The sequence below is a fragment of the Notothenia rossii genome, assembly GCF_949606895.1.
Source record: "Notothenia rossii genome assembly, chromosome: 7".
Lineage (NCBI taxonomy): Eukaryota > Metazoa > Chordata > Actinopteri > Perciformes > Nototheniidae > Notothenia > Notothenia rossii.
In genome coordinates this window covers 9,930,106-9,997,918 of record NC_136905.1, presented here as the reverse complement: position 1 = coordinate 9,997,918, position 67,813 = coordinate 9,930,106, and the positions used below count along the sequence as shown (strand labels likewise).

The 67,813-nt window shown below is 40.4% G+C and overlaps 8 protein-coding genes and 3 long non-coding RNA genes across 17 annotated transcripts; all 11 read right to left on the bottom strand.

The window, feature by feature from the left end:
• Nucleotides 1-7,468: 7,468 nt before the first annotated feature.
• apoa2 (apolipoprotein A-II) lies at nucleotides 7,469-9,066 on the bottom strand. Its single transcript, XM_079640261.1, has 4 exons — nucleotides 8,953-9,066; nucleotides 8,780-8,824; nucleotides 8,085-8,316; nucleotides 7,469-7,879 (listed from the first exon to the last, which is right to left on the bottom strand). Exons 2-4 carry the CDS (start codon nucleotides 8,820-8,822, stop codon nucleotides 7,723-7,725), a joined length of 432 nt encoding a protein of 143 aa, XP_079496387.1. The 5' UTR covers nucleotides 8,823-8,824; nucleotides 8,953-9,066; the 3' UTR covers nucleotides 7,469-7,722.
• An 871-nt stretch (nucleotides 9,067-9,937) lies between these two features.
• apoc4 (apolipoprotein C-IV) lies at nucleotides 9,938-10,871 on the bottom strand. The gene is made up of 4 exons (XM_079640262.1): nucleotides 10,782-10,871; nucleotides 10,455-10,500; nucleotides 10,282-10,366; nucleotides 9,938-10,169 (listed from the first exon to the last, which is right to left on the bottom strand). Exons 1-4 carry the CDS (start codon nucleotides 10,815-10,817, stop codon nucleotides 9,956-9,958), a joined length of 381 nt encoding a protein of 126 aa, XP_079496388.1. The 5' UTR covers nucleotides 10,818-10,871; the 3' UTR covers nucleotides 9,938-9,955.
• A 3,309-nt stretch (nucleotides 10,872-14,180) lies between these two features.
• Nucleotides 14,181-15,600, bottom strand: LOC307045547 (apolipoprotein C-I-like). Of its 2 annotated transcripts, none has more exons than XM_079691269.1 (4): nucleotides 15,470-15,600; nucleotides 15,007-15,101; nucleotides 14,804-14,915; nucleotides 14,181-14,410 (listed from the first exon to the last, which is right to left on the bottom strand). In XM_079691269.1, the coding sequence occupies exons 1-4, from the start codon at nucleotides 15,583-15,585 to the stop codon at nucleotides 14,350-14,352; spliced, it is 384 nt and encodes a 127-aa protein (XP_079547395.1). In that variant the 5' UTR covers nucleotides 15,586-15,600; the 3' UTR covers nucleotides 14,181-14,349. The 2 variants fall into 2 exon arrangements, with proteins under 2 accessions (XP_079547395.1, XP_079547396.1); XM_079691270.1 differs by having other exon boundaries at nucleotides 15,007-15,076; nucleotides 15,470-15,558.
• A 3,413-nt stretch (nucleotides 15,601-19,013) lies between these two features.
• Nucleotides 19,014-25,066, bottom strand: LOC307045543 (apolipoprotein C-I-like). 4 transcript variants are annotated; one of them, XM_079691261.1, is made up of 4 exons: nucleotides 24,933-25,066; nucleotides 24,470-24,564; nucleotides 24,237-24,378; nucleotides 19,014-19,243 (listed from the first exon to the last, which is right to left on the bottom strand). In XM_079691261.1, the coding sequence occupies exons 1-4, from the start codon at nucleotides 25,049-25,051 to the stop codon at nucleotides 19,183-19,185; spliced, it is 417 nt and encodes a 138-aa protein (XP_079547387.1). In that variant the 5' UTR covers nucleotides 25,052-25,066; the 3' UTR covers nucleotides 19,014-19,182. The 4 variants fall into 4 exon arrangements, with proteins under 4 accessions (XP_079547387.1, XP_079547389.1, XP_079547386.1 ...); XM_079691263.1 differs by lacking the exons at nucleotides 24,237-24,378; nucleotides 24,470-24,564; nucleotides 24,933-25,066 and adding exons at nucleotides 19,564-19,675; nucleotides 19,767-19,836; nucleotides 20,229-20,319; XM_079691260.1 differs by lacking the exon at nucleotides 19,014-19,243 and adding an exon at nucleotides 23,758-24,031.
• LOC307047538 lies at nucleotides 21,426-22,997 on the bottom strand. The gene is made up of 3 exons (XR_013810474.1): nucleotides 22,848-22,997; nucleotides 21,952-22,075; nucleotides 21,426-21,826 (listed from the first exon to the last, which is right to left on the bottom strand). It is a non-coding gene; the product is annotated as an uncharacterized lncRNA (long non-coding RNA).
• A 3,427-nt stretch (nucleotides 25,067-28,493) lies between the features above and the next one.
• LOC307045545 (apolipoprotein C-I-like) lies at nucleotides 28,494-29,907 on the bottom strand. Of its 2 annotated transcripts, none has more exons than XM_079691265.1 (4): nucleotides 29,762-29,907; nucleotides 29,300-29,394; nucleotides 29,097-29,208; nucleotides 28,494-28,723 (listed from the first exon to the last, which is right to left on the bottom strand). In XM_079691265.1, the coding sequence occupies exons 1-4, from the start codon at nucleotides 29,875-29,877 to the stop codon at nucleotides 28,663-28,665; spliced, it is 384 nt and encodes a 127-aa protein (XP_079547391.1). In that variant the 5' UTR covers nucleotides 29,878-29,907; the 3' UTR covers nucleotides 28,494-28,662. The 2 variants fall into 2 exon arrangements, with proteins under 2 accessions (XP_079547391.1, XP_079547392.1); XM_079691266.1 differs by having other exon boundaries at nucleotides 29,300-29,369; nucleotides 29,762-29,851.
• A 4-nt stretch (nucleotides 29,908-29,911) lies between these two features.
• Nucleotides 29,912-32,803, bottom strand: LOC307045548. The gene is made up of 3 exons (XR_013809950.1): nucleotides 32,381-32,803; nucleotides 31,485-31,608; nucleotides 29,912-31,359 (listed from the first exon to the last, which is right to left on the bottom strand). It is a non-coding gene; the product is annotated as an uncharacterized lncRNA (long non-coding RNA).
• Nucleotides 32,804-33,319: 516 nt separating this feature from the next.
• LOC307045546 (apolipoprotein C-I-like) lies at nucleotides 33,320-34,775 on the bottom strand. 2 transcript variants are annotated; one of them, XM_079691267.1, is made up of 4 exons: nucleotides 34,645-34,775; nucleotides 34,182-34,276; nucleotides 33,979-34,090; nucleotides 33,320-33,549 (listed from the first exon to the last, which is right to left on the bottom strand). In XM_079691267.1, the coding sequence occupies exons 1-4, from the start codon at nucleotides 34,758-34,760 to the stop codon at nucleotides 33,489-33,491; spliced, it is 384 nt and encodes a 127-aa protein (XP_079547393.1). In that variant the 5' UTR covers nucleotides 34,761-34,775; the 3' UTR covers nucleotides 33,320-33,488. The 2 variants fall into 2 exon arrangements, with proteins under 2 accessions (XP_079547393.1, XP_079547394.1); XM_079691268.1 differs by having other exon boundaries at nucleotides 34,182-34,251; nucleotides 34,645-34,732.
• An 859-nt stretch (nucleotides 34,776-35,634) lies between these two features.
• LOC307047494 lies at nucleotides 35,635-37,699 on the bottom strand. Its single transcript, XR_013810449.1, has 3 exons — nucleotides 37,276-37,699; nucleotides 36,380-36,503; nucleotides 35,635-36,254 (listed from the first exon to the last, which is right to left on the bottom strand). It is a non-coding gene; the product is annotated as an uncharacterized lncRNA (long non-coding RNA).
• A 10,586-nt stretch (nucleotides 37,700-48,285) lies between these two features.
• apoeb (apolipoprotein Eb) lies at nucleotides 48,286-50,315 on the bottom strand. Its single transcript, XM_079693386.1, has 5 exons — nucleotides 50,226-50,315; nucleotides 49,968-50,033; nucleotides 49,731-49,884; nucleotides 49,311-49,598; nucleotides 48,286-49,221 (listed from the first exon to the last, which is right to left on the bottom strand). Exons 2-5 carry the CDS (start codon nucleotides 50,008-50,010, stop codon nucleotides 48,879-48,881), a joined length of 828 nt encoding a protein of 275 aa, XP_079549512.1. The 5' UTR covers nucleotides 50,011-50,033; nucleotides 50,226-50,315; the 3' UTR covers nucleotides 48,286-48,878.
• A 4,850-nt stretch (nucleotides 50,316-55,165) lies between these two features.
• LOC307013522 (uncharacterized protein) lies at nucleotides 55,166-65,098 on the bottom strand. The gene is made up of 9 exons (XM_079640922.1): nucleotides 65,054-65,098; nucleotides 64,895-64,945; nucleotides 64,326-64,476; nucleotides 63,671-64,183; nucleotides 63,307-63,529; nucleotides 56,982-57,102; nucleotides 56,823-56,873; nucleotides 56,264-56,414; nucleotides 55,166-56,121 (listed from the first exon to the last, which is right to left on the bottom strand). Exons 2-9 carry the CDS (start codon nucleotides 64,932-64,934, stop codon nucleotides 55,578-55,580), a joined length of 1,794 nt encoding a protein of 597 aa, XP_079497048.1. The 5' UTR covers nucleotides 64,935-64,945; nucleotides 65,054-65,098; the 3' UTR covers nucleotides 55,166-55,577.
• Nucleotides 65,099-67,813: the final 2,715 nt, after the last annotated feature.

Here is a 67,813-nt window from a genome sequence, read left to right as displayed (position 1 = left end):
TGAAGGGGAGGTGGGCAGGGAGGGGGGGGGGGGGGGGGGGATCATCAGGTTCCAGGTCACTGTGTGTGATGCAATCTTTGAATTCACTCAGATCAAATATTTCACATTGATTGCGTTAGTAGTTCATCAAAGCAGCTTACTCCTGCACTGTCAACAACCTCAGTGAGGAGCTCTTGTGAGTTGCATAATGCGTTCATGCCACATTACAATAGTCCTAAGTCCTATTAAGACGACCCTGAGTCTAGAGTGTTGAACACGTCGTCCTGCGACTTCAGGTTATGAAATCTTTAGGCCAGATAGATTATCTTTATGTGTCTGCAGTTAAAAGACACCATGCTTGTTTTAATGGAAGTTTATTCGGGGTTACCGGTAATTATAATGTTCACTCTTCTCTGTTTCCTATCAGTTGGGGTTTCTTAATGTAGAAACAACTGTTTGACCTCATGATTTGTTAGAAAAGGCGCCTAAAATGTCATGTTTTATATTACTATTATTTTGAATTGTGCTTGTGGTGTGGTCGTACAGCTCTAATTTCGTTTTTATTAATTATAATACCTTGTTTTTCCACATTCATTAGTTTAATAATTTTTTTTATAGATGTTCCTATTTGTAGCCTTGAGGTTGGTCGATATTGTTGGCTGTTGTTAAAGGTGGAGTCATAGATTTTGTAAACGATTGTTGATATTTCAACTGAACACTCAGTTCAAATACAAATAAAAAGATTTACCGTCTCTGATGCTTCTCTCTTTGTACGTCCTTGGCCTTTCCCCCTGTTCTGTGTAGGAGTATTACGCCACCTGTAGCTGATTGGCTGAAATAGAGAGTTGTCTAGCTCCGTCTGGCTTCATTTGTTTCCTATTTCCAGAGCTAGGTCTCCAGTATTTGTAATGTTTCTTAGCACACTCAAACGAAGAGACAGTGGAACGTGAGGAAATATTATCTGAATTTGTCAAAGTGTATTGCATTTGATTTGATCACTTCACTTACAGTATGCCGGTTGCCGCAAAACATTTGTTCACAATGCAGTTCCAAAATGTTTGTTTTTGAAGTTGTGCTTGTAAAAAGCAGACACTGATTTATATACAGACAATGTTGGAAAGAAACAAAGTACATTTACTCAAGTACTTCACTTAAAGGTGAGGTAGGCCGATGTAATTTATTTCAGAAACACTTTTTGTTGTATTCCATGGAATGCTCTTAACATCTCGATAGCAATGGATATATTCAAACTAAAAGCTTTGACAATAAATACATACAAAAAATCATCTGTGGAAGCCGTAGTACTGTAAAAAGCACGGCCAATCATCTGAGCCGGTTTCGGTACCAGATGTGTTCGGGTACCATATGTGTTCGGGGTCCGTCTCTTACCAGTGACGTCACCACGTCACGATGTCACGCATTGTGATTGGCTGTACGGTAATTTACCAATGCTGTTTAGAGGTTTTTGGATCATTACATTACATTGCATTTAGCTGACGCTTAAGTGCATTCGACCAACAAGATAAAAACTTGAAGAAATACAATAAAACTTGAAGAAAAACAAAGACGAATGAGGAGAAGAACACGAGAAATCGAAGGTAAGAAGTATATAACGTAATATGGTAGGTAATATGTAATATGTTCAGTGCCGTTGGTACGTTAGTTCAAACAGTAACAACGGACTATTTTTCTTAGCGTATGCATGTCAATTTAAATCAATACATACAACTATTTCACATGTACAATATTTTCTTAGCCCTAATACTTAATACTACTTATTTCGTTTTGATTGTTATATTTGATTATATTATATATTATCAATAAATTATACATTATATATCAATATGATATACTTTTCTATATAATAGATTATCAAAAAAAGTATTTATTAAGTAAGGGATAATGTGCAGCAATCACAATCGAGTCCACAATCGAATCCATAAAGACAAAGTAAATCTGTTTACAGTTGTTTCATATGGATGTTGAGAGGTATCCATATATCTCTTCATTTTGCTCTCAAAGTGCACCAGATTGATGCATTTAACTTCAATATTTAAAAAAAAATCACTCCAAAGGGAGTGCTTGTTCTTCCTTCTGTCTGTCTGTATCTGTGTATTCTCATGTTCCGATTAACCCAGACAAATGTTTCTTCTTTTGTGTCTTGATGTGATCTTGAGTCGAGGCTGATCCTCTTGCTGTGGTCCCGCATCCTGGATCCTCTATCCTGAGTTCTGGATTAAGTCGTGGACTTCGGGTCGTGGCTGAACCTGTCTCTGCGGTCCCGCCTGGGTCTCGTCGTGCTGCCTCCCTGAAGGCTCCCACAGGATTGTTGACATCTTCGTGGATTCATCCTATTATTATAGACACATGCATTTCCTAACATTCGGTCTACCTATGTAAATGTATTATCTCTTCGATTTACACACGGCATCTATTGCACGTCTGTCCGTCCTGGGAGAGGGATCACTCCTCTGTTGCTCTCCCTGAGGTTTCTCCCATTTTTCCCTTTAAACTGTGGGGTTTCTCTGGAAGTTTTCCTTGTACGATGTGAGGGTCTAAGGACAGAGGGTGTCGTTTTCTTCTCATACTGATATTCTGAACAAACTGCTGTTGTATTAGCTGTAAAATGTCTTTACTGTAGGGTATTTGTATTATTTGCACAGCACTTTGGCTCGACCAAAAATCGTTTATAAATGTGCTATATAAATAAAACTTGATTTGATTGATTTGATTTGAAAGGGTGTGCGCCAAGGTTCCATATTAGGACCAATAATTTCACCATATACTGTATGTAAATAATCTCTAATAATTGTTCAAATGCTGCTTTCCATTTTTATGCAGATGATACTGTTATTTATTGTTCATCCTCTTCTATAGAGCAAAGTCTTGATTTCCTCCAGTCTGCCTTTGATGTTATTCCATCCCATTTATCTCAACTCAAGTTAGTATTAAATGCAGACAACTCCAAACTCATGATATTCTCAAATGGTAAAAAGTTAACTTCTTTTCTCCCCAACATTTGTACTGTTCATACACATATCTAGGTTTTATTATTGATCAGAACTTATCTTTCAAGTCACACACTGAAAATGTTGTTTTAAAATTAGGTTTCTCCTTTCAGACAAGGAAACATTTGATCTCTGCAACGTTTTTACCAGTATTGGATTCTGGTGATCTGCTTTACATGAATGCCTCTGACCAGTGCCTAAAGAGTTTTGATACTGTGTACCATTGTGCATTATGTTTTATTACATATATATATTGTGAGTTTGGAATAAATATGCACTTTATGAAAATTATTAGTTGGTTACTGTTAGTAAAAAACAGTAAGGTTAATACTGGATGTTTGTTACACTTGGATATGTTTTCTGTAACACTTGTAACATAATTATTCTCCAGTTTATGCATTTGAGTGACTTGCAGTTAATGCTCGACATTCAATTCAAAACCTTTATTTATCCTGGTAAAATACCATTGAGATCAATGATCTATTTTTCAAGGGAGACCTGCAGCAGTAGGTTCCACATGAAGACATAAAAACATAAACAACAGAACAACAAAAGGGCATCATACAGCAAAAATTACAGGGATTACAATTTACATATCTATCCACATGTACAGGTAGCCTACTAACAGCATCTGACTGTGGAGCATCCAACCGAGCTTTAAAAACATGTAGTGGTACCAGCTTGGTAATTTTACATTCTTTTTGCAGACTGTTCCAAGTTAGTGGAGCTGCACATCTAAAAGCTGTCTTCCCTAAGACAGTCCTAGCACTTGGCACATTTAATAAAACCACAGCATGCGATCTCAGGCAATAAGTACTTTCAATTTGCCGAGAGATCAGGGAGCAGATATAAGATGGTGCTTTATCCAACATGGCTTTGTAAATGAAAATGTACCAGTGACTGAGCCTCCGTACAGTAAGTGATGGCAAAACCTCCTTGGTTTACAGTGTTCAGTGATGCGTAAGTGCTTTACAGTTTGTCACAAATCTCAGTGCACTGTGATAGTAAAACCTTATTGTGGTGTAATTATATATCCAAAGCAGTCAGAAGTCAGAAAATCATTTGTGATGTTTAACCACTCAGAAGACAGCCCATCAAAATGAACACATTGGGACCTTTCAGAGAGGTAGTTAATCTTCTACATATAATAACGGACAAGGTAAAGAATGAAGTGTAGGCTATGTTTAAATGTTCGGAATTTGACCGTGTATGATGGTCCTCTTGAGTTGCCGTACAGCCAATGGCGTACAGCCATTGCTCCGTTTTCATGTTTTTTTAATATGTTTTTCACAAACATTTTCACACGCTAGGAGCATAGGAATAATTCAATTCGGTTCGTCATGATCTGTAGATGTGATTTGCCCCCGAGCATCCCTGGGTAAATTACCGTACAGCCAATCACAATGCGTACAATGCGTGACGTCATTGGTAAGAGACGGCCCCCGAACACTTATGGTACCCCGAACACATCGGTTATGGCTAGAAAGGATCCGTCTTGTGTAAAACTCTCGCGAGAGTTGGCTGAATGTCACATGGCTGAATGTTTACGTCTGGCAGGCAGCCTTTCAGTTACGATCGTTAACATCAGTGGGCCACAGCAAATGATGATGAGAAGCTAAACTATCTATTAATTTTGTCAATTACAGGGAGTGTGATTGTTGAAATAGGGTGTTAGCGATCTTGCTGGTGTTCAAAGAAGAATGACAACACTGTAGATCACCAACACTATGGTTTATTTTTTATTCACAGGCAAGTCAACGTTGTCGCAGTAAAAGTCCCAAGATAGCTCCTGGTGCAATAAAATGTTCCCTTGCAGTGTTTTACTATTATGTCTGATGTTTCTCTATTAATATTGCTGCTGCATTAATGTGTATGTAGCATCATGTTACTGCTGTAGATGTGTTTCCGAGCCGCTCCGATTACAACGAGAGTTACAACGAGAACGTGACGTCATATTTACACTAGACGGATCCTTTCTAGCCATAACCGAACACATCTGGTACCGACACCGGCCCGGATAAAGTAACTGGATGGCCTACCTGCTTGTCAGCCATCTGTGCACAAACTTATCACGTGCCCTCATTGGTCATGTGCGCTTTCGTGTGTGTGTTGGAGGAGGGGCTCTGTAAGGAAGTGGCAGATTTTTTCCGGCTGTGTATTTTCAAATTCTAGCACACTCGAGTTCGTTTCTCCAAAATGACATACCCCACCTTTAAGTACATTTTTGAGGTAGCCTACTTGTATTTTACTTGAGTATTTTTATCTTATTCTACTTCACACTTATAATCCACAAAAAATGTGGAAGAAAATATTGTGCTTTTTACTCACTCACACAATTGATTTGATAAGATTAGCTTCTTGTGACTTTGAAAGTTCATTTTAAGAATCTCTAAAGTCTCTAAAGGTATCCCCAACAGATACAAATGATGTCCATATTACACAATGGATCATTAATTAGAATCCAGCAATATAATAGATATTATTATTAAAAAAGGCCAATCTGCATAATGAGTACTTTTCAGTTTTAGTACTTTAAGTTCATTTTGATTGTTATACTTTTGTACTTAAGTAACATTTGAATTCCAGACTTATACTTGTCACAGAGTATTTCAACACTGTGATATTTTTACTCGTACTTGAATAAAATATCTGAGTACTTCTTCCACCTCTGGACCACAAGTTTACACAAGTCTTATATAATGTGTCTATGAATTAAGAACATTGTTTTATCCTCTAATCCAAGTGTTCCCAAACTTTGCCATGCCAAGGACCCCCATATAGCATTATCCTATGGCGGGGACCCCCCTGTTGCATTTTTTTTAATGATGTGTACAAGTGCCTCCCGATGGAACATGCAGGGCGTTGCCACTACATTTGGGGCCTTCTGCCTGATCGAAGCTGTCACTCCGCTTTCTTTGCCTGTCATAGCCCCACTTCCCCATCTGAACACACACCCACACAACGAGACCAGTCAAGTCCGTTTGAGATGATGTACTCATCTAAAACTTGGAAAATGTCTCTTCCTGTGGTCCTACCTTCCAGTGCTTTGCAAAATAATATTTCCTCAACAAAGTTGTCTTCTGAAATAAATCTGATGCACATCCATGCTCTCATCCAGCTGCAGAGCGAAATATTCACTAGCTCTCACTTGCTCCAAAAGCTGAGCAGATACTCAGTTTTACTCTCAGTAGCGGCAGCTTGATTCTGATTGGCTTGAAGGGCAGTCATGTTATTCAAAAACAACAAATTTTAAAAGATTGGCATCAAAAGATACATAGATTGATAGATATACAGTTATTAGTAACATCCAATAAAAAGATTAAACTAAAAAAAAAAAAAAAGATCCCGATTCCCTCCAACTTAGCGTGACCCCCCTGGTGCCCATTGGCGGCCCCCCGGGGGGTCGGGGCCCCCACTTTGAAAAACACTACTCTAATCAACAAACTTCCAAACCAGCATTGTTCTCTTTTTTGCATCTCTTATACAAAGACAGTGAAATCTCAGCTTTGATCTCACATTTTGGGTTTTAAGACCTAATTTTCTCTGTGAAGTCTACGTGTTGATCCAGGCCTGAGTAAACATGTCATGTTTGCCGTCGACCTGGGGACTCGGGGCGCTTTGAGGACAGCTGACGGTGGGATTCAAACTGTTCGAGAGATTGTGGTTTTGATTGAATCCAGCTCATTCAATGCTGTGATGAATGTACTCCGCTACGGTTTATATTAAGCTGCAAAATGACACTGCCGGCAATGACAGTGTGTGGTGTCATGTCTTGAAACCTGTACTAAAACAGTAAGGATATATCTATATCCAATACAAAAATTGTCTGAGACATGAGATGGAAAATAAGAATGAGTTCATTCTACTGCTCTCACTAAACAGGCCATTCTTCAAAATGGCTCATTGAGTTCACTGTAATCGCACTGATCAATTGTCTTCAACTATTTATTTCTATATTAATAATAATCTGTGTGGTTTTGTTGTTTGATCATAAACATGTTGCTGATTTTCAAAATTCTGGAAACACAGTTTGCCTAAATTTGCCCAAAACTGAGCCCGAGCTACCTGTTAGAAATACAGTTCACTTGATCTCATCATTCATTGTATATGACAGTACCAATAGTGTCGAACTGGCAGCTGATGATATAAACAAAACAGCTCCATAATGTTTGATTGAATGATCTTCATGTATGTAGCAATATATTTAATTGTTTCATTTTAAATAAAATGCATAGTACATCCCCGTGATTAGTGGAGTCTAAAACAATTCTTCTACTCTTAAAATAATATATTATAGCTCACTCCACAAACTAGTATTAGGGTTCGGTATTGAAAACCATTTTAACTTTCATGCTCTGTATCTGAATTATGCTAAAATGCTTCGTCCCTATGAACAAAATACATTATATTCAAAGTGAAGCTGTATGATATCAACTGTGAAAGTAAACGTTGCATGTCATGATGAAGAAGCACACTTTGCATAGTTTCCAGTTCATTTTAATGAACACACTCACACATATACATACACAGTCACACAGACATGTTGGTCAGTGTATCAAACACAAAATACGTTACATGCACAGTTAGCATAGGGGATATTCGCCCTGTTTGAAATTCAAAAAGATAGTATTTTTTGCATTGTGCATTGCTCTTCTCGGCCTAAACGTGTGTTTGTTTCTATGATCTATCATCTCTAACAGGCTGCTGACACGAGGCTAGCTGCAGTTGCTCTTCTTTATACTGCGGGCATGTATTTGTCCAGGTAGACCTTGATGCCGTCGATGGTGTCGCTCAGCTGGGTTCCAACTTGGGGGCGCACGTAATGTTCGTACAGACCCAGCAGTGAGGAACGGGCCTGGTCCATCAGGGGAGATACCTCCTGTACCATGCCACTGCAAGTCAGGGAAGACAGATTATTTAAAGAAAACTCATAAGAAGAGGCATTCAGTATCTTAGTAGAGCAATCTCATTTTGGAATTCACTGCACATTTGTAGTGGATATGGATTTTAAACTAAAAGCAGTTCAGAAAAGCTGTCCTTTCTTTGGTTAATAATACAGGGTCTTCATAGGAAGCAAATTCCTTGTTGAAAACTTACGTGGCAACTTTGACGACGGCTTGAAACTCGGGCTTGGTCTGCACGAGCTCGATGTAGTCCTTGGCAGCCTGGCCACGCTCACTGGTTCCGACATTCTCCACAATGGGAGCAGCGACAGCCTGCACCTTTGAGAAAGCGGTCAGCAGCCTCTGGTAGAAGACAGTTTTCATGGCATCATACTTGTCAACAAGTTCCTGGGATGGTTTGGCAACCTCACACAGGCTCATGGAGACTGGAAGGAAATCAGAATGGTTGGACTGTTATGATAGGACCAGTGTTGCAAAAACCAGATGAATTTAAGTCAAAAGAACATCAAGAGATACTAAGTATATTTAGGAATCCTGCTTTGGAGGAACTATCGAAGAACCAACGAAGAGCTGCTTTGCATATCTTGACTTTTCCCTTTTGGCAATTCAATGACAGATTTCTTTGACTATTCAGTGTGTTATTTAAAAATCAATCTTTGTCTTGCAGATAAATCAGCGCAGCAGCAAGCCATGCAAAAGTGTCTTTTTAAGTACTGCAACAAAACACAATTACATGCACAATGCAAGAAAAGCAGAAGCATTTTCATCGCTTCAAATCTTTCTCTGTGTTTCAGTTGATATGCTCTACTTTTTACATGGTCAAAAAGTGGTTAAACATCGAATCCATACACTACAATTCTTCAGATCACATTGGTATTTGTGCCTTACCCTGCAGAGCCAGGATCAGTGCCAAAGTGTATTTTGCATTCATGTCTGAAACAAAAGAGAAACATAAAACAATTTAAAGGAACTCTGTTTTGTCAATCAATATAAAACTGAATGCAAAAGTCAGATACCTAAATGTAGTAGAGAATAAAAGCTGCAGTAAAAAGAGACGTTACCTGCGGTTGGGTTGGATGTACAAGTCCAAGAAGTGACAGTGTTCTCTGAAAGCGAGTTGTCTGTAACTGGGAGCTCACATCTGGACAGGATGATATAGGGGGGGACTGCAAACAAACGTCATCTGATGAGCATACACACACCTACACACACATGCGTGCACATGAGCTACACAAAGTCCATTGTACATGATATTCCCCTTAAAAATCATACGTTGAAATGTGAGTCAGTGGTTATGCAATGTTTCTCCAGTGTAAGCTCATGTGTTCATGTGGCATGCACTTGGAGCCCTGCTGATAATACTGCATTAGTGGAGTGTTTGCAAAACCTCATGGTGCATGTGAGTCAAAATCGACGAAACACTTTTAAGGCAGCTTATGTATTGTTGCCAGTGCAAAGAAATATATTTTTTTAGCAAATTAACTCCAGCTAACCAACATTTTTCACTTTAAAATGCCTGCTCAGATATAGATCAGAGTGAAATGGTCAGCAGGTCAATCAACCAGGACAGGTCTAGACACACTGTGCTGTACCCAGAGCAATGCATGCTGGGATTACTGCCTTCACCTTTCACCTTAATTCCCTGAAGTCGACTCCATGCAAAGTGATTTTAGGGACCGTTTTTATGATTGATAGCTTTTTTTATTCTGTATTTGTTTATTACCTCTCTTTCTTTGCAGATTTTTCCAGAACATTAAATCCTGTGACTTAAATAAGTGCAATAAAACCATAACAAACACACATCTGCAGTTCATTCACTTAAAGAAAGGCTTACATTCTTTGTTGTTGGTGCATTAGCTTTGAATGGGCTATACCTTTTACGTGCTACATTTATGTTTCGGGTAATGGCCAAGGTGCATTTTTGCATGACAAACTGTGTCCATACAGCACAATACACTCTTAAACAACATGTCTATATTGGACAGAACCAGCAGTGAAATCTTATGATATGTTCAGGATCGAGTGGTAAGAAATACAGATTCGTAATGTGGCGGGAATATTCATTTATTGCCAGCTATTCTTTATTTTTGTCCCGGAATCCGTTGGATTAGCTGCTTGCAGTGTCTTGTGGTTGAAAACGGTTGTACGGATCTTCTCCCACACGCTAGAGAACCATTGAAAGCAGCTGCTCGTCACTGGTTGGATGTGGTCTTCGTAGTAAGCGTAAAGAAAGCCCAGCACTGGACCCATAAAACCCTGGAATGTAGCTTTGACTCCCCTATGAGATGCACGAGTACACAGAGACCATGACAAATGTTAACAATTCAGATATTATCTTTAAAATGAGTCCAAATTGTTTGCATTAATGACGGTGAGAGTGAGGATGATACCTGAATGTCTCCGCCAGCCACTGCATGAATCCTGGAGAGTTGGGTTGTTGTGGAGCCTTTGTCTTTGCCAAAAGAGGTCCACATGCTGCAGAGGAGGATGTTTGTCAGTGAGGGAGGACAAGCTCAGAAATAAAAGGACTGAATGACTAGAATAATTACTTTTAAAGTCATACCTTGCATTAGTAAGATGAGGCCGAACACAAGCTCTTTGGTATGCATCTGTCGTGAGAAACACAACCATCAGAAGGCGTAATATTATTTCAATAACGCCGAAATGGTCAAGTTCAAATCTCAATCTTTATTTATTTATATAGCACATTTAGACCACCTCAACTACATGTCACAACTGCAAACGTGTTGTTATGAGCACATTATGTTCAGTTTTGCTCCTTTTTAAGCAACAAAACATCAATTTATCAAATTAAATTCCCGATTTGAACGCTAATTGTTCGAATAGTCATCGCAGCAAAGTACAAATGAGTGGCAAAGTGTATCTTTACCTTTCCTTTGGTTCTGGTCAACAGAAGTTGAATCATACAAGTGCTATCAAGCCATTTTATTTGTATTAGGTCACCGCAACCGCGTGTACGTTGGCCAGAGCGAATAATCATTCAACACGTTGTTTTTGTCTTTTTATTGACAGAATCTGAGAGATAGCAAAGCAACACTGAAGTGTCGCAAAGGGACCTATCTTTGTGTCTCTAAGACTGTAATCAAATAATAAAAAGCATTTTTAGATACATGTGAAGAGAAATGGATTTAAAAAATGTAGAGAGAGAGAAAGAATTTATTTATGTCATTTTTTGCAAACATACATGATTTCATTGAAACCTAGATCACATACTTGCCATTGGTTCAGAGTGTCTCTTTTCTCCGCTAAATGTTATCTGTGTTAAATGTTAATGTCAGATCCTGAACTCTTGATGTCTTTTCAAGATCAACATTAGCAGAGTTCACTAACTGTCTGAGCGCCCTTTGGATTAGATGTCTCAACACACTTATGTATACAGGCCAGTCAAAGTCTCTGTCTCTGATAAAAGTTTGTTTAGCCAAGCCAAGCGTTTCTGTTGGGCAGAGTCCATCTTCAAAGTCAATGTAATCTTCTCATTACTCCGCTCTGTGCTCGCCGCGTGTTATGAATGAAAACAAATCAACACTAGTGTCGACGTTAGAGTTCATAACTAGAATTACAAAACTGATCCCGCAGCTGTGTAAACAAATCTGAATTTTGACCTGTTATTAGGTTGTGTGTTATGTTTTTGAACATCTGTGCTTTGCTGCAAACATGTCAAATCTTTCCAAGTATATTTGTCTCATTTCTAGTCAGAATATGTCGTTACCCTTGATATAAGAGTTAATAACTTAAGTCTTGTTTTTAGACAAGGCATCTTTTTAAGTCAAAGTCTCTTAAAAACATCTTATTTTATAGGAAATCTCCAACTACATCAGAAAACTGAAAATGTCGAAGCATTTCTGGCTTTTTTTGTTAAAAAGTCCCAAATTCTGGTCAAATATAGTTCAAAAATAAGTTTTCCCAGCTAAAAAGAACATCTAATTTATTTAATTATCCCATGTTTACTTCAAGACATCTTACCGAGCGATTTTCTACTTTTTTTTATGTTTTATGTCTTGTCCTTGTATGTTTCTTTGTAAAGCGACCTTGAGGTTATGAAAGGCGCTATATCAATTCAAGTTATTATTATTTATTATTATTAATGTAATGTAATGTTCTATTGGCAGATTTGTTAATTTATTAAAAGCGAAAACACCTTGTTTTTATTATATATTTACTTGTTTTTGGAGAAGCATTTTTTCCAGTGTATATTTGTGAGTTTAAAAAGAGCATCCTTCCATTATGCAACAAATCATTTTATAATGACAAACAAAAGTATATACACTTACATTTAAACAATTTAAATAACAATGAACATATATAGCTTCTTTCAAACCGAGTTACTGAACTGCTTTCACATGACTTATTAATACAAACACAGTATATGCACAGTCTGCCCCTCCATGTGAGGTCGGCCCAGACCCTAGGGGTCTTCACTGAAGACTGAGCATGACACCTGACATTTCTCTGTGCTTTGTCTTTATATGTCTGTTGTAAACTCTTGTCTTTTCTATTGTTGTTTCTTATGTTATTGTAGTGTGCTTTTATTACATGTACAGCACTTTGGCTCGACCAAAAATCGTTTTTAAATATGCTTTATGAATAAAACTTGATTTGATTTGAAACACGGAGAATACAATTAGCTTACAAACAGCCACTAAAGAACACAGAGAGTAAAACCAACAGAAGTATAAAATATAAATAAAATCATATACAAGCAATTCTAAAACAGTTGGTTTTAAAAAGACTGTATTTGAGAGGAAAGCGGATTGGGTTTCGCTTAGAATAAAATGTCAATTATTCGAAAAAATGATACCGGCACATCTCGGTTTTTATTCCAGCTTTGAGTGGTTGCAGACAAAACACTTCTTTAATCTCAGTGTCAGTTTGCTTTAATCAGTTTCCACAGTGTTACACCAAACGATCCACCATTTGAAGAGCAAACTTTCCTTAACATGTCTATTCTCTGAACAAGAAGTCGCAGTTTCCCTGACATTAAAACAAATTGACCCCAAATGGATTTCAAGTAGATTTCCTCCCACTCATCTGATGCAATATGATCATAACCTGTGACCTCTGTTCTGCAGCTGCTGACCTCTGTCACTCTGTTCTCTTCACAGGAACTGGATTCATTGAACTGGGACAACTGGTGGATCATTAACCCGGCATAAACAGTGACTTTAGCCCGGGAGTTGTGAAATGCGTGAAAAGCAGCCATGTTGGCACTTGCCCTTTGGTACTAGATATTGACACAACTCAACTCTTACCTACCAGAAGCTTCTGTTGGTTAAGTAATCGGCTTCAGGGATGATATTGACTTTAGGATGAAGTAATCAAATTAATTATTCATCTAAGTTATTTATTATTTTAATTGGTCAAACGTTAAATCCCGTTGTGATCAGAAAGTGGAACGTTTTTATGAATTCAAGAGTTTTTTTATCATATATGTCTCTAGATGTGACAAAATAAATTGCTACGGCTAATTTGCAAAGACTTCTACTTTATCAATATCCATTTACAGCTTTGGGTTGTCAACAAGAAAGTAATATCTTACATGTCAGCACTTTTCTCATAAAATGAAGAAACAAATCTCATTCATATTAGACTTTAATATCATTATAGGTAAAATAATTATTTAGTGCCATACAACACGTATGAATCTAGGTTTCATATAACACTGTGTTTAAAACGGTTTACATCTGAATCCAGCCAAGGCCTCTTTTTATTTGTGATTATTCCAACTGTTTTTAAATTGCCATTAGATTCGATGGTTTCCCCAATTTGATAATCATTAACATGTTTGTTTGATAGCCTTTATATCATGTACATATGGACTGTTTATTCAGTGATGTAAGAGTTTAGTTTAAAAACAGCTTGTATTCAAACAGCAGGCTCTGTCTGTAAAAAGTAATATTTCAAACAAATACAGAAATAAATCTGACAAGTGTTTTGTGTTGTACGTCTGCCATAAGGTTTACAATGTCTAAAGATTACAAATGTGTATCTATATAATTAGAAAACTGAGATTATAATTGAGTCAGGTCATTTGAGTATAACCCTAGCCCCTCAATGAGTTGTTTCCCCTTATTATAAATGTATAAATAACTATATAACGATCTCATAAATCTGAAAACAATTAGAAATGACTTGCAGTGTTTTGTATAACATAAGGTGGCCACTCTGTGTGACACCACAACAACTGCTCATGTATTACACAGTTCAGCACATCTATTTCTATAGAAAATCACTAACGCTTAAACAGAATATGTGAACATTAAAGCACAGCTTTATTTTTTTCCCCAGTGTCTTTATTGAAACTTTTCACAGTGGTTCTTCAAAAACATTATATTGAAATTAGAAGAAAAAAAAAACATCTCTTTACAGAGAGGCAACATAGATATTGTGTCTGGTCAGCAGAGCAATGTGTGCAGAGGTCAGAGGTGAAGTCAGCCATTTTACTGGCTGATGTCACTAAACTTCTGCTTCACCTTTTCAATCTGCTGCTCCAACCAGGTCCTGGGGAGGATAACAAAAATAAAATGAGCATTACGTATGTGTGTGTGTGTGTGTGTGTGTGTGTGTGTGTGTGTGTGTGTGTGTGTGTGTGTGTGTGTGTGTGTGTGTGTGTGTGTGTGTGTGTGTGTGTGTGTGTGAGAGATTTCGTGTGTGAGAGAGAGAGCATGTGCGTGCGGCCTTACTGTGAGCTGGCAACAAATTCGCTGTTTCTGATGTCGTCAACGGTTGTCTGGGCCTCGTCTGCCAGGTTCTTGCCCATCTCACCCATCTGGTTTGTGAACGCTGCAAATTTCTCCTCCACGGTCACCTCCGCCTCCGCCTCCTTGTGTGTGTGTGAAGTGTGTGAAGTGTGTGTGTGAGAGAGAGAGAGCGCGTGCGTGCGTGCGTGCTTACTGTGAGTTGGTTATGATGTCGCTGTTCCTGAGGTCTTCAAGGGTTGCCCGGGCCTGGTCTGCCAGGCTCTTGCCCACCTCTGGGATCCCAGAGTCGGCCTCCTCCTGAGCCTCTGCAGGTTTGGAACAGAAACAGAAAAAGTTACACAGCATGAACGAAAACGTAGCTTGGAGTTTATTTTCTTAAATTAACCCGAGACATACGTGTGAATGCGGCCAAAGCCAGCACCAGCATGGCAACTACGAGGTACAGTCTCATCTTGTCTGGGAATTTCTGAATGGGGGAAGAAAAAGAAAGGCTACGGGTTATAAGATTTTTTTTTTTTTTAAGTGTAATGAGTCAAGGATACAACATGAGCAGCGCATTCCCATCAGCACCACGGCGGCTGGACAGCTCCATTTACGTGTCGTTACGATGTAATGATTAACTACTACAAATACAATTATCCAGACTTAAGGTACAAAATTACACTTTCAACCATATTTACTCCGTGTGACAATCAGTCGTCAATATTAACAAACAAATCCCCTTAGGTATCAGCAAGGGTTTGCATAGAAACTTGAGGATAGTTTTTTAAAAGTCTTATCGTCTGTGTCCTATAGTTTAGAAGCATGCAGCTATGTTTGTTTGATTCTAGCAGTGATGCAAATTAAATGTCAGACATACCTGTTGTTCTTCTCAGAGGAGGGAAACAATTGTGTTATTGAGAGTCTATGTGAGTTCCTCTTTATAAGCCCGCTGCGCTCTCGGAGGCTGACGCTGAAACAGAATTCAGTCAACATGTACACGTGGAGACCTTGAGGTGTCACTGCCCCCTTTGCTGACCAGCAGCGTGCAATTGCATTAAAAGATAGATGACTGATTATAGCCTACTGCGTCATGATTATGTTTTATGCAGCACACTGAAAAGGTAGATAAAATCATCACTTTGTGCAGGATCTAATCATTATTGCAAACAATGGGTCGTTAATCAGAGACTGTAGCGATCTCTATGTGGAGGTATGCTGTGGACAAAGACCAGGAGAAATATGGGTTAACTTGATATGTAAATTATGATGTGATCAGTCTCCCCCTGCCACAAAGTGTGTGTTACGATTCCAAGGCACTTAGAATGTAGGACCCAAATGCAGACAGGGAGGCAGAGGTAAAGTATTGTGAGATACTTTATTTTTCCATGATTTAGCGAAACTGAACAAAAAGGTAATCACCAAAACTCCAGTCGAGATGACAAAAAACAGAGGACAAAAAATGAAGGAAAGCCAAAGAGTTCCAAAAGCATAGACCTGACATGGCAATAGACAAGACGAACTGACACTGAGCACTGGGAGACAGGGGAATTTAAACACAGGGTAACAAGACACAGGTGGGAATAATCAGGGGCGGGGCTGACACTGATGGGCACAGGAGACACACGAGGAGTGACAGGTGACAACAATCAGGGAATTAGACACACCAGGGAACTAACGACAGACATGAAAAACACAGGGAAAAGGACCAGACAATAACCCAGGAGGAAAAACATGACAGCAAACACCCAAACCTAACAGACAACACTAAAACCCGTGACATAAACCTGGGGGGTGTGACAGTGTGTCAAAGATGAGATGTGATGAAGGGGGGCATAGTTCAGCCCGATAGCATTACCTCCAACTGATCTGTGTCACAATCCTAGTTTTCTGTCACATCTTAGTTGTCTGTCTTGTCATGATTTTATGTTGGAATTCTGTTCTCCCATATGTCTTGTCTTCCTTCCTGTGTTTTCCCTCATCTGTCTGATTGTCTGATTGTGTTCACCTGTTGCCCCCCTAGTGTTTCTGCCTCTCCTGCCCAGCTGTGTCTTGTCCTGTGATTACCCCTCTTTGTATTTAGTCCCTGTGCTCCTTGTCAGTTCATTTTCTTTCCTGTCTCCCTCTATGTTGGTCACGGTAAGTTTTTGCTTTGTTGCTACCATGTGCTACCTGTTTGTTTCATGCCATGTGTTGGCTCTATGAAACCTGATGTACTTACATGATTCTGTTTTCTTCAAGGTTGTATCTTCCTGGTCGAATGTACTTATTGTAAGTCGCTTTGGATAAAAGTGTCATCTATATGTAATGTAATGTTAATCAGATTTATTTTAAATAAAGCTCGCTTTTTGTTCCTAGACCTTTTTTGTATTCTGCATTTGGGTCCTACCTTCTTCCTCGAATCATAACAATCTGAGCTATTTGGAATCTCCTTTGGACCTTTGGTGTTGGCCATGCATCCCCTCTGTGTGAAAAAAAGGGTTGCATGTATTGGTCATAATGGCTAATTAAGATTTATAATCAGGGGTGCACATAACTTTTTGAATGAGTTACTCAGATGAGTACCAGGAGACAGCGTTTGGTACTCACCCCACACAAAGCGTGGTCCTCCTCAGTGTCTCCTTCACTGTCCTCTATTTACACTTCTTGCATGCTAGGTGATGAAGATGCACCTCCCTGTCTCGTATCCAAAACAGTGAAGTCCTTGCATTTCCTGAGGCCAAGTTGAAGGATCAAATACTCATAAATTATCACATGACTTGAAGTTATATCTGATTTCAGATGTGGGAAGATACTAAGTACACTTATTCAAGTACTCTACTTCAGTACAATTTTGAGATATTTGTACTTTGCATGATTTTGATGCTACTTTGTACTTCTACTCCACTACAGTTCATAGGTAAATGGTTTACTTTTAGTCCATTACATGTGTTTAAGACCTTTTGGTTACTTTACAGATCTGGATTAATGATGTGAAATATAATCGAGTGTTAAATCAGACTTTAGTTCCACCTGCAAATTCACAAGCTACCCTGCAGTAGCCTATACAAAGTCATTAAAACTAGCTGCACCTCTACCAGCTGTGATAACACTTTAATGATCAAAAATTATAAAACATATCATATATATTATTCTGAAATGGACCAATGTACTTTTAGTTTTGGTACTTTGACTATATTTTGATAATACTTTTCTAATTTTACTAACGTAACATTTTGAATGCAGGACTTTTACTGTAACAGAGTATTCCTACACAAGATCTGCTTTCAAACTCTTCCATTAACACCCTGAGTAAGTTTGCAACTGCGTGTTTTACTCCACTTTGTTGTAAATAAAACTGCAGCAGCTTGACCACAGAGCGTGAACGTTGTGATCAGCTGATTTTGCGCAGTTCTCCAGTGTGTGCGCGGGGCACAGAATGTGCACAGGGGAGTCTCCCACTGCAGCCAGTTGGCGGAGTTTTGGCACAATTCTGTTTTTCATACCGATTTTAACCCTGTCTGTGCACGGTCGGTGATCTAAGCCTCTGCCTCCTGTAAAGCTTCACAGGTCCGTCGGTTATGTCCTGCGCGGCTCGGCCAGCACCCAGTTCAGTCAGTCACAGAAAGTCCGAAGATTTCTTGCAGGGAGCGAAACGGCAACGTAGCTGCTTAATGTCTTTGTTTTTTTGACACGTCTAGTAGTTTACTCCATTGAGTCTTGACAAGAAACACGTGTAGACGAAATATGTTTTTTGTTTGAGATGTTTTGAGGTACGCAAAGGCGCGTTGTGACAAAAGTAACTTTACGCAATTCAGATTTGTGCCGCGCATGCGTACCTGCGTACTAGTTATGTGCTGTACTGCTTGAAAATTGGATTTGTAAAGGCATGACCAAATAAAAGGTCGTTTTGTGAGGATGATTCACATTTGTCCCCAATTTGATAATCATTAACATGTTTGTTTGATAGCCTTTATATCATGTACATATGGACTGTTTATTCAGTGATGTAAGAGTTTAGTTTAAAAACAGCTTGTATTCAAACAGCAGGCTCTGTCTGTAAAAAGTAATATTTCAAACAAATACAGAAATAAATCTGACAAGTGTTTTGTGTTGTACGTCTGCCATAAGGTTTACAATGTCTAAAGATTACAAATGTGTATCTATATAATTAGAAAACTGAGATTATAATTGAGTCAGGTCATTTGAGTATAACCCTAGCCCCTCAATGAGTTGTTTCCCCTTATTATAAATGTATAAATAACTATATAACGATCTCATAAATCTGAAAACAATTAGAAATGACTTGCAGTGTTTTGTATAACATAAGGTGGCCACTCTGTGTGACACCACAACAACTGCTCATGTATTACACAGTTCAGCACATCTATTTCTATAGAAAATCACTAACGCTTAAACAGAATATGTGAACATTAAAGCACAGCTTTATTTTTTTCCCCAGTGTCTTTATTGAAACTTTTCACAGTGGTTCTTCAAAAACATTATATTGAAATTAGAAGAAAAAAAAAACATCTCTTTACAGAGAGGCAACATAGATATTGTGTCTGGTCAGCAGAGCAATGTGTGCAGAGGTCAGAGGTGAAGTCAGCCATTTTACTGGCTGATGTCACTGAACTTCTGCTTCACCTTTTCCATCTGCTGCTCCAACCAGGTCCTGGGGAGGATAACAAAAATAAAATGAGCATTACTTTGTGTGTGTGTGTGTGTGTGTGTGTGTGTGAGATTTCGTGTGTGAGAGAGAGATCATGTGCGTGCGGCCTTACTGTGAGCTGGCAACAAATTCGCTGTTTCTGATGTCGTCAACGGTTGTCTGGGCCTCGTCTGCCAGGTTCTTGCCCATCTCACCCATCTGGTTTGTGAACGCTGCAAATTTCTCCTCCACGGTCACCTCCGCCTCCGCCTCCTTGTGTGTGTGTGAAGTGTGCGAAGTGTGTGTGTGAGAGAGAGAGAGCGCGTGCGTGCGTGCGTGCTTACTGTGAGTTGGTTATGATGTCGCTGTTCCTGATGTCTTCAAGGGTTGCCCGGGCCTGGTCTGCCAGGCTCTTGCCCACCTCTGGGATCCCAGAGTCGGCCTCATCCTGAGCCTCTGCAGGTTTGGAACAGAAACAGAAAAAGTTACACAGCATGAACTGAAACGTAGCTTGGAATTTATTTTCTTAAATTAACCCGAGACATACGTGTGAATGCGGCCAAAGCCAGCACCAGCATGGCAACTACGAGGTACAGTCTCATCTTGTCTGGGAATTTCTGAATGGGGGAAGAAAAAGACAGGCTACGGGTTATAAGATTTTTTTTTTTTTAAGTGTAATGAGTCAAGGATACAACATGAGCAGCGCATTCCCATCAGCACCACGGCGGCTGGACAGCTCCATTTACGTGTCGTTACGATGTAATGATTAACTACTACAAATACAATTATCCAGACTTAAGGTACACAATTACACTTTCAACCATATTTACTCCGTGTGACAATCAGTCGTCAATATTAACAAACAAATCCCCTTAGGTATCAGCAAGGGTTTGCATAGAAACTTGAGGACAGTTTTTTTAAAGTCTTATCGTCCGTGTCCTATAGTTTAGAAGCATGCAGCTATTTTTGTTTGATTCTAGCAGTGATGCAAATTAAATGTCAGACATACCTGTTGTTCTTCTCAGAGGAGGGAAACAATTGTGTTATTGAGAGTCTATGTGAGTTCCTCTTTATAAGCCCGCTGCCCTCTCGGAGGCTGACGCAGAAACAGAATTCAGTCAACATGTACACGTGGAGACCTTGAGGTGTCACTGCCCCCTTTGCTGACCAGCAGCGTGCAATTGCATTAAAAGATAGATGACTGATTATAGCCTACTGCGTCATGATTATGTTTTATGCAGCACACTGAAAAGGTAGATAAAATCATCACTTTGTGCAGGATCTAATCATTATTGCAAACAATGGGTCGTTAATCAGAGACTGTAGCGATCTCTATGTGGAGGTATGCTGTGGACAAAGACCGGGAGAAATATGGGTTAATTTGATATGTAAATGATGATGTGATCAGTCTCCCCCTGCCACAAAGTGTGTGTTACGATTCCAAGGCACTTAGAATGTAGGACCCAAATTCAGACAGGGAGGCAGAGGTGAAGTATTGTGAGATACTTTATTTTTCCATGATTTAGCTAAACTGAACAAAAAGGTAATCACCAAAACTCCAGTCGAGATGACAAAAAACAGAGGACAAAAAATGAAGGAAAGCCAAAGAGTTCCAAAAGCATAGACCTGACATGGCAATAGACAAGACGAACTGACACTGAGCACTGGGAGACAGGGGAATTTAAACACAGGGTAACAAGACACAGGTGGGAATAATCAGGGGCGGGGCTGACACTGATGGGCACAGGAGACACACGAGGAGTGACAGGTGAAAACAATCAGGGAATTAGACACACCAGGGAACTAACGACAGACATGAAAAACACAGGGAAAAGGACCAGACAATAACCCAGGAGGAAAAACATGACAGCAAACACCCAAACCTAACAGACAACACTAAAACCCGTGACATAAACCTGGGGGGTGTGACAGTGTGTCAAAGATGAGATGTGATGAAGGGGGGCATAGTTCAGCCCGATAGCATTACCTCCAACTGATCTGTGTCACAATCCTAGTTTTCTGTCACATCTTAGTTGTCTGTCTTGTCATGATTTTATGTTGGAATTCTGTTCTCCCATATGTCTTGTCTTCCTTCCTGTGTTTTCCCTCATGTGTCTGATTGTCTGATTGTGTTCACCTGTTGCTCCCCTAGTGTTTCTGCCTCTCCTGCCCAGCTGTGTCTTGTCCTGTGATTACCCCTCTTTGTATTCAGTCTTCTCCTCCCCTGTGCTCCTTGTCGGTTCATTTTCTTTCCTGTCTCCCTCTATGTTGGTCACGGTCAGTTTTTGCTTTGTTGCTACCATGTGCTACCTGTTTGTTTCATGCCATGTGTTGGCTCTATGAAACCTGATGTACTTATATGATTCTGTTTTCTTCAAGGTTTTATCTTCCTGGTCGAATGTACTTATTGTAAGTCGCTTTGGATAAAAGTGTCAGCTATATGCAATGTAATGTAATGTTCATCAGATTTATTTTAAATAAAGCTCGCTTTTTGTTCCTAGACCTTTTTTGTATTCTGCATTTGGGTCCTACCTTTTTCCTCAAATCATAACAATCTGAGCTATTTGGAATCTCCTTTGGACCTTTGGTGTTGGCCATGCATCCCCTCTGTGTGAAAGAAAGGGTTGCATGTATTGGTCATAATGGCTAATTAAGATTTATAATCAGGGGTGCACATAACTTTTTGAGTGAGTTACTCAGATGAGTACCAGGAGACAGCGTTTGGTACTCACCCCACACAAAGCGTGGTCCTCCTCAGTGTCTCCTTCACTGTCCTCTATTTACACTTCTTGCATGCTAGGTGATGAAGATGCACCTCCCTGTCTCGTTGCCAAAACAGTGAAGTCCTTGCATTTCCTGAGGCCAAGTTGAAGGATCAAATACTCATAAATTATCACATGACTTGAAGTTATATCTGATTTCAGATGTGGGAAGTTACTAAGTACACTTATTCAAGTACTCTACTTCAGTACAATTTTGAGATATTTGTACTTTGCATGATTTTGATGCTACTTTGTACTTCTACTCCACTACAGTTCATAGGTAAATGGTTTACTTTTAGTCCATTACATGTGTTTAATACCTTTTAGTTACTTTACAGATCTGGATTAATGATGTGAAATATAATCGAGTGTTAAATCAGACTTTAGTTCCACCTGCAAATTCACAAGCTACCCTGCAGTAGCCTATACAAAATCATTCAAACTAGCTGCACCTCTACCAGCTGTGATAACACTTTAATGATCAATCATTATAAAACATATCATATATATTATTCTGAAATGGACCAATGTACTTTTAGTTTTGGTACTTTGACTATATTTTGATAATACTTTTCTAATTTTACTAACGTAACATTTTGAATGCAGGACTTTTACTGTAACAGAGTATTCCTACACAAGATCTGCTTTCAAACTCTTCCATTAACACCCTGAGTAAGTTTGTAACTGCGTGTTTTACTCCACTTTGTTGTAAATAAAACTGCAGCAGCTTGACCACAGAGCGTGAACGTTGTGATCAGCTGATTTTGCGCAGTTCTCCAGTGTGTGCGCGGGGCACAGAATGTGCACAGGGGAGTCTCCCACTGCAGCCAGTTGGCGGAGTTTTGGCACAATTCTGTTTTTCATACCGATGTTAACCCTGTCTGTGCACGGTCGGTGATCTAAGCCTCTGCCTCCTGTAAAGCTTCACAGGTCCGTCGGTTATGTCCTGCGCGGCTCGGCCAGCACCCAGTTCAGTCAGTCACAGAAAGTCCGAAGATTTCTTGCAGGGAGCGAAACGGCAATGTAGCTGCTTCATGTCTTTGTTTTTTTTGACACGTCTAGTAGTTTGAGTCTTGACAAGAAACACGTGTAGACGAAATATGTGTTTTGTTTGTGATGTTTTGAGGTACGCAAAGGCGCGTTGTGACAAAAGTAACTTTACGCAATTCAGATTTGTGCCGCGCATGCGTACCTGCGTACTAGTTATGTGCTGTACTGCTTGAAAATTGGATTTGTAAAGGCATGACCAAATAAAAGGTCGTTTTGTGAGGATGATTCACATTTGTCCCCAATTTGATAATCATTAACATGTTTGTTTGATAGCCTTTATATCATGTACATATGGACTGTTTATTCAGTGATGTAAGAGTTAAGTTTAAAAACAGCTTGTATTCAAACAGCAGGCTCTGTCAGTAAAAAGTAATATTTCAAATAAATACAGAAATAAATCTGACAAGTGTTTTGTGTTGTACGTCTGCCATAAGGTTTACAATGTCTAAAGATTACAAATGTGTATCTATATAATTAGAAAACTGAGATTATAATTGAGTCAGGCCATTTGAGTATAACCCTAGCCCCTCAATGAGTTGTTTACCCTTATTATAAATGTATAAATAACTATATAACGATCCTATAAATCTGAAAACAATTAGAAATGACTTGCAGTGTTTTGTATAACATAAGGCGGCCACTCTGTGTGACACCACAACAACTGCTCATGTATTACACAGTTCAGCACATCTATTTCTATAGAAAATCACTAACGCTTAAACAGAATATGTGAACATTAAAGCACAGCTTTATTTTTTTCCCCAGTGTCTTTATTGGAACTTTTCACAGTGGTTCTTCAAAAGCATTATATTGAAATTATAAAAAAAAAAACATCTCTTTACAGAGAGGCAACATAGATATTGTGTCTGGTCAGCGGAGCAATGTGTGGAGAGGTCAGAGGTGGGGGGGGGGGGTCTTAGGATGGAGACAGGGACCATTTTACTGGCCGATTGCACTGAACTTCTGCTTCATCTTTTCCATCTGCTTCTCCAACCAGGTCCTGAGGAGGATAACAAAAAAACGAGCGTTACATTTGTGTGTGTGTGTGTGTGTGTGTGTGTGTGTGTGTGTGTGTGTGTGTGTGTGTGTGTGTGTGTGTGTGTGTGTGTGTGTGTGTGTGTGTGTGTGTGTGTGTGTGTGTGTGTGTATGTGTTTGTGTGTGAGATTTCGTGTGTGAGAGAGAGAGCGTGTGCGTTCGTGCTTACTGTGAGCTGGCAACGAATTCGCTGCTTCTGATGTCTTCAAAGGTTGTCTGGGCCTTGTCTGCCAGTTTCTTGCCCATCTCACCCATCTGGTTTGTGAACGCTGCGAATTTCTCCTCCACGGTCGCTTCCGCCTCCTGAGCCTCTGCAGGTTTGGAACAGAAACAGAAAAAGTTACACAGCATGAACGGAAACGTAGCTTGGAGTTTATTTTCTTAAATTAACCCGAGACATACGTGTGAATGCGGCCAAAGCCAGCACCAGCATGGCAACTACGAGGTACAGTCTCATCTTGGCTGGGAATTTCTGAATGGGGGAAGAAAAAGAAAGGCTACGGGTTATAAGATTTTTTTTTTTTTTAAAGTGTAATGAGTCAAGGATACAACATGAGCAGCGCATTCCCATCAGCACCACGGCGGCTGGACAGCCCCATTTACGTGTAGTTACATGTAATGATTAACTACTACAAATACAATTATTCAGACTTAAGGTACACAATTACACTTTTAACCATATTTACTCCGTGTGACACTCAGTCGTCAATATTAACAAACAAATCCCCTTAGGTATCAGCAAGGGTTTGCATAGAAACTTGAGGATAGTTTTTTTAAAGTCTTATCGTCTGTGTCCTATAGTTTAGAAGCATGCAGCTATTTTTGTTTGATTCTAGCAGTGTTGCAAATTAAATGTCAGACATACCTGTTGTTCTTCTCAGAGGGGAAAAAATTGAGTGTGTTTGAGAGTCTATGTGAGTTCCTCTTTATAAGCCCGCTGCGCTCTCGGAGGCTGACGCTGAAACAACAGACTTCAGTCAACATGTACACGTGGAGACCTTGAGGTGTCACTGCCCCCTTTGCTGACCAGCAGCGTGCAATTGCATTAAAAGATAGATGACTGATTATAGCCTACTGCGTCATGATTATGTTTTATGCAGCACATTGAAAAGGTAGATAAAATCATCACTTTGTGCAGGATCTAATCATTATTGCAAACAATGGGTCATTAATCGGAGACTGTAGCGATCTCTATGTGGAGGTATGCTGTGGACAAAGACCAGGAGAAATATGGGTTAATTTGATATGTAAATGATGATGTGATCAGTCTCCCCCTGCCACAAAGTGTGTGTTACGATTCCAAGGCACTTAGAATGTAGGACCCAAATGCAGACAGGGAGGCAGAGGTAAAGTATTGTGAGATACTTTATTTTTCCATGATTTAGCAAAACTGAACAAAAAGGTAATCACCAAAACTCCAGTCGAGATGACAAAAAACAGAGGACAAAAAATGAAGGAAAGCCAAAGAGTTCCAAAAGCATAGACCTGACATGGCAATAGACAAGACGAACTGACACTGAGCACTGGGAGACAGGGGAATTTAAACACAGTGTAACAAGACACAGGTGGGAATAATCAGGGGCGGGGCTGACACTGATGGGCACAGGAGACACACGAGGAGTGACAGGGGACAACAATCAGGGAATTAGACACACCAGGGAACTAACGACAGACATGAAAAACACAGGGAAAAGGACCAGACAATAACCCAGGAGGAAAAACATGACAGCAAACACCCAAACCTAACAGACAACACTAAAACCCGTGACATAAACCTGGGGGGTGTGACAGTGTGTCAAAGATGAGATGTGATGAAGGGGGGCATAGTTCAGCCCGATAGCATTACCTCCAACTGATCTGTGTCACAATCCTAGTTTTCTGTCACATCTTAGTTGTCTGTCTTGTCATGATTTTATGTTGGAATTCTGTTCTCCCATATGTCTTGTCTTCCTTCCTGTGTTTTCCCTCATGTGTCTGATTGTCTGATTGTGTTCACCTGTTGCCCCCCTAGTGTTTCTGCCTCTCCTGCCCAGCTGTGTCTTGTCCTGTGATTACCCCTCTTTGTATTCAGTCTTCTCCTCCCCTGTGCTCCTTGTCGGTTCATTTTCTTTCCTGTCTCCCTCTATGTTGGTCACGGTCAGTTTTTGCTTTGTTGCTACCATGTGCTACCTGTTTGTTTCATGCCATGATTTGGCTCTATGAAACCTGATGTACTTACATGATTCTGTTTTCTTCAAGGTTGTATCTTCCTGGTCGAATGTACTTATTGTAAGTCGCTTTGGATAAAAGTGTCAGCTATATGTAATGTAATGTAATGTTCATCAGATTTATTTTAAATAAAGCTCGCTTTTTGTTCCTAGACCTTTTTTGTATTCTGCATTTGGGTCCTACCTTTTTCCTCGAATCATAACAATCTGAGCTATTTGGAATCTCCTTTGGACCTTTGGTGTTGGCCATGCATCCCCTCTGTGTGAAAGAAAGGGTTGCATGTATTGGTCATAATGGCTCATTAAGATTTATAATCAGGGGTGCACATCACTTTTTGAGTGAGTTACTGAGATGAGTACCAGGAGACAGCGTTTGGTACTCACCCCACACAAAGCGTGGTCCTCCTCAGTGTCTCCTTCACTGTCCTCTATTTACACTTCTTGCATGCTAGGTGATGAAGATGCACCTCCCTGTCTTGTTGCCAAAACAGTGAAGTCCTTGCATTTCCTGAGGCCAAGTTGAAGGATCAAATACTCATAAATTATCACATGACTTGAAGTTATATCTGATTTCAGATGTGGGAAGTTACTAAGTACACTTATTCAAGTACTCTACTTCAGTACAATTTTGAGATATTTTTACTTTGCATGATTTTGATGCTACTTTGTACTTCTACTCCACTACAGTTCATAGGTAAATGGTTTACTTTTAGTCCATTACATGTGTTTAATACCTTTTGGTTACTTTACAGATCTGGATTAATGATGTGAAATATAATCGAGTGTTAAATCAGACGTTAGTTCCACCTGCAAATTCACAAGCTACCCTGCAGTAGCCTATACAAAGTCATTCAAACTAGCTGCACCTCTACCAGCTGTGATAACACTTTAATGATCAATCATTATAAAACATATCATATATATTATTCTGAAATGGACCAATGTACTTTTACTTTTGGTACTTTGACTATATTTTGATAATACTTTTCTAATTTTACTAACGTAACATTTTGAATGCAGGACTTTTACTGTAACAGAGTATTCCTACACAAGATCTGCTTTCAAACTCTTCCATTAACACCCTGAGTAAGTTTGCAACTGCGTGTTTTACTCCACTTTGTTGTAAATAAAACTGCAGCAGCTTGACCACAGAGCGTGAACGTTGTGATCAGCTGATTGTGCGCAGTTCTCCAGTGTGTGCGCGGGGCACAGAATGTGCACAGGGGAGTCTCCCACTGCAGCCAGTTGGCGGAGTTTTGGCACAATTCTGTTTTTCATACCGATGTTAACCCTGTCTGTGCACGGTCGGTGATCTAAGCCTCTGCCTCCTGTAAAGCTTCACAGGTCCGTCGGTTATGTCCTGCGCGGCTCGGCCAGCACCCAGTTCAGTCAGTCACAGAAAGTCCGAAGATTTCTTGCAGGGAGCGAAACGGCAACGTAGCTGCTTAATGTCTTTGTTTTTTTGACACGTCTAGTAGTTTACTCCATTGAGTCTTGACAAGAAACACGTGTAGACGAAATATGTGTTTTGTTTGTGATGTTTTGAGGTACGCAAAGGCGCGTTGTGACAAAAGTAACTTTACGCAATTCAGATTTGTGCCGCGCATGCGTACCTGCGTACTAGTTATGTGCTGTACTGCTTGAAAATTCGATTTGTAAAGGCATGACCAAATAAAAGGTCGTTTTGTGAGGATGATTCACATTTGTCCCCAATTTCATAATCATTAACATGTTTGTTTGATAGCCTTTATATCATGTACATATGGACTGTTTATTCAGTGATGTAAGAGTTTAGTTTAAAAACAGCTTGTATTCAAACAGCAGGCTCTGTCTGTAAAAAGTAATATTTCAAATAAATACAGAAATAAATCTGACAAGTGTTTTGTGTTGTACGTCTGCCATAAGGTTTACAATGTCTAAAGATTACAAATGTGTATCTATATAATTAGAAAACTGAGATTATAATTGAGTCAGGTCATTTGAGTATAACCCTAGCCCCTCAATGAGTTGTTTACCCTTATTATAATTGTAGAAATAAGTATATAACGATCTCATAAATCTGAAAACAATGAGAAATGACTTGCAGTGTTTTGTATAACATAAGGCGGCCACTCTGTGTGACACCACAACAACTGCTCATGTATTACACAGTTCAGCACATCTATTTCTATAGAAAATCACTAACGCTTAAACAGAATATGTGAACATTAAAGCACAGCTTTATTTTTTTCCCCAGTGTCTTTATTGAAACTTTTCACAGTGGTTCTTCAAAAACATTATATTGAAATTAGAAGAAAAAAAAAACATCTCTTTACAGAGAGGCAACATAGATATTGTGTCTGGTCAGCAGAGCAATGTGTGCAGAGGTCAGAGGTGAAGTCAGCCATTTTACTGGCTGATGTCACTGAACTTCTGCTTCACCTTTTCCATCTGCTGCTCCAACCAGGTCCTGGGGAGGATAACACAAATAAAATGAGCATTACGTGTGTGTGTGTGTGTGTGTGTGTGTGTGTGTGTGTGTGTGTGTGTGTGTGTGTGTGTGTGTGTGTGTGTGTGTGTGTGTGTGAGAAATTTCGTGTGTGAGAGAGAGAGCATGTGCGTGCGGCCTTACTGTGAGCTGGCAACAAATTCGCTGTTTCTGATGTCGTCAACGGTTGTCTGGGCCTCGTCTGCCAGGTTCTTGCCCATCTCACCCATCTGGTTTGTGAACGCTGCGAATTTCTCCTCCACGGTCACCTCCGCCTCCGCCTCCTTGTGTGTGTGTGAAGTGTGTGAAGTGTGTGTGTGAGAAAGAGAGAGCGCGTGCGTGCGTGCGTGCTTACTGTGAGTTGGTTATGATGTCGCTGTTCCTGATGTCTTCAAGGGTTGCCCGGGCCTGGTCTGCCAGGCTCTTGCCCACCTCTGGGATCCCAGAGTCGGCCTCCTCCTGAGCCTCTGCAGGTTTGGAACAGAAACAGAAAAAGTTACACAGCATGAACGGAAACGTAGCTTGGAGTTTATTTTCTTAAATTAACCCGAGACATACGTGTGAATGCGGCCAAAGCCAGCACCAGCATGGCAACTACGAGGTACAGTCTCATCTTGTCTGGGAATTTCTGAATGGGGGAAGAAAAAGACAGGCTACGGGTTATAAGAATTTTTTTTTTTTAAGTGTAATGAGTCAAGGATACAACATGAGCAGCGCATTCCCATCAGCACCACGGCGGCTGGACAGCTCCATTTACGTGTCGTTACGATGTAATGATTAACTACTACAAATACAATTATCCAGACTTAAGGTACAACATTACACTTTCAACCATATTTACTCCGTGTGACACTCAGTCGTCAATATTAACAAACAAATCCCCTTAGGTATCAGCAAGGGTTTGCATAGAAACTTGAGGATAGTTTTTTAAAAGTCTTATCATCTGTGTCCTATAGTTTAGAAGCATGCAGCTATTTTTGTTTGATTCTAGCAGTGATGCAAATTAAATGTCAGACATACCTGTTGTTCTTCTCAGAGGAGGGAAACAATTGTGTTATTGAGAGTCTATGTGAGTTCCTCTTTATAAGCCCGCTGCCCTCTTGGAGGGTGGTGCAGAAACAGAATTCAGTCAACATGTACACGTGGAGACCTTGAGATGTCACTGCCCCCTTTGCTGACCAGCAGCGTGCAATTGCATTAAAAGATAGATGACTGATTATAGCCTACTGCGTCATGATTATGTTTTATGCAGCACACTGAAAAGGTAGATAAAATCATCACTTTGTGCAGGATCTAATCATTATTGCAAACAATGGGTCGTTAATCAGAGACTGTAGCGATCTCTATGTGGAGGTATGCTGTGGACAAAGACCAGGAGAAATATGGGTTAACTTGATATGTAAATTATGATGTGATCAGTCTCCCCCTGCCACAAAGTGTGTGTTACGATTCCAAGGCACTTAGAATGTAGGACCCAAATGCAGACAGGGAGGCAGAGGTGAAGTATTGTGAGATACTTTATTTTTCCATGATTTAGCAAAACTGAACAAAAAGGTAATCACCAAAACTCCAGTCGAGATGACAAAAAACAGAGGACAAAAAATGAAGGAAAGCCAAAGAGTTCCAAAAGCATAGACCTGACATGGCAATAGACAAGACGAACTGACACTGAGCACTGGGAGACAGGGGAATTTAAACACAGGGTAACAAGACACAGGTGGGAATAATCAGGGGCGGGGCTGACACTGATGGGCACAGGAGACACACGAGGAGTGACAGGGGACAAAAATCAGGGAATTAGACACACCAGGGAACTAACGACAGACATGAAAAACACAGGGAAAAGGACCAGACAATAACCCAGGAGGAAAAACATGACAGCAAACACCCAAACCTAACAGACAACACTAAAACCCGTGACATAAACCTGGGGGGTGTGACAGTGTGTCAAAGATGAGATGTGATGAAGGGGGGCATAGTTCAGCCCGATAGCATTACCTCCAACTGATCTGTGTCACAATCCTAGTTTTCTGTCACATCTTAGTTGTCTGTCTTGTCATGATTTTATGTTGGAATTCTGTTCTCCCATATGTCTTGTCTTCCTTCCTGTGTTTTCCCTCATGTGTCTGATTGTCTGATTGTGTTCACCTGTTGCCCCCCTAGTGTTTCTGCCTCTCCTGCCCAGCTGTGTCTTGTCCTGTGATTACCCCTCTTTGTATTCAGTCTTCTCCTCCCCTGTGCTCCTTGTCGGTTCATTTTCTTTCCTGTCTCCCTCTATGTTGGTCACGGTCAGTTTTTGCTTTGTTGCTACCATGTGCTACCTGTTTGTTTCATGCCATGTGTTGGCTCTATGAAACCTGATGTACTTATATGATTCTGTTTTCTTCAAGGTTGTATCTTCCTGGTTGAATGTACTTATTGTAAGTCGCTTTGGATAAAAGCGTCAGCTATATGCAATGTAATGTAATGTTCATCAGATTTATTTTAAATAAAGCTCGCTTTTTGTTCCTAGACCTTTTTTGTATTCTGCATTTGGGTCCTACCTTTTTCCTCAAATCATAACAATCTGAGCTATTTGGAATCTCCTTTGGACCTTTGGTGTTGGCCATGCATCCCCTCTGTGTGAAAGAAAGGGTTGCATGTATTGGTCATAATGGCTAATTAAGATTTATAATCAGGGGTGCACATCACTTTTTGAGTGAGTTACTCAGATGAGTACCAGGAGACAGCGTTTGGTACTCACCCCACACAAAGCGTGGTCCTCCTCAGTGTCTCCTTCACTGTCCTCTATTTACACTTCTTGCATGCTAGGTGATGAAGATGCACCTCCCTGTCTCGTTGCCAAAACAGTGAAGTCCTTGCATTTCCTGAGGCCAAGTTGAAGGATCAAATACTCATAAATTATCACATGACTTGAAGTTATATCTGATTTCAGATGTGGGAAGTTACTAAGTACACTTATTCAAGTACTCTACTTCAGTACAATTTTGAGATATTTTTACTTTGCATGATTTTGATGCTACTTTGTACTTCTACTCCACTACAGTTCATAGGTAAATGGTTTACTTTTAGTCCATTACATGTGTTTAATACCTTTTGGTTACTTTACAGATCTGGATTAATGATGTGAAATATAATCGAGTGTTAAATCAGACTTTAGTTCCACCTGCAAATTCACAAGCTACCCTGCAGTAGCATATACAAAGTCATTCAAACTAGCTGCACCTCTACCAGCTGTGATAACACTTTAATGATCAATCATTATAAAACATATCATATATATTATTCTGAAATGGACCAATGTACTTTTACTTTTGGTACTTTGACTATATTTTGATAATACTTTTCTAATTTTACTAACGTAACATTTTGAATGCAGGACTTTTACTGTAACAGAGTATTCCTACACAAGATCTGCTTTCAAACTCTTCCATTAACACCCTGAGTAAGTTTGCAATTGCGTGTTTTACTCCACTTTGTTGTAAATAAAACTGCAGCAGCTTGACCACAGAGCGTGAACGTTGTGATCAGCTGATTTTGCGCAGTTCTCCAGTGTGTGCGCGGGGCACAGAATGTGCACAGGGGAGTCTCCCACTGCAGCCAGTTGGCGGAGTTTTGGCACAATTCTGTTTTTCATACCGATGTTAACCCTGTCTGTGCACGGTCGGTGATCTAAGCCTCTGCCTCCTGTAAAGCTTCACAGGTCCGTCGGTTATGTCCTGCGCGGCTCGGCCAGCACCCAGTTCAGTCAGTCACAGAAAGTCCGAAGATTTCTTGCAGGGAGCGAAACGGCAACGTAGCTGCTTAATGTCTTTGTTTTTTTGACACGTCTAGTAGTTTACTCCATTGAGTCTTGACAAGAAACACGTGTAGACGAAATATGTGTTTTGTTTGTGATGTTTTGAGGTACGCAAAGGCGCGTTGTGACAAAAGTAACTTTACGCAATTCAGATTTGTGCCGCGCATGCGTACCTGCGTACTAGTTATGTGCTGTACTGCTTGAAAATTCGATTTGTAAAGGCATGACCAAATAAAAGGTCGTTTTGTGAGGATGATTCACATTTGTCCCCAATTTGATAATCATTAACATGTTTGTTTGATAGCCTTTATATCATGTACATATGGACTGTTTATTCAGTGATGTAAGAGTTAAGTTTAAAAACAGCTTGTATTCAAACAGCAGGCTCTGTCTGTAAAAAGTAATATTTCAAATAAATACAGAAATAAATCTGACAAGTGTTTTGTGTTGTACGTCTGCCATAAGGTTTACAATGTCTAAAGATTACAAATGTGTATCTATATAATTAGAAAACTGAGATTATAATTGAGTCAGGTCATTTGAGTATAACCCTAGCCCCTCAATGAGTTGTTTACCCTTATTATAATTGTAGAAATAAGTATATAACGATCTCATAAATCTGAAAACAATGAGAAATGACTTGCAGTGTTTTGTATAACATAAGGCGGCCACTCTGTGTGACACCACAACAACTGCTCATGTATTACACAGTTCAGCACATCTATTTCTATAGAAAATCACTAACGCTTAAACAGAATATGTGAACATTAAAGCACAGCTTTATTTTTTTCCCCAGTGTCTTTATTGAAACTTTTCACAGTGGTTCTTCAAAAACATTACATTGAAATTAGAAGAAAAAAAAAACATCTCTTTACAGAGAGGCAACATAGATATTGTGTCTGGTCAGCAGAGCAATGTGTGCAGAGGTCAGAGGTGAAGTCAGCCATTTTACTGGCTGATGTCACTGAACTTCTGCTTCACCTTTTCAATCTGCTGCTCCAACCAGGTCCTGGGGAGGATAACAAAAATAAAATGAGCATTACGTATGTGTGTGTGTGTGTGTGTGTGTGTGTGTGTGTGTGTGTGTGTGTGTGTGTGTGTGTGTGTGTGTGTGTGTGTGTGTGTGTGTGTGTGTGTGTGTGTGTGTGTGTGTGTGTGTGTGTGTGTGTGTGTGTGTGTGTGAGAGATTTCGTGTGTGAGAGAGAGAGCATGTGCGTGCGGCCTTACTGTGAGCTGGCAACAAATTCGCTGTTTCTGACGTCGTCAACGCTTGTCTGGGCCTCGTCTGCCAGGTTCTTGCCCATCTCACCCATCTGGTTTGTGAACGCTGCAAATTTCTCCTCCACGGTCACCTCCGCCTCCGCCTCCTTGTGTGTGTGTGAAGTGTGTGAAGTGTGTGTGTGAGAGAGAGAGAGCGCGTGCGTGCGTGCGTGCTTACTGTGAGTTGGTTATGATGTCGCTGTTCCTGAGGTCTTCAAGGGTTGCCCGGGCCTGGTCTGCCAGGCTCTTGCCCACCTCTGGGATCCCAGAGTCGGCCTCCTCCTGAGCCTCTGCAGGTTTGGAACAGAAACAGAAAAAGTTACACAGCATGAACGAAAACGTAGCTTGGAGTTTATTTTCTTAAATTAACCCGAGACATACGTGTGAATGCGGCCAAAGCCAGCACCAGCATGGCAACTACGAGGTACAGTCTCATCTTGGCTGGGAATTTCTGAATGGGGGAAGAAAAAGAAAGGCTACGGGTTATAAGAATTTTTTTTTTTTTAAGTGTAATGAGTCAAGGATACAACATGAGCAGCGCATTCCCATCAGCACCACGGCGGCTGGACAGCTCCATTTACGTGTCGTTACGATGTAATGATTAACTACTACAAATACAATTATCCAGACTTAAGGAACAAAATTACACTTTCAACCATATTTACTCCGTGTGACACTCAGTCGTCAATATTAACAAACAAATCCCCTTAAGTATCAGCAAGGGTTTGCATAGAAACTTGAGGATAGTTTTTTAAAAGTCTTATCGTCTGTGTCCTATAGTTTAGAAGCATGCAGCTATTTTTGTTTGATTCTAGCAGTGATGCAAATTAAATGTCAGACATACCTGTTGTTCTTCTCAGAGGAGGGAAACAATTGTGTTATTGAGAGTCTATGTGAGTTCCTCTTTATAAGCCCGCTGCGCTCTCGGAGGGTGACGCAGAAACAGAATTCAGTCAACATGTACACGTGGAGACCTTGAGGTGTCACTGCCCCCTTTGCTGACCAGCAGCGTGCAATTGCATTAAAAGATAGATGACTGATTATAGCCTACTGCGTCATGATTATGTTTTATGCAGCACACTGAAAAGGTAGATAAAATCATCACTTTGTGCAGGATCTAATCATTATTGCAAACAATGGGTCGTTAATCAGAGACTGTAGCAATCTCTATGTGGAGGTATGCTGTGGACAAAGACCAGGAGAAATATGGGTTAACTTGATATGTAAATTATGATGTGATCAGTCTCCCCCTGCCACAAAGTGTGTGTTACGATTCCAAGGCACTTAGAATGTAGGACCCAAATGCAGACAGGGAGGCAGAGGTGAAGTATTGTGAGATACTTTATTTTTCCATGATTTAGCAAAACTGAACAAAAAGGTAATCACCAAAACTCCAGTCGAGATGACAAAAAACAGAGGACAAAAAATGAAGGCGCTCACGCAGTGAGGAATCAAAAGCCAAAGAGTTCCAAAAGCATAGACCTGACATAGCAATAGACAAGACGAACTGACACTGAGCACTGGGAGACAGGGGAATTTAAACACAGTGTAACAAGACACAGGTGGGAATAATCAGGGGCGGGGCTGACACTCATGGGCACAGGAGACACACGAGGAGTGACAGGGGACAACAATCAGGGAATTAGACACACCAGGGAACTAACGACAGACATGAAAAACACAGGGAAAAGGACCAAACAATAACCCAGGAGGAAAAACATGACAGCAAACACCCAAACCTAACAGACAACACTAAAACCCGTGACATAAATCTGGGGGGTGTGACAGTATGTCAAAGATGAGATGTGATGAAGGGGGGCATAGTTCAGCCCGATAGCATTACCTCCAACTGATCTGTGTCACAATCCTAGTTTTCTGTCACATCTTAGTTGTCTGTCTTGTCATGATTTTATGTTGGAATTCTGTTCTCCCATATGTCTTGTCTTCCTTCCTGTGTTTTCCCTCATGTGTCTGATTGTCTGATTGTGTTCACCTGTTGCCCCCCTAGTGTTTCTGCCTCTCCTGCCCAGCTGTGTCTTGTCCTGTGATTACCCCTCTTTGTATTTAGTCCCTGTGCTCCTTGTCGGTTCATTTTCTTTCCTGTCTCCCTCTATGTTGGTCACGGTCAGTTTTTGCTTTGTTGCTACCATGTGCTACCTGTTTGTTTCATGCCATGTGTTGGCTCTATGAAACCTGATGTACTTATATGATTCTGTTTTCTTCAAGGTTGTATCTTCCTGGTCGAATGTACTTATTGTAAGTCGCTTTGGATAAAAGTGTCAGCTATATGCAATGTAATGTAATGTTCATCAGATTTATTTTAAATAAAGCTCGCTTTTTGTTCCTAGACCTTTTTTGTATTCTGCATTTGGGTCCTACCTTTTTCCTCAAATCATAACAATCTGAGCTATTTGGAATCTCCTTTGGACCTTTGGTGTTGGCCATGCATCCCCTCTGTGTGAAAGAAAGGGTTGCATGTATTGGTCATAATGGCTAATTAAGATTTATAATCAGGGGTGCACATAACTTTTTGAGTGAGTTACTCAGATGAGTACCAGGAGACAGCGTTTGGTACTCACCCCACACAAAGCGTGGTCCTCCTCAGTGTCTCCTTCACTGTCCTCTATTTACACTTCTTGCATGCTAGGTGATGAAGATGCACCTCCCTGTCTCGTATCCAAAACAGTGAAGTCCTTGCATTTCCTGAGGCCAAGTTGAAGGATCAAATACTCATAAATTATCACATGACTTGAAGTTATATCTGATTTCAGATGTGGGAAGTTACTAAGTACACTTATTCAAGTACTCTACTTCAGTACAATTTTGAGATATTTGTACTTTGCATGATTTTGATGCTACTTTGTACTTCTACTCCACTACAGTTCATAGGTAAATGGTTTACTTTTAGTCCATTACATGTGTTTAATACCTTTTAGTTACTTTACAGATCTGGATTAATGATGTGAAATATAATCGAGTGTTAAATCAGACTTTAGTTCCACCTGCAAATTCACAAGCTACCCTGCAGTAGCCTATACAAAGTCATTAAAACTAGCTGCACCTCTACCAGCTGTGATAACACTTTAATGATCAAAAATTATAAAACATATCATATATATTATTCTGAAATGGACCAATGTACTTTTAGTTTTGGTACTTTGACTATATTTTGATAATACTTTTCTAATTTTACTAACGTAACATTTTGAATGCAGGACTTTTACTTTAACAGAGTATTCCTACACAAGATCTGCTTTCAAACTCTTCCATTAACACCCTGAGTAAGTTTGCAACTGCGTGTTTTACTCCACTTTGTTGTAAATAAAACTGCAGCAGCTTGACCACAGAGCGTGAACGTTGTGATCAGCTGATTTTGCGCAGTTCTCCAGTGTGTGCGCGGGCCACAGAATGTGCACAGGGGAGTCTCCCACTGCAGCCAGTTGGCGGAGTTTTGGCACAATTCTGTTTTTCATACCGATGTTAACCCTTTCTGTGCACGGTCGGTGATCTAAGCCTCTGCCTCCTGTAAAGCTTCACAGGTCCGTCGGTTATGTCCTGCGCGGCTCGGCCAGCACCCAGTTCAGTCAGTCACAGAAAGTCCGAAAATTTATTGCAGGGAGCGAAACGGCAACGTAGCTGCTTAATGTCTTTGTTTTTTTTGACACGTCTAGTAGTTTACTCCATTGAGTCTTGACAAGAAACACGTGTAGACGAAATATGTGTTTTGTTTGTGATGTTTTGAGGTACGCAAAGGCGCGTTGTGACAAAAGTAACTTTACGCAATTCAGATTTGTGCCGCGCATGCGTACCTGCGTACTAGTTATGTGCTGTACTGCTTGAAAATTCGATTTGTAAAGGCATGACCAAATAAAAGGTCGTTTTGTGAGGATGATTCACATTTGTCCCCAATTTGATAATCATTAACATGTTTGTTTGATAGCCTTTATATCATGTACATATGGACTGTTTATTCAGTGATGTAAGAGTTTAGTTTAAAAACAGCTTGTATTCAAACAGCAGGCTCTGTCTGTAAAAAGTAATATTTCAAATAAATACAGAAATAAATCTGACAAGTGTTTTGTGTTGTACGTCTGCCATAAGGTTTACAATGTCTAAAGATTACAAATGTGTATCTATATAATTAGAAAACTGAGATTATAATTGAGTCAGGTCATTTGAGTATAACCCAAGCCCCTCAATGAGTTGTTTACCCTTATTATAAGTGTAGAAATAAGTATATAACGATCTCATAAATCTGAAAACAATTAGAAATGACTTGCAGTGTTTTGTATAACATAAGGCGGCCACTCTGTGTGACACCACAACAACTGCTCATGTATTACACAGTTCAGCACATCTATTTCTATAGAAAATCACTAACGCTTAAACAGAATATGTGAACATTAAAGCACAGCTTTATTTTTTTCCCCAGTGTCTTTATTGAAACTTTTCACAGTGGTTCTTCGAAAACATTATATTGAAATTAGAAGAAAAAAAAAACATCTCTTTACAGAGAGGCAACATAGATATTGTGTCTGGTCAGCGGAGCAATGTGTGCAGAGGTCAGAGGTGAAGTCAGACATTTTACTGGCTGATGTCACTGAACTTCTGCTTCACCTTTTCCATCTGCTGCTCCAACCAGGTCCTGGGGAGGATAACAAAAATAAAATGAGCATTACGTGTGTGTGTGTGTGTGTGTGTGTGTGTGTGTGTGTGTGTGTGTGTGTGTGTGTGTGTGTGTGTGTGTGTGTGTGTGTGAGTGTGTGTGTGTGTGAGAGATTTCGTGTGTGAGAGAGAGAGCATGTGCGTGCGGCCTTACTGTGAGCTGGCAACAAATTCGCTGTTTCTGATGTCGTCAACGGTTGTCTGGGCCTCGTCTGCCAGGTTCTTGCCCATCTCACCCATCTGGTTTGTGAACGCTGCGAATTTTTCCTCCACGGTCACCTCCGCCTCCGCCTCCTTGTGTGTGTGTGAAGTGTGTGAAGTGTGTGTGTGAGAGAGAGAGAGCGCGTGCGTGCGTGCGTGCTTACTGTGAGTTGGTTATGATGTCGCTGTTCCTGATGTCTTCAAGGGTTGCCCGGGCCTGGTCTGCCAGGCTCTTGCCCACCTCTGGGATCCCAGAGTCGGCCTCCTCCTGAGCCTCTGCAGGTTTGGAACAGAAACAGAAAAAGTTACACAGCATGAACGGAAACGTAGCTTGGAGTTTATTTTCTTAAATTAACCCGAGACATACGTGTGAATGCGGCCAAAGCCAGCACCAGCATGGCAACTACGAGGTACAGTCTCATCTTGTCTGGGAATTTCTGAATGGGGGAAGAAAAAGAAAGGCTACGGGTTATAAGAATTTTTTTTTTTTTAAGTGTAATGAGTCAAGGATACAACATGAGCAGCGCATTCCCATCAGCACCACGGCGGCTGGACAGCTCCATTTACGTGTCGTTACGATGTAATGATTAACTACTACAAATACAATTATCCAGACTTAAGGTACAACATTACACTTTCAACCATATTTACTCCGTGTGACACTCAGTCGTCAATATTAACAAACAAATCCCCTTAGGTATCAGCAAGGGTTTGCATAGAAACTTGAGGATAGTTTTTTTAAAGTCTTATCGTCCGTGTCCTATAGTTTAGAAGCATGCAGCTATTTTTGTTTGATTCTAGCAGTGATGCAAATTAAATGTCAGACATACCTGTTGTTCTTCTCAGAGGAGGGAAACAATTGTGTTATTGAGAGTCTATGTGAGTTCCTCTTTATAAGCCCGCTGCGCTCTTGGAGGGTGACGCAGAAACAGAATTCAGTCAACATGTACACGTGGAGACCTTGAGGTGTCACTGCCCCCTTTGCTGACCAGCAGCGTGCAATTGCATTAAAAGATAGATGACTGATTATAGCCTACTGCGTCATGATTATGTTTTATGCAGCACACTGAAAAGGTAGATAAAATCATCACTTTGTGCAGGATCTAATCATTATTGCAAACAATGGGTCGTTAATCAGAAACTGTAGCGATCTCTATGTGGAGGTATGCTGTGGACAAAGACCAGGAGAAATATGGGTTAACTTGATATGTAAATGATGATGTGATCAGTCTCCCCCTGCCACAAAGTGTGTGTTACGATTCCAAGGCACTTAGAATGTAGGACCCAAATAGAGACAGGGAGGCAGAGGTAAAGTATTGTGAGATACTTTATTTTTCCATGATTTAGCAAAACTGAACAAAAAGGTAATCACCAAAACTCCAGTCGAGATGACAAAAAACAGAGGACAAAAAATGAAGGCGCTCACGCAGTGAGGAATCAAAAGCCAAAGAGTTCCAAAAGCATAGACCTGACATGGCAATAGACAAGACGAACTGACACTGAGCACTGGGAGACAGGGGAATTTAAACACAGTGTAACAAGACACAGGTGGGAATAATCAGGGGCGGGGCTGACACTGATGGGCACAGGAGACACACGAGGAGTGACAGGGGACAACAATCAGGGAATTAGACACACCAGGGAACTAACGACAGACATGAAAAACACAGGGAAAAGGACCAGACAATAACCCAGGAGGAAAAACATGACAGCAAACACCCAAACCTAACAGACAACACTAAAACCCGTGACATAAACCTGGGGGGTGTGACAGTGTGTCAAAGATGAGATGTGATGAAGGGGGGCATAGTTCAGCCCGATAGCATTACCTCCAACTGATCTGTGTCACAATCCTAGTTTTCTGTCACATCTTAGTTGTCTGTCTTGTCATGATTTTATGTTGGAATTCTGTTCTCCCATATGTCTTGTCTTCCTTCCTGTGTTTTCCCTCATGTGTCTGATTGTCTGATTGTGTTCACCTGTTGCCCCCCTAGTGTTTCTGCCTCTCCTGCCCAGCTGTGTCTTGTCCTGTGATTACCCCTCTTTGTATTTAGTCCCTGTGCTCCTTGTCGGTTCATTTTCTTTCCTGTCTCCCTCTATGTTGGTCACGGTCAGTTTTTGCTTTGTTGCTACCATGTGCTACCTGTTTGTTTCATGCCATGTTTTGGCTCTATGAAACCTGATGTACTTATATGATTCTGTTTTCTTCAGGGTTGTATCTTCCTGGTCGAATGTACTTATTGTAAGTCGCTTTGGATAAAAGTGTCAGCTATATGCAATGTAATGTAATGTTCATCAGATTTATTTTAAATAAAGCTCGCTTTTTGTTCCTAGACCTTTTTTGTATTCTGCATTTGGGTCCTACCTTTTTCCTCAAATCATAACAATCTGAGCTATTTGGAATCTCCTTTGGACCTTTGGTGTTGGCCATGCATCCCCTCTGTGTGAAAGAAAGGGTTGCATGTATTGGTCATAATGGCTAATTAAGATTTATAATCAGGGGTGCACATCACTTTTTGAGTGAGTTACTCAGATGAGTACCAGGAGACAGCGTTTGGTACTCACCCCACACAAAGCGTGGTCCTCCTCAGTGTCTCCTTCACTCCTCTATTTACACTTCTTGCATGCTAGGTGATGAAGATGCACCTCCCTGTCTCGTATCCAAAACAGTGAAGTCCTTGCATTTCCTGAGGCCAAGTTGAAGGATCAAATACTCATAAATTATCACATGACTTGAAGTTATATCTGATTTCAGATGTGGGAAGTTACTAAGTACACTTATTCAAGTACTCTACTTCAGTACAATTTTGAGATATTTTTACTTTGCATGATTTTGATGCTACTTTGTACTTCTACTCCACTACAGTTCATAGGTAAATGGTTTACTTTTAGTCCATTACATGTGTTTAATACCTTTTAGTTACTTTACAGATCTGGATTAATGATGTGAAATATAATCGAGTGTTAAATCAGACTTTAGTTCCACCTGCAAATTCACAAGCTACCCTGCAGTAGCCTATACAAAGTCATTAAAACTAGCTGCACCTCTACCAGCTGTGATAACACTTTAATGATCAAAAATTATAAAACATATCATATATATTATTCTGAAATGGACCAATGTACTTTTAGTTTTGGTACTTTGACTATATTTTGATAATACTTTTCTAATTTTACTAACGTAACATTTTGAATGCAGGACTTTTACTGTAACAGAGTATTCCTACACAAGATCTGCTTTCAAACTCTTCCATTAACACCCTGAGTAAGTTTGCAACTGCGTGTTTTACTCCACTTTGTTGTAAATAAAACTGCAGCAGCAGCTTGACCACAGAGCGTGAACGTTGTGATCAGCTGATTTTGCGCAGTTCTCCAGTGTGTGCGCGGGGCACAGAATGTGCACAGGGGAGTCTCCCACTGCAGCCAGTTGGCGGAGTTTTGGCACAATTCTGTTTTTCATACCGATGTTAACCCTGTCTGTGCACGGTCGGTGATCTAAGCCTCTGCCTCCTGTAAAGCTTCACAGGTCCGTCGGTTATGTCCTGCGCGGCTCGGCCAGCACCCAGTTCAGTCAGTCACAGAAAGTCCGAAGATTTCTTGCAGGGAGCGAAACGGCAATGTAGCTGCTTAATGTCTTTGTTTTTTTTGACACGTCTAGTAGTTTACTCCATTGAGTCTTGACAAGAAACACGTGTAGACGAAATATGTGTTTTGTTTGTGATGTTTTGAGGTACGCAAAGGCGCGTTGTGACAAAAGTAACTTTACGCAATTCAGATTTGTGCCGCGCATGCGTACCTGCGTACTAGTTATGTGCTGTACTGCTTGAAAATTGGATTTGTAAAGGCATGACCAAATAAAAGGTCGTTTTGTGAGGATGATTCACATTTGTCCCCAATTTCATAATCATTAACATGTTTGTTTGATAGCCTTTATATCATGTACATATGGACTGTTTATTCAGTGATGTAAGAGTTTAGTTTAAAAACAGCTTGTATTCAAACAGCAGGCTCTGTCTGTAAAAAGTAATATTTCAAATAAATACAGAAATAAATCTGACAAGTGTTTTGTGTTGTACGTCTGCCATAAGGTTTACAATGTCTAAAGATTACAAATGTGTATCTATATAATTAGAAAACTGAGATTATAATTGAGTCAGGCCATTTGAGTATAACCCTAGCCCCTCAATGAGTTGTTTACCCTTATTATAAATGTATAAATAAGTATATAACGATCTCATAAATCTGAAAACAATGAGAAATGACTTGCAGTGTTTTGTATAACATAAGGCGGCCACTCTGTGTGACACCACAACAACTGCTCATGTATTACACAGTTCAGCACATCTATTTCTATAGAAAATCACTAACGCTTAAACAGAATATGTGAACATTAAAGCACAGCTTTATTTTTTTCCCCAGTGTCTTTATTGAAACTTTTCACAGTGGTTCTTCAAAAGCATTATATTGAAATTATAAAAAAAAAAACATCTCTTTACAGAGAGGCAACATAGATATTGTGTCTGGGTCAGCGGAGCAATGTGTGCAGAGGTCAGAGGTGGGGGGGGGGGGGGGGGGGGTGTCTTAGGATGGAGACAGGGACCATTTTACTGGCCGATTGCACTGAACTTCTGCTTCATCTTTTCCATCTGCTTCTCCAACCAGGTCCTGAGGAGGATAACAAAAAAACGAGCGTTACGTGTGTGTGTGTGTGTGTGTGTGTGTGTGTGTGTGTGTGTGTGTGTGTGTGTGTGTGTGTGTGTGTGTGTGTGTGTGTGTGTATGTGTGTGTGTGTGTGTGTGTGTGTGTGTGTGTGTGTGTGTGTGTGTGTGTGTGTGTGTGTGTGTGTGTGTGTGTGTGTGTGTGTGTGTGTGTGTGTGTGTTTGTGTGTGAGATTTCGTGTGTGAGAGAGAGAGCGTGTGCGTTCGTGCTTACTGTGAGCTGGCAACGAATTCGCTGCTTCTGATGTCTTCAAAGGTTGTCTGGGCCTTGTCTGCCAGTTTCTTGCCCATCTCACCCATCTGGTTTGTGAACGCTGCGAATTTCTCCTCCACGGTTGCTTCCGCCTCCTGAGCCTCTGCAGGTTTGGAACAGAAACAGAAAAAGTTACACAGCATGAACGGAAACGTAGCTTGGAGTTTATTTTCTTAAATTAACCCGAGACATACGTGTGAATGCGGCCAAAGCCAGCACCAGCATGGCAACTACGAGGTACAGTCTCATCTTGGCTGGGAATTTCTGAATGGGGGAAGAAAAAGAAAGGCTACGGGTTATAATATATTTTTTTTTTTTAAAGTGTAATGAGTCAAGGATACAACATGAGCAGCGCATTCCCATCAGCACCACGGCGGCTGGACAGCCCCATTTACGTGTCGTTACGATGTAATGATTAACTACTACAAATACAATTATCCAGACTTAAGGTACACAATTACACTTTCAACCATATTTACTCCGTGTGACAATCAGTCGTCAATATTAACAAACAAATCCCCTTAGGTATCAGCAAGGGTTTGCATAGAAACTTGAGGACAGTTTTTTTTTAAAGTCTTATCGTCTGTGTCCTATAGTTTAGAAGCATGCAGCTATTCTTTTTTTATTCTAGCAGTGATGCAAATTAAATGTCAGACATACCTGTTGTTCTTCTCAGAGGAGGGAAAAAATTGAGTGTGTTTGAGAGTCTATGTGAGTTCCTCTTTATAAGCCCGCTGCGCTCTCGGAGGCTGACGCTGAAACAACAGACTTCAGTCAACATGTACACGTGGAGACCTTGAGGTGTCACTGCCCCCTTTGCTGACCAGCAGCGTGCAATTGCATTAAAAGATAGATGATTGATTATAGCCTTCATGATTATGTTTTATGCAGCACACTGAAAAGGTAGATAAAGTCATCACTTTGTGCAGGATCTAATCATTATGGCAAACAATGGGTCGTTAATCGGAGACTGTAGCGATCTCTATGTGGAGGTATGCTGTGGACAAAGACCAGGAGAAATATGGGTTAACTTGATATGTAAATTATGATGTGATCAGTCTCCCCCTGCCACAAAGCGTGTCAAAGATGAGATGTGATGCAGGAGAGCATAGTTCAGCCCTGATAGCATTACCTCCAACTGATCTGATCTATTTGGAAGCTCCTTTGGACCTTTAGTGTTGGCCATGCATGCCCTCTGTGTCAAAACAAGGGTTGCCTTTATTGGTCATAATGGCTAATTAAGATGTATAATACCATACCAAGCAACTGTACTGCTTGACATTTGGATTTGTAAAGGCATGACCAAATAAAAGGTAGTTTTTTGAGGATAATACACATCTGTTATGTATCAATTACATTTTTCTAAAACGTTTTTCACTTCTTGAATACCTTTGCATTACATAGTGGGATACTACACTTAAAAAATAATTATATATTCAACATTGGTTTAAATGTTGAGGGGGGGAAATATCTCAATAGTGACAGTATACTTTAAAATCAGATAATTACAGTTAGAGTTCAAATGCAAAACAAATAAGTGAATTTTTACAAACATAAAATAGAAATAAAATAAAAACTACTAGTATTGACAGAACCATTACTACAAATAAATAAATAAAATACATTGTGTACAGTTTAAAAATAAAATACACAGTGCAAAATGTGTGAATTAAAATAATATATATATATAATAAAAAATAAAAACGTGTAGCATTGACATTAATATTAATAATGAAAAGTGAAATGATGTGGTAACAATTTACAGTAAAAAGACAATAATGCATTTTTTTTTTAAAGGGAGGGGGGGTAAGAATAACACAAAAATCATCTTACTAAACTGCACAGAGATTATCCATCTTCAATATAATAGATCAATTAGAAAAGTAAGTAGTAACATTACAAAATGAGGTAGCATAACGATATTTCAGGATAAATGGAAATACCTGTGTCCTTTTATCACAGTTTTTAATGTGTATTAATTCTACATTATATGGTATTATCTGCTGATTAAACATAACTGATTTGTTAAACATTTCTAAATAAGTTAATAGGGCAGAGGCCTCTGATCTGAAGCAGACTGCAACGTCCCATTGTGTTTTGGTGTGTTTTTACATTTACTGCTCTACTGAAATAGTCCCTTGCCTAATTGATGTGTATTTTATCCCTAACCTTCCCTTTCTTAGAGGGGAAGAAAGTCTGACAAAGCCTCATGTGGTCTATCTTGTACGTTAGCCTGCAACGGAAAACAGTACAGTCAGTTGAACTGCAGTAACCCCTCATTACGACTGTGACCTGAGTTAGAGCCAGGAAGTCTGTGCGTGGGGTTTGAAGGCTTCATCACTGCTTAACATATCAGCTCTCACACCAAGTGGTCTGCTGCAAAGGGCCAAATGCCCATGTGTTGCTGATGACTTGGCCCATGAAGGCTATTGCTGTGCATGTAAAGCCAGTTAAATAAGCCTTCACTTGCCTCAACACCCACACATTACCTCTCCATCTTTTGTCGTGAAGTGGCCAGTGGGTTTATGTATGAGCTTGTGCTCGCTTGCATTTAAGCTCATCTTGAATAATTGCAGGAGGCATAGGGCGTGAAAGTGCACGTCTTGCATGCTCCCAATTTGCAATAACAAGCTTAGAAAAAGACTGTTTTTGTGTTTGGCCAAGTGTTCCTGTGGTGCCTGGTTGTGTGTGCCAGTTCTGAAGGGGAGGGAAATGACGGGAAGAACAGAGGGGGTTGTAATAGGAGGTAAGATCTCTGCATGTGGTGTTTTTGGAGGGGTTACTTGCAGTCACAGACAAGCTAACACCTGCTAGTTTGCTGGGACTTTCTGCTGTTGCAGGGTAGTACTCAGAGTGCAGCCTTCCTATAGGAGTAGACGGAGCAGAAGTGCTGAACGGGCAGAAAGCTTGTGGTTTTCCTGTTTTTACCATCAGTCATGGATCGTCGCAACAATGGAAAGTTTAATATAGCAGTTTCGCTTGTCTGTTTTTTTCTAAATAAACACAGGTTCCTGAAAGGACTGATATCATAGGGGACAAACACGTAGTCATGGTGTTACGCAATGCCCTTTAACACAGATAGAAAGGGTAAACATGTTTTCTTATAATAACACAAAGAGATCGTTTTTGTAAATAATGAAAGCTTATATAACCAAATGTTGACCTTTCAGAGATATGACCCATGCACATATTTGGTGGGTGTTCATTTGACAAATGGCCAAGAGATGTGTTTACAGCTCTTTCACTAACATACGTCTCAGAAAGATGTGTGTTCTGCTGCCTAACTCAGAGGGAGTGTGTTCCTTTGGGAAAAGAAAACACAGCTGAATCTTCGCGCAGCACAAACTCAAGCAAAGGGTCAGACAAGAGGAGAGGAACAAGGGACAAATGGTGTCCTCTACTGGCCCCTGCTGAGGCCCATGAGCATAAGACTTTTGGAAAGTTTACATTAGAAAAGTGTGACCAACCTCAGTTTGGGTCAATGATGACCACGATAGGCAATAGTTGGTACACTTTCTGATAGGGACAGTTGCCTTTCTCAGGGGTTAGGTCATTTAAAATATAAATAATTAACTAAATTGACCTTTTTTAAAACAGCTGACAATGTAGAAACAGATGGGGAAAAAGAGGAGTAAGACATGCATAAATGATCCTTTGTCAGAAACATTTTATTGATATGCATCTTAACCACTAGGCCACCTTGATGCACGTGCTTGCAAAACACATTCTGTACGCGCATGTTGGCACAAACACTATCTGGCCCTGTTTGAATATCTCTTTTGGGGCCGATCTGAGAAAACACATAAAAAGTCACTAATGCATGATTATAATTCTCTTGCACTAGTGTTTTGTGATTGATCTGTTCTGTCCTATATGTTGCACTGTTGGAGGAGCCTATGACCTAAGTGTTTCATTGCCATCTACTCTGTATCTAATGTACAAATGACAATAAAGCCTTGAAACTTGAAACTTGAAACTTGAAGTTATATGTTAATATGAGCACAAACTAAAGTAGACATGATAGTGCAGCCTTTAAACGATACTACCAATGGCACAACATGTTCCCAAGTACCGGTTTGGATGGAGGGAAAGGAACCTGGGATTACATCTGAACAAGTCTGGACTTGCAGGGGTTGCTCTGATGGCAGGGCAAGAGAAGGGTGGGAGAATTGGGGGTTGCGTGCGTGTGCAGAGAGAAGACTTTAAGATGTATTTCTTGTGGAGAATTTGATATCAGGCACCAATAAGAAAATAAGTTAATCAGGTTGATAATCTTAGCACAAAAGGGGTCCCTTTAAAACCGTATTAGGTTTTATATTTTTAAATAATAAAATACTGGTTAAATGTGTGATACTTAGACAGTACATGTAATGTCAAGTTACTGATCCTTTGTCCTAATGATTGATCACTCTTTTATTAGAGAAGGAAACAATGTAAACAAAGAGATCGTTTTTGTAAATAATGAAAGCTTATATAACCAAATGTTGACCTTTCAGAGATATAACCCATGCACATATTTGGTGTGTTTTAATTGGACAAATCGCCAAGAGATGTGTTTACAGCTCTTTCACTAACATACTTCTCAGAAAGATGTGTGTTCTGCTCCCTAACTCAGAGCGAGTGTGAAGCAAACAATGTAAACAAAACATATGTTCTAAGTTCTTTATTTTCTCTCAGCACACAGTGCACTTACAGTGAGCAGCATGGTGGGAACTACATCAGAGTAAAGAACGGAGAGCGTTACACTCTTGTCAGAAAAGCATCAATTCATTTTACATCCCACTTCTCTGTGAGGCACAATAGCAAATGTAGATAATACAGAAGGGCACTTTAGTGGTTCACTGTCTTCTGATCATCGTAACTCAGTGCATTATTTGAAATGAAAGACACGTGGGTGTGTATTTAGAGATGAATGGGGTTCACGAAATGTACAAAACCTTGGGAGGACAGACAGAGCAGTTAAACAATGAAGCATATGACAAAACTGTTTGAGTATTAATGGCGGTTATCGACTTGGGGGCTGGTGTTCAATAGTTAAGGGAGTTGATAAGATAAGAAAGGGTGACTGTGCAGAATAACTAACAGATGTGTATCTGCTGACTGTTCTGTATAGACAACCTCATCTTCCTTCATCTCTTCCACCCCCCTCACCCTGAACAAAAAACACCCCAAAATGAAGATATGAACAGTAACTCTCAACTCCCCGCCTTCCTCCATCTTTGCCAGGGTATTAAGAAGTCTTTATGCAGAGGCCTCCTTGACCTTCTCCGCGATGTTATCGATCTGCTCGCGGATCTGGGCGACGTAGGGGGAGATCAACTCGGTCAGCTCGTCGATCTTGCTGTCCAGGGAGGAGCGCAGCAGCTGGGCGGTGTTCTCCAGCTGGGTCTTGATGCCTGCGCCCTGGGACTCCAGCTGCTCGGTCAAGGTCTCGGCCTGGCTCTTCAGGATGGTGGAGATGTCGCTCAGCTTCTTGCCTGCGACCTCGCTGGCCTGCTGGACGTAGGGCTCAACATTCTCCTTCACTGTCTCCAGGTTCTGGGAGGTGCGGGACTGGATCTCACCCATGTAGACGGCGACAGTGCTTGGGTGGGGAAAGAAGAAGAAAACATTTAGATTTCAAGAACACAAAGACAAGAAATGGGTACGTTTGAGACCCTCCACCCTACTTACTTGCGGATCTCATCAGTGTCCTTGTTCAGGCGCTTCTTCAGCTTGTGGGTGTAGGTGCTGATGCGACCGCGAACGTCATCGGTGTTCTGCTCCATCATGGTCTTCAGCTCGCCCAGGTACTCAGTGCTGCGCTCCTTGGCGTCCAGCATGTCCTTCTGGAGCTTGTTGGTCAGCAGCTGCAGATCTTCAGACATCTGGCCGGTGGAGCTTTCGGTGTAGGGAGCAAGTTTGGACTGGATGCTTTCTCTGTATACGGTCAACTCTGCCATGCTGTCTGAGATCAGAGTGCTGGATGGACAAGAAATTACAAATTAGGATTGGAGGCATAGGATGAGGTTACAGAGATGCATGAAGAAGTAAGGAATTTAACTGAGAGGATTTGAAGTTTCAACATAATATAAATGATTATGGTTCACTTACTCTAGCTCCCTGCTGAGCTGGGAGACCTTGATGTCCTGCACGACTCCATCAGCTTTCTCGTTCAGGTCAGAGACATACTGCCAGAAACGATCCACAGTTTCTTCCCAGTTTTGTGGGGTGGCATCAGCTTGGCGCACAACACGGGCATTGCAGCCTAATTTGAACAAAGGTGACAGGTTAGATAAATATACAACCATACAAAAACATTTTGAAATACTGGACCAGAGTTGCACATACCGGCGATGACTGCCAGAGCGAAGATCAGAGCTACAGCCTTCATGGTTGTTGGACAGATAGATACACCTAAGAAATAAAAAGAAGAAAACATGAGTATCAACAATGTATTGTCAACAAGCACAAATACTGCCCAGATGTTAAGCTCATATGCTAAGAGTTCAGAACAAATCTACCACCTAGAGTAAATAAAGTGGTTCAAGCTGAGCATTAAAAAAAGTCAGAAATACATTTAATGCATCCCAGCGTCCTTCCACTCACCTGAGGGGTTGAGATTCCTCCGTACTCCGGCACGGGGACTGAGGGTTTTTATACAGAGACAGTAGGCTGCTGCTGGGCGTGTTCGCGCGCGGGGGAGGGTGGCGCGTTCACATGCTAATGTTGATTTGTCTGCACAGATTCCTGTTTACCTCATGGTTTACTCCACGCAGCGTGCCACCAACACGGCGTCCGAAGTTCTCAAAGATTTGCATTGTTTGAGGGGGGTTGAGCTGTCACGAGAATAACGGGAGAAAATGCACATGTTCACTGACTTAAAAAATAAGTTTCTACAGTAAGGAAGAAAGAAGCAAGTTCCATTTGCTAAGGAAGTTTTTCAATGGGCAACTTCTGTTCACACTCAATTTATTCGATTGGCAGAACACACATGTGAATTAATAATCACATCGAACTGTCGGTTACGTTTTCTTTCAAAATGATGTGAATCTACTATAATCCCCTTTACTACACATGACACTTTATTCAATCATCTTCATAGTAGAAGTAGCCCCACTACAAAAAAAATAAATAATCCACTATAAGTGGGTTAGAAAACAGCAAACCGGTATGAAACAGTAAGCAAATTGCATGTTTGTTTACATCTTAAAATTAACTAGTAAACATTGCTGCCAAATAAAGCAACAAAGAATATGATTGGATTGTATAGCACAATATTTGCTTCTGAAACGAGTTGAGAAACTAAATAGCAGTAGAAGTACAAATTGAACATTCAAATAAACTACAAGTATGTACTTTGCTAAAATACTTGGGTAGTTGTACACAGATATATTTCAGCAATAGAACATTGTAATTTATGTAGTTTACATAGCTACAATTTGATTATTTTACAGTACAGAATTAAGCTTTACTATTTTTAAAATGATGTTCCTACTTTAACTCAAGTTACTGATTTTAGTATGCACTGGTTATTGCCAGTTTGCTGTTAAATTACAACTGTGCAGCTTTTCCTTTGATTGTTATTAGCGAGTGGTCTCATCTGGATATAAATAATCCTAGCACCAGGATGTAAATAAGTCTTTCACACATTCACGGCAATCTCAATGGTCTGGCAGTGCTGACCATTGACTCACTTGCAGACACAAATGGCGGCTTTGCATGTCAATCCCACTCTTCAAGTGGAGGATGTAGGATGCTTGGATGTTTTTGTATAAAAATCTCATGCATGTATTGTCTATGTGCTGGACTGGCTGTTTTGTGTTGCTTCATTATGTAGAGCTGTAGATTAGTAAGGGCCTGTAATGCAAATAAAGCATCTGCACTACATGCTGGGCATGTTTGGGCTTGGGGGACACTCAGTTAAAGTGGCTCCACTTTACAAAAGCAGGATTAGAGGTAATAGAATACAGAGAAAATAAACAATGGTATTACCTGCAGCTGGGCACTGAATGAATAAAATAAATTACACAGGAAACTAAGAGGAACAAAGACTGAAATCGTATCTGTTTTCATGTTGGAGACATTTGAAGTGTTTTGCAATTGGAACAGGAAAGAGGATGTTTCATATGGATTGTTTTTTATCTCAGTTTATTGAGCAACCAAAATATGTATTAAGAGTCAAAACTGTCAGGAACCCTGAAGTCACACAATGTTATGACAAATGGTGTAGTTGCATTGGCAAGAAAAGAGAACTAAAACTTCCCTAATCCCAGAAAAAGCATACCCCATACCTCTAATCCATGTTGCTAAACACTGCATATACAAATCAGTAGACATTGTTGATGCAGAGGTGACGTTGTTGATTGTATTTATTTGTTGTGGTATTGACTCTTTATTTGATATGTTACTGTCCTTTTGTTTTCTGCTTCTTGTTGCTCTGCATTGCTTCAGGTATTGTCCTGAGAACGTCCGTATTTAGTTTCTGTCATTGTCTTTTTTGTGTCTTGAAGTCCTCTGTCTGTAAATCACTGGTTTTGATACATCAAATGCTCGGCTTACACTGTCACATTTACAGAAATGGTAATGTATACATGTTGTCATTTCCTTGTATTTTAGGTAGTTTTAATTCAAATAAACACTGTGCTTTTACAAAACAAATAATCATTGCTACCAGTAATGACATATCAGTGTTTGTTTTAGCTGGCATTAGTTATGATGAAACACAAGTGTCATCACTGCCCTTTGCCGTTTGCCCTTTAGGACGTGGCCTGGTTGTTGTCGATCAAAGAGTCATTTTTTGCATAGAAAATCCACTTTACACAGGAACAAAGTTTGAAGTGTTGTCCTGGTCAGATAATTAGTGTAAGAACATGATAACATTAGTGTGTGATAACCCAAAAGGGTCAACTGTGTGTTTAGTGATTGGGAGACTGTACAGAAATGAGTAGATCAGATTTCTTCTTGTGGTTAAACATGTTATTTTCTCTGATGAAATGGAAATCCATTAAATGAAACAAGTTGATGCAATTTCAAGTACAGGCTGAGGTGTCACTTTTCTGTTAAAATACAAAAGACCTTTAACCTTGATATTCCAAGACATTAGCAGGTAGTGTGTCACTGCTGGAGGTGTATCGCACACAGAAAGATAATGCAGTTCAGTTAGATAACAAGTCCAGTCCAGTTCAAACACAAACAAATCAAGATTCAAAATATAATCCTACCATTCTGCGTATAAAAAATGTCACGCAATTTCTGTTTTGTTTTAGGAACATGTCGAATCTTGTGTGACAATCAGACAAATAAGCTACTATGATGCAGTTCCATTAGGGACATCACAGACATTAATGATATATGTTGTGTTCATGTATTGCAGACGTGATGGACCACAGTGACCAAACTACACACATGTACCAACTAAGGTCACAGGCTGCCAAAACCCACAATGCCTTGCCTTTCTTTGCTGAACCTCCAGGGTAAAGAGGCAGAGGACGGACGGGGAAGTGAAACAGAGATTCAACTAGAAGCATGAGGTAATACAGTAAACTATCTGACACAGCAGAGGAAGGGGTCATGTCTTATGTCTATAAGGAGCCACTGTGACAGAGGGCATCTTCAGATGCTTTGAACGAAAGTGACCCCTGACCCATTCTTGTTGTTCCCTGGAAGATTTCTTTGGTTAAGTTTGTATGATCTCATCCCTCCTAACAGGCAAACATCTGTTCAGATGAGTCAGCGAGGTTACTGCCGTTTGTCTGTGGGTCAAGATTTTGTTGATCTGGGAAGTGGAGTACACCATTGAGTGTTTTTCTAGTCCTGAGTCAGAGTGCTATCAGCTGATGGATGAGGTTTTGCCAACAGAGCCAGATGTCTGAGTTTATAGGCCTGTCTCAATATAATGAAGGAGTCAGGTTTTATAGCTTATAAATGTCCATCAACAAAAACAGCAGAGTGTCACATCCCCCTTTACCAAGTTCTGGGTAAAAGGTCATCGTGTATTTTAAGGTTAAATGTCAAAAGCCTGATGAAGGAGTTTAAGCTGTGCAGAACATTGATTGGTTGTGAAAACAAGCTCCTAACTTAAGGATTAGCTTCACATGTTTTGAAGTATGTTTGTTGGCACTCTTGCAGATATATAAATAAGAAGATTAATAACTTACTAACTCATGCATGGGTGTTAAAACTAAGCTACAGTACAAAGACTGAAATCTATCCTGGCTCTGTCAAGACTTTAAAAAACAAAGCCTACCAGAATTAAGTCTCAGAAACAACCCTCTGTAGTAAAGACAACTTGACATTTTTACAACTTGTTTATTTATACAGATCTAACAATCTTTATCCAACCTGTGTGGTTGGTTTCACTTGTGGACAGAGCCTGGCTAGCTGTGTCCTGTCTTCATATTTATCTGTGTGTAACCAACGAGGCATTACTGCAAATGTACTATATCTTCAGACAGCTGAACATATTTTATAAAGTTTAACTAATTCATGGGGCTAATTTATTTAAAAACGCGCTTTGGTATGTTCTTCTTTTAAAAATAACTTTCCGTTCATACATTCATAAATTGTTCAGAATGATGTCTGACAAACATATAACTGTAGATTCTTTTTTTTATAAATACAATCATGAGTAAGAATGCATATTACACAATGTTTCTTCAGGATGCTTTAGTCACCAAATGTTTTCACCTATCTTGCTTTCACGAGTAATTATAGGTGATGCAGAGTAAACTCATGAGCTTCAGTGCAGCTCATAATGTGTTTGCTGCTTGAATGTGTCTTTCTTTGTTCCCCGTGTCCACCTTCCCCAGTCTGATTGTACAATGCAGAAAAAAACATCTGTTCTTGCTTTTCAGAATCTATCAATCTATGTTCCCTTTTCATTAACTTACTAAAGTTAAACATGATTATTTTCTTAAGCTGTAAGCCCAAAAGTGCAAATCATTATAAATACTAAATGTGTTTAATAGACAAGAACAAAACTAAAAAAGGAGGAGAAGAGGGGCCATTGATCCAGATTTTCATTTGAAATACACCCGAAACTTTCCAATTTAACTTCATTATAAATCAGGGCTGTGTGTCAGCTTGGAGGGTTAACAGTGAGTGTGTGACAGCTGGGGGGCAAAACACAGGAATGTTGTTTGCCATGGGGTAAGGCAGCGTGGGAGCGACCTGGCAGCAGGGATGGAGGCACAAAAGGAAAACTAAAAAACAAGGTGGAAGCACGAGGAGTTTCAGACTTACAGAGACACATCTGAACATGCCCTCTCCCAGACCCATAACGGAATCTTACAAGGGTGTGGAAGGGGGAGCTAGATTTTGCAACCAGATACCGAACAAACAAGAAAGGATTTATACTCCACTCTTTTTTATGTGGAGCTTATAGAGAAAGTCCCTCTTTATAACTGTCAAAATTGAAATTCATGCATTGAAAAAGGCTGCTGTCCTGCATACATCTGTACAAGATAACATGCTGTGACTCTATATGTTCAGCAGGTGGCACTAATTCCCTTCAAAGAATAATTATGAAGTAATACAAAAAGTCTATATAATGACATTCGGCACATCGTTTCTATTTCCATTACAACATTTAAACAGTCTTATTGTTTTGTTTTATTTTTTACATAAATATGGAGTAGACCAATTGTGGGTACTTGCCTTGATTTGCAAGAAAACATTTTACATCATCAAACCTAACCCGAAACTAATTTCATATCTTTGTAAAGAACACAAAAGACTTGCAAGTTTATGTTTCAAATGTTGACATTATTTCCATAAAATAGGAAGAGACAACACTTAATATGACGTATTTTTATTTGTAACATAATGTACTTCATATACTTAAAACATTTATACCTGGTTAGCTTGTGTTGTCGTTTTGTTCATTTTGTGTCCTGGGGTCGGATTATTATGTTTCTGTTGATGCAGTTAATTTCCCTTTAAGGTGAGGGGAAGGTTGACTTATGTTGATTTGGCGTAGGCCTCGTAGAGGGAGGTAAGGCGGGCCTGGAGGTCTTCGGCGTAGGGGTCCAGCTTTACTCTCAGATCCTCAATGTATGGGGCGGCCATCTTTTGCACCTGATTGGCTCTCTGAATCAGCTGACGGTGAACATTCTCGGTCACCGGGGCCATGCGCTCCCGGAAGTCCTCCAGGTGCTGGTCCATCTTCAACTTCAGGTCATCGGTGTAGGGCCCGAGCTGAACCTGCAGGTCCTTCACACTCTGCTTCAGCTCCTCGCTCTTCTGCTCTAGGGTGCCTCTCATGGCCTCGGTGTCAAGGGACTCAGCGTATGGGGCCAGCTCCTGTTTGAGCTGCTCCACTCTCTGCTGGATCTGGACCTTCATGTTGTCGATGTAGGGCTCCAGGACAGCGGCCAGCTCCCTTTCCACACGCTCGGTCTCTCTGCTGACTTTGTGGATCATGTCCTTAGCTGCAGGGGGAAGCTGGTCCTCCATGGCGGAGGCAAAATTGAAGCCCGCCAGAAATCCGTGTCCCAGAAGCTTACTAGAAAGGAGCGAGAACAATGGGATGTTACCTTTAATTTGAATTCAGTGAGGAGAAATTGCATATCAGTTTGCAGTATACTTTTTTTTTTTGGCATCATTAGAATGTCGACAATGGTAACAATGGTGTTGTCTAGACTTACTTGACACCCTGGCCAAACTGTGATTTCCTGATCATCTGGAGGTTGACATAAGCTGTCTCTTTTGCCGTTGCGACATAGTCATGGAAGGCTTCAGTCAGCAATTCAATCTGTGGCTGGGGTGCATCAGCATAGAATATGTTGGCATTGCAGCCTGTTGAACAGAAAGAAAAACATTTTGAAGAACAGTTGGAAGGTTCAAAATATTTCAGAGTGTTTTCAGGTGTTTTAACCCAACAAATATTCAGAAGGAGGTAAAGTGGCACTATACTGAACTTCCAAATTCCAGAGGCATGTGTGAGTGCGTGTGAATGAGCATTAGGTTGGATGAGCAGTCTGGCTCCTGTTATTGTCACCCATACAAGGTTCCATTTCAGTACACAGCAGTGTAATAATGTGTGTGTGAATCGGTTAATTTCACATCCAAAAAATGTCTGGGTATTATTTAAAAGTGATTTGAGTAGTCCAATAATCTCATTGCGATTCTATATTTTTCCGTGAAGTCTTTTTACTTGAGCGTCACGCTCCAAAACAAATAGGGATATTTTTCCACCATACTCACCAGTGAAAACGGCAAGTACGAGCACAACAAGGACCTTCATGGCTCTTATATCTTAATAACAAGGAGATACAAAGATAGTTAGCAAAGTATGTTCACTAAGATTTAGTTTAAAAAGAAAAAATACAGAAGCTATTCCGAGCCAATCCTTCATCCTCTCACCTGAGTTTGTTGTTGTATCTGCAAATCCCTTTGGCACTGCTTGTGTTGAGCTGGTGAGGTTCTGCAGCTTATAAAGCAATACAGACTCTAATGATCCCAAAGTACAGGGGTGAGTGTCTTGCTGTCACCTTGCCTCTCCCTGCTATCCTCACAGATGGCCAGTGCAAGACAGCACGCAGCAATCATGCACAACTCCAGATTGTTGCACCAATGCCCAGACACACCAAGCAAATCATTTATTTTAAACAGTTCCATACGTCAATTATCTTCTACCAAACAGTATTGATTTAGTCATGTGCCTTTTTATATTTATTTGGCCTAAATATGGGTGATTCCTCGGTGTTAGAGTGGGACTAAATCCTCAAGTGTAACCTTAAATGGGCCTTGTCCTCAAAAGCCCCCCTGTCCTCAAAGGTACGTCAGACACACAGCTCTTGCCTAGTTTGAGTCCTACCTCTCGAACCGGAAACACTTTGACACCATCAGTGACTGCAGTTCCCCATCGACCCCAGTCAACTAAGGTGTACCTCAAGGCTCTGTGCTTAGACCCCCTCCTCTTTACCATTTACTTGGTCAAATCATCCGCCACCATGGTCTCAGCTTTCACTCATACGCTGATGACACACAGCTCTATCTCTGCACCAAACCATCCACTCAGCTCCCCCTTCAATCCCTTGTCAACTCTCTACAGACATAAAAAACTGGATTTCATCAAAACCTGCTCAAACTAAAGAGCAATATAAAAGAGCTCATGATTGTGGCTCCCAAGGCGCAGCTCCAGAAGGTCGGAGATCTGCTCCTCTCCATTGACGTCTCCTCCATCTCTCCGTCCACTGAAGTCCTCAACCTGGCAGTCATCCTGGACACCACCCTCTCCTTCCAGGCTCACATCAAATCTGTCACCAAATCTACTTTCTACCACCTCAAAAATATATCCAGACTCCGGCCTTCACTCTCTGAATCCGTGGCAGAAACACTCATGCATGCTTTCATCACCTTCCGCCTCGACTATTGCAATGGAGTCCAGTCCGGGGTTCCCAGCAAAGCCCTGGAGAGATTACATTACGTCCAGAACTCTGCTGCCAGGCTTCTCACCCGCACCAAGCCCTGGCAACACATCACCCCCACCCTAATCCACCTTCACTGGCTGCCGGTGATGTCCCGGATTCAGTACAAAACATTCCTCTTCACTTACAAGTCTCTCCATGCCCTCGCCCCCCAGTACTTATCGGACCTCCTCCATCCCTACACCCCTTCCCGGAGTCTGCGTCCTCAGACAATGCTCTCCATTGCCAGAGCCATATAATAGAAGAGTTACGACATCTCCATTCACTCCAATGGACCAGTTTTTTACAGCAATGGCGGATCGTGGAGCCTCTCAATAGTTCCCCGGAATTTAGCGGCAAGCTAACTTCCGGGGAACTATTGAGAGGATCTGCGGCTAGCAGTCTATGGTTGCAGCATAGTATACCCTTCGTGATGGACTTTTAAAGGTAAAAAGACGTTTAAAGATTTATATTGCGGATATTATCAGAACATCTGAATCAAATTAACGACACATGTGTATTAACGGATGTTAGGGATTATCCCTTAAATCACTATATTTAACGTTAACAGATAACATATTAGGCTAAGAAACCGGATAAAGTTAGCAACACACGTTAACCACGAACAGCCTATTAATCCATTCTCTTAATGTTATTTCAACCCAAAGTTGTGGAATTAGAGAAAAGGGGCTTCTTAACGTGCTTTTATCTGGGGTGGAGGGAGTTACATAGTTAAATATAACATTGGGGCGTGTGATTGTAGTGGGTGGAGGTGGTGAAATGAGGATATCCATCTTGGAGTTCAAGCTAGTATAATATATATAACGTTACACAATAATAAGGAAGAGAGCTATTTTTGTGATTCATCGCTATTGATATGGATTTAGAGAGCATATTTGAGACTTCTAAATAGTAAACAAAAACATAAGTTATGGGTGAGTGTTTTTAGCAGAGTCATATTATGTCTTTGTGATTCTGTTGATTATTACCTGTCTGTATTATGTTGCAGCTCAGCTGATTTTGGATAGATGGCAGAGGGAGAGGGACTTAAGTGAGAGTGAAAACACAAGGTAAGTTTCAAATAGGTCAGCAATTTCCCATCCTATAGGTTGCTAGATGTATCTAACCCTTTCTCCTGTCTCCCTCTCTCAGCACAAGAACCCCAGGGGGATTCAATGGAGCCTGAAGACCTGCAATGAGACCCTTACCCTGCACCTGAGTCTCAACTCCCTGAGTTTTGCAAGCTTCTCCCTGTTCCTTATTTTTGATTAAACAGACATTAAGCTTCCCAATGGTGTGGTCTTCGTTTTGTGAAAAATATGATTACCTCACATACTGTATGTTGTTGCTGTTGTTGTCTTTTGTGATAGTTTAATTGCTCCTGCTGACTTGAGCCAGACATTCTTTCCTCCTCTCTGTGTCAGTGGGGAAACCGTACATTCATACTCCTTTCTCTGAGCGCTTGGAGCATCCCCAGGCAGCACAGCAAACCATGGGGGAGACGATATGCCAGGACAACATGGAGGAAAAGGCACAGACAAACTGCATGCATGCTCTTCAATGTTTATTGAATTCCATTTATTTACTGTCAGTTGACAATCATTGATAGGCCCCTGTTGTTCTCCTGTCCTTTCTGAAAGTCATAAAGATGGCATTACTCATTTAGATTACTTATGTCCTCAATTACCAGGGGATTACTGAAACCACCATGAATGAAAGAAATGGTAGAAATGAATCTAATCTGAATTTTGAAACCTTCCTTCCCATCCCCTCCCTCTAAATATATCAAACATTAGGAAGTGATGCTCCTGACTACCATTCAAGTTTAAGAAGATAATATTTGTTTTAAACAATTCAAAGCAATAAACAACAGCAACAGGCTCTTTAACCAAGGCAACGTTAGCATAACATGTATATGTTAACAGGTAAGATAGCTGTTCACACTATGTACATTTTCTGCTATTTTATTTCTATTTGAGATGTTTACATTTTCGATTGTTTAATTCTAGTCTTTTAACTGTCTTATGTACAATGCCTTGTCTTTTGCTGCTGCATGGCAAACATTTCCCAAATTGGTATCAATAAAGTACTTCTTATTTTAGCTTAATCCTCAAATATTAGCAAATTTAACTTTTTCAAATATCGATGTAACTACATACACATCGATATGTTGTATAAATATTGCAAATCAAAACCTTTATTCACTACTTATTACCAAATATTTTAGTTCTATCTCTGGTAATCATGTATTCAAATGTCCCATCACGAACTTCCGGGGAACTATTGAGTCTCCCTGAACCACGTGACGATCAAGCATTTTGGAATTCCGTTGTCGTAACTCTTCTCTCTATATGGCGCTGTCCATTCCCCGCTCTCGGCTCCGAACTGTTGGTGACCGGGCGCTCAGTGTTGCGGCCCCCACCATCTGGAATACACGGAGAGATCCGGAATGCTGCTTCCCTGGACTTCTTCAAATCATCATTAAAAACTCACCTGTTCACCATGGCCTTTGACCCCTAACCCATCACAGTCCCCCTGCTTCCACTACGGCTAATTATTTAATGTAAAAGGTTTTACTTTATTATTTGCCCCTTTTGTTTGTTTGTTTGTTTGTTTGTTTGTTTGTTTGTTTGTTCACCATGTAAAGCGGCATTGGGTCCCTTGAAAGGCGCTATAATAATTGAATCTATTATTATTGTTGTTATCACTTTTATGTTATTTCTGCGTCGCCACAGATAAGGCTTTGCCAAGAATGGTAAAATCCCTCTTCTTATGTCTCTGATGTCCTGCTTTGATTAGATTTACAGTGGTTGATTTATTGTCACTATTAGTTTGCCATGTTGCCAATCAATGTCACAGTAACTTATGGTTCTAGTCTGTGTCATGCTATGAGTCCTATGGGTCAGTTTGGCCAAAGGTCTGCAGACACCAACACCGTCAGCTTTCAGAGGACAAAGTAGCCTCAGTTTCACACAAGGCAAACTATATTTGCAACATTTTAGTTTCATCAATTTTTTCTATGGACAGGATAAGGTCCTACTCACAATGGCTAAGACGTGAAAATGTAAAATTCTAATGAAACAAATGTTATCATTTTGCCATGCCAGTATTCTAAGACTTTTGTACAAGTGGGCTAAACTTGATATGTATATATCTTCTGCTTCTTTTGGTATTCAAAATATGTATAGTGCCCATGCAAAACCAGCCTTAGTCTATAAAATTGCTTCTTGAACAACTCGTAGAAACAACTTAACCCTCGACACTGCCTTCTCTTTGAGTCCTTATGATAAGTTGTGGCTTCTTGCATTTCTAAATGTATGTATGTATCGGGTTCTAATAAGAGATAGGCACTGGCTTTGAGATATTTGGTTATAAGGTAAATCAAGGATTTAATTAGCTTGAACATTTTGTCTTTAGAAATGCCCTTAGTTTTAGTCAATCGTCTCAAGGTCTGTTGCACCTATTTGAAACACATTCCCGTATTAATGTTGATGGCATATCTCTTTGTCAAAAAACTCAAACTTCATGGGAGATACAGTATTTTGTTCATCATGTAATAGGTTATAACAGCAAACTTGTGAAGTTGGGTTGTAATGTGTGTATCCAGCAGCTATTGTGACTGAACTGGGTGGGTAATAGCCTGCTGCAGACATGATGACATGATCATCAAGAACATGGAACTACAACTTCCCTATTCCCAGTAAAAGCTTACTACTTTATCTAAAACTGGCTCTAATCCATGGTGTCTAGCTGTTTTGTGTGGCTAAACATTGCTTGCTACATGTAGAAGTTAGTAGACATTGTTGATTGTATTTATTTGTTTTAATGTTGTGGCGTGGTATTGACTCTTTATTTAATATGTTACTGTATTTTTGAACCCTGAAGTCACACAATGTTATGACAAATGGTGTAGTTGCATTGGCAAAATAATAGAACTAAAACTTCCCTAATCCCAGAAAAAGCATACCCCCTACCTCTAATCCATGTTGCTAAACACTGCATATACAAATCAGTAGACATTGTTGATGCAGAGGTGACGTTGTTGATTGTATTTATTTGTTGTGGTATTGACTCTTTATTTTATATGTTACTGTAAATTTGTTTTCTGCTTCTTGTTGCTCTGCATTGCTTCAGGTACTGTCCTGAGAACGTCCGTATTTAGTTTCTGTCATTGTCTTGTTTGTGTCTTGAAATCCTCTGTCTGTAAATCACTGGTTTTGATACATCAAATACTCGGCTTAAACTGTCACATTTACAGAAATGGTAATTAATACATGTTGTAATTTCCTTGTATTTTAGGTAGTTTTAATTTAAATAAAACAATGTGCTTTTACAAAACAAATATGAAATGCTACCGTTAATTACACAATCTAAGGATTAGCTGCATATGCTTAAAATTACGTTGGTTAGCACTCTTGCATATATATAAATAAGAAGATTAATACCACTCTCATCATGCATGGGTTTTAAAATGATGCTACAGTACAAAGTCTGAAATCAGGGATAAGAACTATCCTGGCTCCGTCAAGACTTTAAAAAACAATACCTACCAGAACCTCTAAACCTTGCTAATTAAGTCTCAGACAAAACCCTTTGTAGCCCTCTGTAGTAAACACAACTTAATATTTGTACAACTTGTTTATTTACACAATCTCGATCCAACGTGTTGAGTACGTGTTGGTTTCACTTGTGGACAGGAGATACAGAGTGACTAATTTATGAAAAACATGCCAGTCTCCTTTAATATGTTCTTCTTTTCAAAGTAACTTCCTTTTCATCCATTCATAAATTATTCAGAATGATGTGTGACAAATATATAACTGTAGATTCTTTTTTTTATAAATACAAATATTAGTTTCTTACTTAAGAATGTATATTACACAACATTTATTCAGTACACTTTAGTTACCAAATGTTTTCACCTGTCTTGCTTTCACGAGTAATTATAGGTGGTGCACAGTAAACTCATGAGCTTCAGTGCAGCTCATAATGTGTTTGCTGCTTCAATTTGTCTTTTTAGTTTTTCATGTCCACTTTCCCCAGTCTGATTTCACAATGCAGAAAAAACATCTGTTTTTCTGATTTTCCGAATCTCATTAATTCACTAACACAGTTCGTTACCCCCAAATCATTATTTTCTTAAAACATTTATACCTGGTTAGCTTGTGTTGTCATTTTGTTCATTTTGTGTCCCGGGGTCAGATTATTGTGTTTCTGTTGATGCAGTTACTTTCCCCTTAAGGTGAGGGGGAAGTTGATTTATTTGGATTGGGCTAGGCCCTGTAGAGGGAGGTGAGAAGGGCCCGGATTTCTTCGGCGTACAGGTCCAGCTTTACTCTCAGATCCTCAACGTATGGGGCGGCCATATCTTGGATGTTGTTGGTGTATTGCTTCAGGGGAGAGGCCAGCTGGTCGTTCACGGCGTCGGAAAAATTGAAGGCCTGGTCTTGCACTTCGAAGGCAAAATAGAAGGCCGCCTTTAACCCGTTTACCAGACGGTCACTAGAAAGGAGCAAGAACAATGAGATTTACCTTTAATTAGAATTCAGTGAGGAGAAATTGCATATCAGTTTGCAGTACGCTTTTTTTTGTTTGCATCATTCGAATGTCGACAATGGTAACAATGGTCTTGTCTAGACTTACTTGACACCCTGGACAAACGGCGATTTGCTGATCATCAGGAGGGTGTCATCAGCTGTCTCTTTTGCCTTGGTGATATAGTCCCAGAAGGCCTCAGTCAGAAATTCTATCTGTGGCATGGGTGGGGCCATTTCTTGAACCTGATTGGCTCCCACCTTCAACTTCAGGTCATCAGTGTAGGGCTCGAGTTGAGCCTGCAGGTCCTTCACACTCTGCTTCAGCTCCTCGCTCTTCTGCTCCAGGGCGGCTCTCATGGCCTCGGTGTCAATGGACTCAGCGTAGGGGGCCAGCTCCTGTTTGAGCAGCTCCACTCTCTTCTGGATCTGGACCTTCATGTTGTCGGTGTAGGGCTTCATGATGTCCTGGGCAGCAGCCAGCTCCCTTTCCACACGCCCCTTCAGCTCTTCGGCCTCTGTGATGACATTTTGGATCATGTCCTTAGTTGCAGGGGGAAGCTGCTCGTGCATGGTGAGCGCCGAATGGGCGGCCACATATTTAGTTTGATCCAGACGGGCACTAGAAAGGAGCAAGAACAATGGGATGTTACCTTTAATTCGAATTCAGTGAGGAGGAATTGCATATCGGTTTGCAGTATACTTTTTTTTGTTAGCATCATTAGAATGTCGACAATGGTAACAATGGTCTTGTCTAAACTTACTTGACACCCTGGCCAAACTGTGATTTCTTGATCATCTGGAGGGTGTCATCAGCTGTCTCTGTTGCCTTGGCGACATAATCCCAGAAGGCCTCAGTCAGCAATTCAATCTGTGGCTTGGGTACATCAGCATATAAGATGTTGGCATTGCAGCCTGTTGAACAGAGAGAAAAACATTTTGAAGAACAGTTGGAAGGTTCAAAATATTTCAGAGTGTTTTCAGGTATTTTAACCCAAAAAATATTTTGAAGGAGGTAAAGTGGCACTATACTGAACTGCCAAATCCCAGAGGCATGTGTGAGTGCATGTGAATGAGCATTAGGTTGGATGATGAGCAGCCTGGCTCCTTATCTGGTCACCCATACAAGGTTCAATATCAGTACACACCAGTGTATTACTGTGTGTGTGAATTGGTTAATTTCACAACCAAGGAATTGCTGGGTGCACCAATAATTTCAGTGGTCCAAAGATCTCATTGCAATTCTATATTTGTCCTTGAAGTCTTTTGACTTGAATGTACAAGTTGATGTCACCCTCCAAAACAAATAGGGATGTTTTTCCACAGTACTCACCAGTGAAAACGGCAAGGACGAGCACAACAAGGACCTTCATGGCTCTTCTATCTTAATAACAAGGAGATAAAAAGATAGTTAGCAAAGCATGTTCACTTATATTTAGTTTAAAAAGGAAAAATACAGAAGCTACTCCGAGGCAATCCTTCATAATCTCACCTGAGTTTGTTGTTGTATCTACAAATCCACTTGGCACTGCTTGTGAGGTTCTGCAGCTTATAAAGCAATACGGACTCTAATGATCCCAAAGTCCAGGGGTGAATGTCTTGCTGTCACCTTGCCTCACCCTGCTATCCTCACAGACACCCAGTGGCAGGCACCACACAGCAATCATGCACAACTCCATATTGTTGCACCAATGCACAGACACAACAAGCAAATCAGTTATTTTAAACAGTTCCATACGTCAGTTATCATCTACCAAACCGTATTGATTTAGTCATGTGCCTTTTTATATTTATTTGGCCTAATTATATGTCATTCCTCGGCGTTAGAGTGTGACTAAATCCTCAAGTGTAACCTTAAATGGACCTTGTCCTCAAAAGCCCTCCTGTCCTCAATGGTATGTCAGTCACACAGCTCTTGCCTGGTTCGAGTCCTACCTCTCAAACCGGAAACACTTTGACACCATCAGTGACTGCAGTTCCCCATCGACCCCAGTCAACTAAGGTGTACCTCAAGGCTCTGTGCTTGGACCCCTCCTCTTTACCATTTACATGCTCCCACTTTGTCAAATCATCCGCCACCATGGTCTCAGCTTTCACTCATACGCTGATGACACACAGCTCTATCTCTGCACCAAACCATACACTCAGCTCACCCTTCAATCCCTTGTCAACTCTCTACAGACATAACAAACTGGATGTCATCAAACCTGCTCAAACTAAAGAGCAATATAACAGAGCTCATGATTGTGGCTCCCAAGTTGCAGCTCTTGACGTCTCCTCCATCTCTCCGTCCACTGAAGTCTGCAACCTGGCAGTCATCCTGGACACCACCCTCTCCTTCCAGGCTCACATAAAATCTGTCACCAAATCTGCTTTCTACCACCTCAAAAATATATCCAGACTCCGGCCTTCACTCTCTGACTCCTCGGCAGAAACACTCATGCATGCTTTCATCACCTCCCGCCTCGAATATTGCAATGGAGTCCAGTCCGGGGTTCTCAGCAAAGCCCTGGAGAGATTACAGTACCTCCAGAACTCTGCTGCCAGGCTTCTCACCCGCACCAAGCCCTGGCAACACATCACCCCCACCCTAATCCACCTTCACTGTCTGCCGGTCAAGTCCCGGATTCAGTACAAAACCCTCCTCCTCACTTACACGTCCCTCCATGCCCTCGACCCCCAGTACTTATCGGACCTCCTCCATCCCTACACCCCTTCTCGGAGTCTGCGGTCCTCAGACACAGGCCTGCTCTCCATTCCCTTCTGAACTGTTGGTGACCGGGCGTTCAGTGTTGCGGCCCCCACCATCTGGAATGCACTTCCTGCAGAGATCCGCAATGCTGCTTCCCTGGACTTCTTCAAGTCATCAGTAAAAATTCACCTGTTCACCCTGGCCTTTGACCCCTAACCCATCACAGTCCCCATGCTTCCACTCCTACTGCTATTTATTTCATTTACATTGTTTTTCTTTATTATTTGACCCTTTTGTTTGTTTGTTTGTTTGTTCACCATCTAAAGCGTTATACAAATTGAATCTATTATTACTATTATTATTGTTGTAATCACTTGTATGTTAGCTCTGCGTTGCCACAGATAACGCTTTGCCAAGAATGGCAAATCCCTCTCCTTGTGTCTCTGATGTCCTACTCTGATTAGATTTATAGTGGTTGATTTATTGTCACAATTAGTTTGCCATGTTGCCAATCAACGTCACAGTAGCTTATGGTTCTAGTCTGTGTCATGCTAAGTCCTCTGGGTCAGTTTGACCGAAGGTCAGCAGACATCAACACCGTCAGCTTTCAGAGGACAAAGTAGCCTCAGTTTCACACAAGAAATACTATATATGCAACATTTTAGTTTCATACATTTTTTCTATAGACAGGATAAGGTCTTACTCACAACAGCTAAGACTTGAAAATGTAACATTTTAATGAAGAGAGTTATCAATTTTCCTTGACAGTATTCTAAGACTATTATACAAGTGGTCTAAACATGTATATATATATATATATATTGTACATATCTTCTGCTTCTTTTGGTATTCAAAATATGTATAGTGCCCATGCAAAACCGCCCATAGTCTATAAAATTGCTGCTTGAACAACTCGTAGAAACAAATTAACCCTTGACCCTGCCTTCTCTTTGAGTCCTTATGATAAGTGGTGGCTTTTTGCATTTTTAAATAAATGTATGTATCGGGTTCCAATAAGAGATAGAAAATGGCTTTGAGATATCTGGTTATAAGGTAAATCATGGATTTAATTGGCTTGAACATTTTGCCTTTAGAAATGCCCTTAGTTTAAGTCGATCGTCTCAAGGTCTGTTGCACCTATTTGAAACACATTCCCGTATTAATGTTGATGGCATATCTCTTTGTCAAAAAACTCAAACTTCATGGGAGATACAGTATTTTGTTCATAATGTAATAGGTTATAACAGCAAACTTGTGAAGGTGGGTTGTAATGTGTGTATCCAGCAGCTATTGTGACTGAACTGGGTGGGTAATAGCCTGCTGCAGACATGATGACATGATGATCAAGAACATGGAACTACAACTTCCCTATTCCCAGTAAAAGCTAAAGCTTACTACTTTGCTACTTTGCTGTGTTGTGTTGCTAAACATTGCTTGAAATTAGTAGACATTGTCGATGCAGAGGTGTCATATTTTTGATTGTATTTATTTGTTTTAATGTTGTGGCGTGGTATTGACTCTTTATTTAATATGTGACTGTATTTTTGTTTTCTGCTTCTT

Coding starts and splice junctions, on each gene's coding strand:
- LOC307045547 (XM_079691269.1), bottom strand. CDS start 15,585: ATGTTGACTGAATTCTGTTTCAGCGTCAGCCTCCGAGAGCGCAGCGGG. Junction 15,102..15,469: donor TCCTCTGAGAAGAACAACAG/GTATGTCTGACA, acceptor TATAACCCGTAG/CCTTTCTTTTTCTTCCCCCA. Junction 14,411..14,803: donor GACATCATAACCAACTCACA/GTAAGCACGCAC, acceptor TATCCTCCCCAG/GACCTGGTTGGAGCAGCAGA.
- apoeb (XM_079693386.1), bottom strand. CDS start 50,010: ATGAAGGCTGTAGCTCTGATCTTCGCTCTGGCAGTCATCGCCG. Junction 49,885..49,967: donor CGCTCTGGCAGTCATCGCCG/GTATGTGCAACT, acceptor TGTTCAAATTAG/GCTGCAATGCCCGTGTTGTG. Junction 49,222..49,310: donor GACACTGATGAGATCCGCAA/GTAAGTAGGGTG, acceptor TCCCCACCCAAG/CACTGTCGCCGTCTACATGG.
- LOC307045545 (XM_079691265.1), bottom strand. CDS start 29,877: ATGTTGACTGAATTCTGTTTCTGCACCACCCTCCAAGAGGGCAGCGGG. Junction 29,209..29,299: donor GGCTTTGGCCGCATTCACAC/GTATGTCTCGGG, acceptor CCAAACCTGCAG/AGGCTCAGGAGGAGGCCGAC. Junction 28,724..29,096: donor GACATCATAACCAACTCACA/GTAAGCACGCAC, acceptor TATCCTCCCCAG/GACCTGGTTGGAGCAGCAGA.
- LOC307045546 (XM_079691267.1), bottom strand. CDS start 34,760: ATGTTGACTGAATTCTGTTTCTGCGTCACCCTCCGAGAGCGCAGCGGG. Junction 34,091..34,181: donor GGCTTTGGCCGCATTCACAC/GTATGTCTCGGG, acceptor CCAAACCTGCAG/AGGCTCAGGAGGAGGCCGAC. Junction 33,550..33,978: donor GACATCATAACCAACTCACA/GTAAGCACGCAC, acceptor TATCCTCCCCAG/GACCTGGTTGGAGCAGCAGA.
- apoa2 (XM_079640261.1), bottom strand. CDS start 8,822: ATGAATGCAAAATACACTTTGGCACTGATCCTGGCTCTGCAGG. Junction 8,317..8,779: donor ACTGATCCTGGCTCTGCAGG/GTAAGGCACAAA, acceptor ATTTCCTTCCAG/TCTCCATGAGCCTGTGTGAG. Junction 7,880..8,084: donor GCCGTCGTCAAAGTTGCCAC/GTAAGTTTTCAA, acceptor CCTGACTTGCAG/TGGCATGGTACAGGAGGTAT.
- LOC307013522 (XM_079640922.1), bottom strand. CDS start 64,934: ATGAAGGTCCTTGTTGTGCTCGTCCTTGCCGTTTTCACTG. Junction 64,184..64,325: donor CAGTTTGGCCAGGGTGTCAA/GTAAGTTTAGAC, acceptor GCTCCTTTCTAG/TGCCCGTCTGGATCAAACTA. Junction 57,103..63,306: donor TTCTCACCTCCCTCTACAGG/GCCTAGCCCAAT, acceptor GCAAGGTGACAG/CAAGACACTCACCCCTGTAC.
- LOC307045543 (XM_079691261.1), bottom strand. CDS start 25,051: ATGTTGACTGAAGTCTGTTGTTTCAGCGTCAGCCTCCGAGAGCGCAGC. Junction 24,565..24,932: donor CCCTCTGAGAAGAACAACAG/GTATGTCTGACA, acceptor TATAACCCGTAG/CCTTTCTTTTTCTTCCCCCA. Junction 19,244..24,236: donor GAATTCGTTGCCAGCTCACA/GTAAGCACGAAC, acceptor TATCCTCCCCAG/GACCTGGTTGGAGCAGCAGA.
- apoc4 (XM_079640262.1), bottom strand. CDS start 10,817: ATGATTCAACTTCTGTTGACCAGAACCAAAGGAAAG. Junction 10,367..10,454: donor CCTCATCTTACTAATGCAAG/GTATGACTTTAA, acceptor CCTCCTCTGCAG/CATGTGGACCTCTTTTGGCA. Junction 10,170..10,281: donor TGGCTGGCGGAGACATTCAG/GTATCATCCTCA, acceptor TGCATCTCATAG/GGGAGTCAAAGCTACATTCC.